General features: G+C 46.2%; 1 protein-coding gene across 1 annotated transcript; it reads left to right on the top strand.

Annotated features, from left to right (window-relative positions):
* The first annotated feature begins 17,044 nt into the window (after positions 1-17,044).
* LOC137375064 (mucin-2-like) lies at positions 17,045-61,050 on the top strand. Its single transcript, XM_068041692.1, has 27 exons — positions 17,045-17,105; positions 21,998-22,053; positions 23,589-23,822; positions 25,927-26,043; positions 26,317-26,940; positions 28,228-28,344; positions 28,735-28,812; positions 29,905-29,982; positions 30,646-30,762; positions 31,153-31,230; positions 32,128-32,205; positions 33,647-33,763; positions 34,037-34,660; positions 35,948-36,064; positions 36,455-36,532; positions 37,625-37,702; positions 38,366-38,482; positions 38,873-38,950; positions 39,848-39,925; positions 40,082-40,237; positions 40,511-40,666; positions 41,564-41,758; positions 41,875-42,108; positions 43,201-43,356; positions 44,395-44,407; positions 51,029-51,159; positions 60,940-61,050. The coding sequence occupies exons 1-27, from the start codon at positions 17,045-17,047 to the stop codon at positions 61,048-61,050; spliced, it is 4,077 nt and encodes a 1,358-aa protein (XP_067897793.1).
* The last annotated feature ends 11,039 nt before the right edge of the window (positions 61,051-72,089 follow it).

Genomic DNA, 72,089 nt, shown 5'->3' with positions numbered 1-72,089 from the left:
ATCCACACAACAATGGAGTGGATCTGTAGTTTGGGAGTGTTGTTTGAATATCTTCATTCTTCTTTAAAAATTGCTTTAATAGATGTGACTCCTCTTTTAGCATCATCATTAGATTGAGGATATCTAGGGGAACTTGTAAGATGTACAAATCCACAGTTTTCTGCAAAGTGTGTGAAGTAGTTTGCAAATTGTGGTCCATTATCGAAAACTATCTGGTCAGGTGTGTTGCAAAGATTTCCTGTAAACTCAAATGACAGTCTCAGTTGTTGTTGTGTACAAACACTTGACCTCAATCCACCTTGAAAAATAGTTAATGACAATCAGGTAGGATTTTCCATTAAACATGAATAGATCCATCGCCAGAGGTTCCCTCTGATCCTGTGCATACCTAGTAATTAGAAATCATTTCTTCTATGTCGCTTGATATTCCCGGCCACCAGACGGATGACTGATCCTATGCTCTGCATTTCCTGATACCCATGTGGCTCTATGTATTTTTTCCATTATATCAGTCCTGAGTGAGAACGGAATCACCAGCATCTCGTCATATACCAGAAAATCATCCACAATAATAAATTGCCTTCTGTTTTCAACAAAGATTTTCATCCTCTTACCACTGGGATGTTGTTGCGGACAACTTTGTGCAAAATTGGCATATTCTGATGCAGTCCTCATCTTGCGTCTGAGCATGACGGATTTCTTGGAGCTTTTTTGAACTTGCCGGCCATTGTGATGCAGTGAACTGAGAATAGGACTCAATTTAATTAATAAAATTGACATCCTGTTGTGTAGGATGGTCAACAGTAGCTCTGGACAATGCATCTGCTGTCGTTTTCAGTTTGCCCTGTACAGATACCGTTTCATACGTGTATCTCATTAGCCTCAAACGGAATCTCTGGATTCTCGGAGGCATCCTAGCGAGTTCCTTTCCATCAAGTAAGGAAACTAGGCGTTTGTGGTCCGTCTCTATGACAACCTTTAAGCCGATGACATAGTTTGAGAACTTTTTGCAAGCCCACGTGACTGCGAGAGCTTCTTTCTCTATGATGGCGTACCTCGTCTCCATCTCAGACAATCCTCTAGAAAGTAGTAAACTGATCTTCAACATCCACCTGGCTGTTCCTGAAAAAGGACTGCACCTAACCCTGTAGATGAGGCATCTGCTGCAATTGTGTTTGTCAGTGAGGGGTTATAATGTGTTGATATACGGCGAGATCAGCAACTGCTTGATCCTTTGAAATACTTGCATCCCAACACCATACTTGAGCTTTCCTTAATAGTCGTCGTAAGGGTTCAGTAACTTGCGCTAGATTGGGTAAAAATTTGGCCAACTGATTAACCATTCCAAGGAATTGTTGAAGATCTTGGACAGAAGTAGGAAGTGGGAATTCACTAATGGTTCCCGTCTTTTGTAGATTTGCCATTTTGCCGTTGCTACTGACAAAGTGAGGTGACAGTAACTGCCCTGACATCAAGGCAGCATTTGACTGACATCAAAGAGCCCTAGCAAAATTGGAGGTTTATGTTCTAGGACCAACCATCTTCAGCTGCTTCATCAATGAACTTGAAGGACAAGGGCAGCAGATGCCTGGGAACACCACCACCTGCAAGTTTCCCTTCAAGCCACACACCATGTTGATTTGGAACTACATGGCCATTCCTTCACTGTCGCTGGGTCATAATCCTGGAATTCCCTTCCTAACAACCCTATTGGTGTTCTTGCACCCCATGGACTGCTGCGGTTCAAGAAGGCAGCTCACCACCACCTTCTCAAGGGCAATTAGGGATGGGCAATAAGTGCTGGCATAGCCAGTGATGCTCACGTCCTCTGAACGAATTTTTTTAAAATGGGTCCTAAGAAAGTAATAGACATTTTCAAGAATTCACACTCTACATTAAGTGTCAGGCCTTTTTCTTGTTGACAATCAAAATTGCTCTCACCCTCAGGTCATATTTTTCAATGGATTCACCATGGACAAAGATGTCATCCATATGGCATATTACTCCTTTAAGATCCCGTAGAATGTTCGACATAGTCCTTTGGAATATTTCTGGTGCTGATGTTATACCGAACGGTAACAATTAAAACAAAATCTCCTGAACAGAGTAATGAAGGTTTTCAATAATCTTGGCTTCGTATCCAACAGAACTTGCCAATGGGTTGATATCTGGCAAAATCAGCATCTCCACCATTTGCATAAAGCTTTGTGAACATGGTACTTTTGGAAAACTTTGCCAAGCTTTCATCTGCTGAGGATATTAGATGAACTTCTCTTGCCACAACCTTATTAAGTCTGCACAAATGCGAAGATGACCGTTAGGTTTAGGAACTGGAACCATTCCCAAACACCACTCTGTTGGTTCAGTGACAGGAGAAATGACTCCCATCCTGGGAGTCCCAACCTTCTATGTTGGACTTTCTTCATTAGTGGGTGTGGTATCTTCCTAGGCATGAAAAGACATACTGGTTTAGTGTCTTTTCTCAACGTAATGGTTGTATTTGGTTTTCAGTGTTCCTAGCCCAGTAAATAATTTTGGAAAGTCTTTTTGGAAGTTACTCCTGGATACTTGTTGCTTAAACCTTTTCCACTTTTCTTAGAAGATGAAGGTCAATACAAGCTCTTCTACTTAAGAGAGAGAATTCTCGATTCTGCAGAACATACAGGGCTGAATTTTACAGACCCCCCGCGGCCCCCACCCCCGACGTCGGGGTTTGTAGCAGGGGTGGGCAGAGAATGCCTCTGGGAGAGGGCTGTCATGCACCTGGACGCTGTGAGGGCCCGGCCCGATATTGCTGGTGGCGGCGAGGCCTCGTAGCTGTCCCTCCACCGCTCGGCGATGGGACCGCCATTGACATAAATAAATTTAAATCACTGAATTAATTACCTTAACATTCCCGCCGTTTGTCCCGGTGTGATATTCATGCCTTCTGTGCCTTCAGATCCCTGTCCGGGGAACTGAGGCAGAACACTGGTGGGGAGGGGGGAGGAGGTAAGTTTCTCAGTGCGGGATGCGGGGAGCAGGGTCAAAGTCATATCATTGGTGTAGGGGATGGTGGGAAGGGTGAAAGTGTAAAGTTTATGTACTTTGGGGTGGGGGAAGGTCAGGTGGACAAAGTAAGTGCTTCCGGGGCGGTGGGGAGGTGAGAGGGCAAGTAATTAATTCTATGGTTATTGGGGTATAAGAGGGGCAATTTAAATGGATTAAAAATTTTTTATTACCTGTTCCTTTAAATATTTAAATTGAATGGTAGAGCTTGAAGCCCTTTAAAAATGGCGCAGTGCCTGCGCATAGGCAGCTGACGCCATTGCCAGGGATGGACAGCCCACCCCCTCAACATCATCGGGGGAGGGGGGGGAGGGGGACAGTCTGCCCAACTATTTAAATGAGTCGCTGCATTGAATATCGCAGTGGCTCTGTGACATATGGCGCGCACGGGTAGACCGCCATTGTTTTTGCCCGCCACCAATTTTGGCAGCAAGAGTATACATTTTAGCCCACAGTATTTCCAATATCTGCTTTCCCTTGTACTGGAGTGTTGCCTGTAGCATTCCCTTGACTTACAGTTCAATCCCTCCTCGGCCATGTAACTGAGTATCCGCTGGCTGCAGGTAATGTGTCGATAAGCACGGTTCGTTGTCTGACATATACATCTGCAGACCAGAATGCCTGATTAGGATCATTGACTTCACCAAGGAAGTTTCTAATTTCTCTCCTGATGGAGATTGCTTAATTTGGTTAACAACTCTACGCTTGAAGAATTTTCTTTGGAACTTTTTACGTTGAAGTTTTACCTCAGCACATCTTCCCAAAGTGGCCACCTTTCTTATAGTGAAAGAATTCTGCTTTGTTTGCAGGACATTATTCATGCCTGTGGCGCCATAGCGCTAGCAGGGTTTCATGGTGTTTTGCACTCTCCCACTCCCCACGCCCCCCACCAGTGCACCTTCTTTCCTGGTGCTTCTTTTACAGCCCTGTGATTAAGGAACTGTACAGTGCCTGGAGATTTCCTGAACCGAGGTCTTTCTTCACCTCTCAGGATTACTCTGTTCTTCTTCCGGCCGTCTGTTTGTCTCACCAGCTGGATTGCTTTGTCTAGGGTAGGTCTTCCTTAGACTGCAATAAATCTGATAGGGATTCATCGGTAGTACCTACATCAAGGCAATCTCTTATTAATTCAGCTTTTAGTTCTCCATACTCGTGTCCTTCAGCTAGTCTGTAACAGTCATTAACAAAAGCATCAACTGTTTCATCTGGTTTCTGGACCTTTCTGTTAAATTTTCCCCTTTCCAGAATCTTATTGCTCCTCAGGTTGAAATAGCTATTAAAGGCTTTTAAAGCATCATCAAATTTATCTGATTCTCATTAATGCCTTGTCTTGCAATAGCATCGTCTGCTGTTGCTCCGATAGAATATGGAAAGGTGTTAACTTACTTTGCTTCAGACTGGCTGTCTGATTTGGAAGGAATTCTGTATCTTCAAAATCTTTTTCGCCAGCGTGACCAATTTTGGGTTAGATTTGGTCCTTTCATGTGTCCAAACCTCTCTCGTATTGTGAATTTAAGATCCATGGCTTTCTATTTGGTTTACTTGAAAAAGAAATCCCTGCAGTATCAGAAATTTGCCATGCTTTTTCAGCCTCACACTGACTCCCGCTATGGTCACTGTTTCTCCCTGTGAAATCTCGCCACTAGACTCTATATTTCTTTCTTTCTTTAAAAGCAGTTTTGCAGTGCTTTCTCTATACGCTTTTTACTCCCTTCAATTAGAATATTAAGTATTTGATGCCTCTTTTTTTTTGCTCGCAGTTGCCAGGTGTAATGGTGCTGACATTGATCCGCCATTGCTGAGGACTTATGGCTTTCCCAGTGCCGCCTGCCTAGTGCTGTTTGGAACAAATTTTTTTTTTACCCTCTTTATGGGTTGGTTACCAAATCCTCGACCATTGCTTTGTTCTCCAACTCGAAGCCTGCGCTCGCTGGACTGAAATTTCCACCTCTGTGGTGCAGCCTGAATGTCTCTACAAGTCGATTTCCCCAACTCTCTGTGCCTCCTTTGTCCATGGAGCAACTCTGGAGCTTTTTCACAGCCTCTTCTCGAGTTCTGCAGTTCTGGAGCCGTTTTTCCCGGTCAGCTTTCTTCAGAGTATTTCAAATTCTTCTGGGTGTTGTAAGGTAAAAACCACCGTTGTTCACCATATTGTATGTTTGGTTAGTCTGCTGCCGCCTTTGTGTATTTGGTTAATCTAGCTAGGAGAGATCACTGAGTCTTCAGTAATTTTAACATTTAACATTTGTTATATTTATCTATATATAGTTTTACACACGTCTGTGTGACTCTTTTGAATGCATGTTGCTTCCCTTCAGTCTCTCTCACATGTGATCTCTGACATCATCATGGTGGGAGGCATTCCTCACACTGTCTCAAACATTAACCCTTTCAAATCCTTATACTACATAGGCAATCAAGACTTGTCCAGAAAACCATGTTAGCCTGATTAACATTCTCCTGATGTCCAGGACAACATTTCACTCTTAGCCAAGACCATCAAAAACAATTAATTTGTCACTGACCTCACTGCTACACCGTACAGATTGCAGCGGTTCAAGAAGGCGGGTCACCACCACCTTCTCAAAGGGCAACGTGGGATGGCAATAACCTTGCCAGTGACGCTCTGACCTCCAGAATGAATTGCTGTGGCTGTTGTGTTTTCCTGGCTGAGCTTTCTGAGAGACATTGTAAATCGAAGTAAAATACAATAAGAAAGGTATTGAATACTTATATATCTCCTCTATTCCACATGCGTACTGATCGCTTTTTTCTATGTGGAGGGTAGGGGCTAATTTGGCTGGGTTCGTGCCGCCAGGGATGTGCGCCTGCTTTGCCAATCACTTGGGAATTTGAGAAATTAGCCTATGAGTACAGAATAAAAATGTTGTCAATCAGAAAACACTGTGAGAGTAGGATGTGTTGAGACAGTAAGAATAAATCAATCACTGGTAAGTCTATACTGTCTCCATTTTGTAACTCATAATTAACCTTCCGTGAAATGCCCTGTAGAAGATTAATTATTCTTTGGAAGGACAGGGCACTCTGAATGCAATTGTCTATATAAACAGCTAATTATTCAGCTGGAGAATCCCTGTATCTGCAGCTTTCAATCACGACCTGTCCCCCAGCACCTGCTGCCAGCTGCTCATACCCATTGCTATGGTTACCAAACATTCATTCTTATCCCTGCCTCATTCAAATTCCATCAAGTGCCACGTTTATATTTCATATGCGCACTTCTGCCCACATCTATTTCCAAACCCCATTCATTCTGCCATCACATTGTGATTGGAATGCAAATTGATTTGGTCCAAACAAACCACTCATGCTAGAGGTGGGCACAACACGATTAGCTTCTGATTTTGAAGCAGAGACCTTTTAATGCACAAAACGTGTTTCATCCCTCAGCTTTGAATGTCCAATGGAATCTGTGCTGAAGTTCTATGGATCTAAACTTTTTTTTGCTGATGCAAAATATCAACTTTAAAACCCCTGTGCTTTCTCATACTTCCACGTTTCCCTAAGCCCAATGTCATTTCCTTACTGCTATGACCTCACTTCCTGCACACCTCCTGAGATTTCATCAGCCATCTTGGCCATCGTATGCATTTCATTGAATGGCACAGCACAGAAGAAAGCCATTCGACCACTATGCCTGTGTCAGGTCTTTGAAACACCTAAGCCAAAACGCCTGCCTTCATCTAGCACAAAGGTATCCAGACCTTGGTAACAATAGAATGAGGAACACACAATTGCAAATGTTCATGTGCCAATGCAGCAGATGAGAAAAGGAGACTGACAGGTTACGATACATTTGGAATCAGTACTTCTTGTGAACCAGCTGTATGAATGTCCATCTAGAGCTAGCACAAAGCTACTGCACTTAGTAAGGAAACAGGCACTGAGAAGTGATATGGTTGCTGCTTTTTATGTTTCTAAAGGGGATAGATAATATGGACTATAACAAATTGTTTCACCTTGTCTAGAACAGTAGAAACAGAGGACATGGACTGTGCAGGAAGGGGGTGAATTCAAAATTAACCTGTGGAATCATTGGTGGGAATTTTACCCTCCCTCCCCACTGAAACGGGTGGGCTTAGGTTGGGCAAGATGTGAAAATTTAGAAGAATCGCCAATCTGACCCCAACCCACCCACTTCCAGGTTTAACAGAAGTAGAACAAGGGGCAGGCAGCCAACCCACTCCCAAAAGGTGGGTTGGTTATTTAAATATTATAATGAGGTTGCGTGTCTTAAATTTAACCTATGTTGCAGGTTTAATTCAGTTTAACTGAGTTTCCCAGTCCTCAGGAAAGGTACTTAACAGCACTGCTTGTGGGCCAGGAGGAGCAGGAGTGTTTCTCTTATCCACCACATCCCCAAGCTTACCTTTTCTCTGCCCACCATTGGACCACTGCACCCCCCACCTCCCCTCCAACCTCAGCACCCCCAGGATGTAAAGTCCCCACTGTGATCACCGACAGCCCCACTGTGATATCTACCAGATCAGAGATTGGATCCTGCTTCCAGGATTGGGCATTAGACTCACCGGGATTGGAAATTGCACCCCTACCCACATCTCCCTGCCATTCTCCGGGATCAGAGATCACACCCACTCTTGGATTGGATAAAGTGATCGGCGATCACTTTCCCCCACCTCCCAAAGATCCGCATCTCTACTGCCAACTTCCCCAATGCTACCTCTAACCCAGCTGCAGGTTCCCTACCTGCACCACTACCTCCGCCGACAGGGGGTCAAGCTGGAAAGAGAAGATGCACGCTGTGATGGCAAAATGGCACAGTATGCAGGGAAATCCCAGAGCTCTGGCTTTCCAACCCGAAACTCCTCTGTCCCAGCTCACAAACCCCACCCCAATAAACAACAGGGCCATTATTTTAGCGAGTAGATTGATCTATTTATGGAATAGACTCCCCAGAGAGGCAGTGGATGATTTTAGTATTGATCTTTTCAAATACAAATTAGACAGATTTATTTCAGAAAATAGTATTTTAGGATCCAGTACATGGCTTATTTTAGTGTAGCGAGGGTTGCCTTATGAGGAAAGATTGAGGAAAATGGGCCTATGTTCTTTGAGAAGAATAAGAGGTGATCTCATTGAAATTTATAAAATTCTTAGAGGGCTTGACAGGGTATAGATTCTGAGAGGCTGTTTCCTCTGGCTAGAGAGTCTCGAACTAAGGGTCATAACCTTAGGATAAGGGTCGGCCATTTAGGACTGAGATAAGGAGAGATTTATTCATGGTGAATTTTTGGAACTCTCTACCCCAGAGGGCTGTGGATCTTCAGTCGATGAGTATATTCAAGAATGAGATTTATAGATTTTTGGGTATTAAGGGATATGGGTATAGTGCGGGAAGGTGGAGTTGAGGTAGAACATCAGTCATGATTGTATTGAATGGCGGAGCAGACTCGATGGGCCATATGGCCTTCTCCTGCTCCTATTTCTAATCTTCTTATATGCTTGGGACTAACAAAGTGACTTTGGACTTATGATTCTCAAAGTTCTCCACCACTGGGGTTTTCCTCACCTCCTCCCTCAGTCTGTTGTAGACTACTTTATAGGGATTGATTGCTATGATTAGTCAACAACTCTATTGTTATTGTATCATGCGTCTACCAGGATGGCAGACAGAAAACTAAATGGACGTTTTACTTCTTTTTATGTCCAGAAATTCCTAAGTTCCTCTGAAGGGGACAAAGACTTCAATGGAGCATATAATTGGGCGAGGTGTCAAATGGATGGCAGACCTGAACTCATTGCATTTCCTCTCTGTCGGTCAGAATCAAATCAGAGTTTCTGAGCCTGTCAGCAGTATCAGGTGAAATCAATGAATTAACCAACAGTTATCTGTCTTGCCTTGTTAATTAAATGTCAAACATAATTATCTTGACCACACTGTTACTAATATAAACTGTGCAAAAATTATGCGCTGAAGATACATTTAGTAATAATTAATTAATTAGAGTCTATTAAAAGTAACATGCAGATGTGGCCACACTAATTGCAATTCAACATTTTTAGTGAAATGGTTAGTACAGAATCATTTCTACCGCCATCTAAAACTCTCTGATTCCTGATGCAATATCCATTAATCCAACATTTAAAAATAAATTATTCACGGGATAGCCGCATTGCTGGCAAGACTGGTATTTATTGTCCTTCCATAGATGGTGATGGCTTCCTTCTTAAATCATAGCAGACGGAGAGCCGATGCGGGACACTGGGGTCGAGGGGGGGCTGCGCAGGTAAGCATTTAAGTGTGGGAGGGGGGGAAGCGGGGTCAAACTAATATGATTGGTGGAGGGGATGGTGGGAAGGGTTAACTATAAAAGTTTGTGAATTTGAGGGGGGTGGAAGATCAAGTACACAAGGCAAGTATTTTTTGGGAGGGCACGGAATGAAGTGTATGGTTATTGGAGGGTGAGAGAGGGGCTGCAAACATTTATTTAATGTTTTAAATTTAATTTACGTCTTTATCTTAAAATATGCAAACGGAATGGAAGGGCTTGAAGCCCTTTAAAAGTGGTGTCGGCGCCTGCACAGTGGCACCTGAGGCCATTGCCGGGAATGGACTACCCGCCCTCTCCACGTCACCCGGCCATGTAATTGAGCCACCGCGTTTAATATCGCGGCGGCTCCGTGGAGTAAATCCTGTGCGTACGGGCTGCCATTTTCGGCAACATAAAATTCAGCCCAATGAAATGAAATTCCCCAGCTTCTGTGGTGGGATTTGAACTCGTATCATCAAATCATTAATCCTGGCCTCTGGATCACTATTCCAGTAAGATGACCACTATGTTACCAGAACCACATCTGGTCTGTATCATTCAGTTCCACCCAAGCTGCGCATTTACTGGAAACGCTACTGGGGAGTTGGCCAAATTCTTATATCTGTTGGGAACAATCAAAGTGTCTTCTGTTTTTTTCAAATCTGGAAATTAAAAAACTGGTATCAGTAAAAGTGATCATAAACCCTTCCGAAGAAGGGTCACTGACCCGAAACGTTAACTCTGCTTCTCTTTCCACAGATGCTGCCAGACCTGCTGAGTGGTTCCAGCATTTCTTGTTTTTGTTTCACATTTCCAGCATCCGCAGTATTTTGCTTTTATTATAAAGCTGTAGGATTGTCTGAAAAACCAAACTGGATCAGTAATGTAGGGATGTTTAGGGAACAAAACCCTTACCCAGTCTGGCCTATATTTGATTCCAGCCTCACATCAGACTCTTAAGGTGGAATCTTCGGCACTTATAACATTTTCGGGCATTGGCACCATTTTGCGGTCCCGTCCTCACTTGGGTCAAAGTGAGCCAACAGGGGAGATCTGAATTAGCAGGCTGCCTCCACGCTTGCCATCTAATTAAGAGGGATGGGTGGAACAGGGGTGCCAAAGGCCCAATGGGAGGGCCTGCAGGACTGGCTGGCTGGCTGGCTGGCTGGCAGCCCCATGGAGAGAAGTGGGGGCTGCTGAGGAAGAGGGTGAGCGTGAGGGCGCCTCAAAATGGAGGTGTTCTGGAAAGGCTCCAGAAGATTCCATAAAAAAGTAGCCCCAGAGCTGTTGGGGTCATCGGTGTGGAGGGGGAGTCCCTGCACCAGAAGCTGTGGCCGTTTCAGCCTCGTGGCTCCATCATAGGGACTTGGAGAGCAGGCTCCAATGGCCCTCTGACCTCCTGCAGGGAGGCTATCTCCACATCCTTACCAGGCTCCGGACTCGGTCGGAGGCCCTTGCAACGATGGGAAAGTTCTGTCCGTGTGGGAAAAGGGGGCCCGATTGGTCCATGCTGGTGTTTATGCTTCATACGAGCTTCCTCCCACTCCTCTTCATCTAAATCTCTCAGCATATCCTTCTATTCCTTTCCCCCTCATGTATTTATCCAGCTTCCCCTTAAATGTATCAACTTTTGGAATGATGTCAACCCCGGGTTCCTGCCTTCTCACTACAGGGGAAGCTCCCCGATCTCACATTACCAGGGAGGAAGCCACACACAAAGGAAGTACAGATTGGATTGTGAGATGTTGGAAGTGGCCCTTATTTCTTGGTTTCCCCTTCTCCACAAACATAATCAATTACTGCTGTCTTGTCAGAGCTCAAGTTAAACCAGGAGAAGAAGCTGACTCTTTATAATCCATTGTCGGATCACAGTTTTGGTCAACATGCTTCAGACGGAACATGGAAGCATTGAAGAGAATTCAGACAGCAATGAGAATTGCTTCGTGTGTAAATTGGCTGCAGTATGGGAAAAGCCTAGAGTAGCTGAACCATGAAGGTTTACAAAGAAAAAGGCCAGTAAAAAGTAAATCTTCAGCAAATAGATTACCAAAAAATATTGGTTTTACTCAAAAGGTGGCAAATATTTGGAATAATCTGCAAGGTTTGGAAATTATGACCGCAGCTAATGTGTAAATGGAGACTGGAAAATGGAGTCGAGGTACTTCTGCCACGATTCCACCACGGCCAGAAATTCTGGTAGGGGAGGTGTGGTGAACTTTCAGCCTGTATTCTCTGTCAAAGGGTAAGTTTGTGGGAGTTTTCAGACTGTCCACGAATTCCACCCAGCACACTTTCAGTACACTTTAATGGAAGGGGGAGGTGATGGTGTAGTGGTAATGTCACTGGACTGGTAATCAAAAGCCCAGGATAATGCTCTGGGGATATGGGTTCAAATCCCATCACGGCAGATGATGAATTTTGAGTTCAATTCAAAAAATCTGGAATTAAAAGCTGTTCTCATGGTGACCATGAAACTGTTGTCTATTTTTGTAAAAAAACCATCTGGTTCACTCATGTCCTTTGGAGAAGGAAACCTGCCATCCTTACCTGGTCTGGCCTACATGTGACTCCAGACTCACAGCAGTGTGTTTGACTCTTAAATGCCTTCAGTGGGCAATTAGGGATGGGCAATAAATGCTGGCCTAGCCAGTGATGCCCACATCCCATGAACGAATAAAAAAACACTCACTTTGCAGGAGCAGCGACCTACTAAAGACCGTGTCCCTTTAACTAATGACAATGTCTCTGCCTCGATGAATTGGCAGAGATACGGCCTAACTCTGGCATACTCTTACCAGTAGACCACAATATTATTCTTTAATGGAGATCAGGCAGAGTGTCAAAGAAGCATTGCACTCAATCCCATCAGTTTTGTGAAGGGTGGGGTTAGGTTAAAATTGGACCCCTGCGTATTGAAAGGACAAGTGTGAAGGGCTAAATTGCTTTTTCCTGCCCTTGAGTTTTGCTGTGCACTCATATTCTAAACAGGAAGGATATAGGAGGGGAAAGGGGAGATTTTCAAAATTAAATTAAGTTTGTTGCTTTTGAGCAGTTGGAATACTTATCTTAGAACACCTATCACAATACCATATGACAGATGCCCTCAGAAGGTAAATTAGAATTTAGACAGGGGGGTGAATGACCTGTGATGGATTACAGAGAGGAAATTGGAGGGGGAGTAGCACAGTTGAATTCATGACACAGTTGGCCACATGGAGGCCACCAAAATGATGTTAACTTTGCTGCAGTTGATTTTTTTTTAAAGAGGTTTAGTTACATTTTAATTAATGGAAGAGAAACTTCAGTCGTGCTGGGAGCAAAGGCACATGAAAGGCCAGTTCAGTTCATTGCTTCTCTCTTGTGGTAGAAGTTTAACTGTGGTCCCGTATGCTCTCTCAGGTGGACATAAAAGATCACAAGACACAATTCGAAGAACAGCAGGGCAGGTCTCCCCAGTGTCCTGGCTAATATTTATCCCTCAATCAACATCAGTTAAAAAAAGCACATTAACTGATCATTCACCTCATTTGGTGTTTGTGGTAAGTTGCTGGATGCAAATTGACTGCCATGTTTGCAAATGTAACTACACCGACTATACATCAAAAATAATTTATTGGCTGGGACCCTGGGTATTTGGGTACATCTTAAGGATTAGGAAGACAAAAAGCATGCACCAACTTCATAGAGGAATAGATCCCTCTCTCCAGTTGGTCAGTGCACTGTGCAGTGTAGATCTGGGAACATAGGAACATAGAAACATAGGAGCAGGAGTAGGCCATTCAGCCCATCGAGCTTGCCCCACTATTCAATATGATCATGGCTGATCATCCACTTCAATGCCTTTTTCCCACACTATCCCCATATCCCTTTTGTATCATTGATATTTAGAAACCTGTCAATCTCTGCTTTAAACATACTCTATGACTGAGCTTCCACAGCCCTCTGGGGTAGAGAATTCCAAAGATTCACAACCCTCTGAGTAAAGAATTTTTCCTTATCTCTGTCCCAAGTGGTTTCCCCCTTATTTTGAGAATGTGTCCCTTGGTTCTAGACTCCTCAACCAGGGGAAACATCTTAGCTGCATCTACCCTGTCTAGCCCTTTAAATATTTTATAGGTTTCAATGAGATCAACTCTTGTTCTTCGAAACTCTAGAGAATACAGGCCCAGTTTCCCCAATCTCTCCTCATAGGACAGTCCCGCCAACCGAGGAACAAGTCTGGGACCAAAACTTCACACAGTACTCCAGGAGCGGTCTAACCAAGGTTCTAGACAATTGAAGCAAGACTTCACTACTCCTGTACTCAAATCCTCTTGCAATACCATCTGCCTTCTTAATTGCTTGCTGCACCTGCATGTTAGCTTTCAGTGACTTATTGACAAGGCCACCCTGGTCCCTTTGTACATCTACACTTTCTAATCTCTTACCATTTAAAAAATACACTGCACATCTGTTCCTCCTACTAAAGTGGATAACCTCACATTTTTTCACATTATATTCCATTGGCCACATTCTTGCACGTTCACCAATTCTGTCCAAATCCTTTGAAGACCCCATGTTGAGTCCCAGATCTATGCTGTTAGCTGATTTGAACTGCTAACATTGGCATCAGTGCAATCTAAGTTAGTGAGGGGGAAAATATCCGTTTGGATTCCTGACCTTGAGTTCGATCCAGGGAATTCCTGTTTGAGAGGGTGGATGGTGCATGGTGCATAGCTCCTTCAGAGAGCCAATACAGACACCATGGACCCAATCCTTCTGTGTTGCATCATTCTATGATTCCAAGATTCTGTAGTTAGTTGTCAGATGATGACAGGGTGGGGGTTGATTGCCCAACAGATGTCAAATACCCTGCCAATGCTAATTGGGTTTCCACTGTTATGAAGGTGTTTCTATTTTTTAAATTCTTTTTGAGGATTCGTGTGTTAGAATTGTGGAGATGGATTCATTGGAGAACTGAAATTAGTCCATAAATGTTGGACTTGGTTTTTTTTAAAAAAGAGGTCGCTAGAAGGACACTTGAGGTCTTGTTTGAAAACAATCTTTACTGGAAGTCACATGCCTTCAGCTCAATAAACAGCAGAAACCTTGGTGACTTGGGGGAGATGTTTACAGAGAAGTGAGATATCATGATTTATGAGGGTCATGAGGTCCTGACTTGCAGTTTAGTTTCACTTTTGAGATATTGTTTTGGTTCGGTGGGGAAAAGATCCCAGTGGCCCATCCATGTGTACTCGGATGCCAGACTGTATGCCATTTTGGGACACAACATATCTCATCTGTTTTCTTCAGGAATTAACAAGTATTTGGCCAAAGTATTCTTGTCTTTTTGTTTTTTGTGTAGAAGAGCTCTGCAGAGGAAATCTCTTTATTTTTTGGTTTGTGTGTTTGTGAGGGGCTAAGGTAAAAAGGGAACTTTCAAATTTCAATCTGTGTTTTAATGCTTTGCTTCATTACTGGATAAGTCTTGTTTTATATTAAACTGATAATTTTGTTGTTTATTAAAGAAACCTGGTTGGTGTATTTTATTCAAGGATAAAGAGTAGAGTATATGATTGACTGTATCGTTAACTGGGTAAACATTTAAATACATGGTTGCGACCTGTGGAGGGCTGGAACTAGAAAAGACAGTGCACTCCTCCCACCTCGGTCGTAACACCACATGACGGTTTGGGGACGGTACCACAGTGCCCCCAGGATCTGTGGAATCATTCACAGCATGTGTCCATATGTTCAGAAGAGAAGGGGAGAAGACTGGGAAAAGAAAACTAATCGCTGTGATATTCTGATAACTATCGAGGCTTAGTACAGAATATATGAGTCTGATAGTTAAAGTAACGGGAGTTTATTCTACAGGTCTCGCATCTAAGGTTTCAGCTACAACTCTCCATGAAGTTCTGCACAGATTATATTACATCATTTCCTGTGATGATACACACAGTCTAATTACATAATCTGCCCAGAAACAACCCAATGTCCACTTTATTATAAAAGCAAAATACTGCGGATGCTGGAAATCTGAAACAAAAACAAGAAATGCTGGATTCACTCAGCAGGTCTGGCAGCATCTGTGGAAAGAGAAGTAGAGTTAACGTTTCGGGTCAGTGACCCTTCTTCGGAACCGAAGAAGGGTCACTGACCCGAAACGTTAACTCTACTTCTCTTTCCACAGATGCTGCCAGACCTGCTGAGTGAATCCAGCATTTCTTGTTTTGGTCCACTTTATTATCTTATACTAAAAAGAGAAGTCCAAAATACAGAAGGTTAGAAAGATTTGCATTTATATATCGCCTTTTGTAACCTCAGGACATCCCAAAGTGCTCTACAGTTAATGAAGCAATTTTGAAGTGCAATCACTGTTGAAACGTGGGGGAATATAACAGATTTTGCATACAGCGAGATCTCACAAAATGCAGTGAGATAAATGGCCAATTAAATTATTGTCATGGTCATAGAGCCATAGAGTTATACAGCACAGAAACAGGCTCTTCGGTTCATCGTGTCTGTGCTGACCATCAAGCACCTATCTATTCTAATCCCATTTTCCAGCACTTGGCCCGAAGCCTTGAATGCTACGGCATTTCAGGTGGTCATCTAAATACTTCTTAAATGTTGTGAGGGTTCCTGCCCCTACCACCCCTTCAGGCAGTGTGTTCCAGATTCCAACCACCCTCTGGGTGAAAAACCTTTCCTCAAATCCCCTCGAAACCTTTTTCTCCTTACCTTAAATCTATGCTCCTTGGTTATTGACCCCTCCACTAAAGGAAAATGTTTCTTCCTATCTACCCCATCTATGCCCCTCATAATTTTGTATACCTCAACCAGGTCCCCCCTCAGACTTCTCTGCTCTAAGAAAAATAACCCTAGCCTATCCAGTCTCTCTTCATAGCTGAAATGCTCCAGCCCAGGCAACATCCCTGGTGAATTTCCTCTGCACCCGCTCCAGTGCAATCACATCCTTCTTAAAGTGTGGTGACCAGAACTGTACACAGTACTCCAGCTGTGGCCTAACCAGTGTTTTATGCAGCTCCACCATAACCCCCCTGCTCTTATATTCTACGCCTCGGCTAATAAATGCAAGTATCCCATATGCCTTCCTAACCACCTTATCTACCTGTGCTGCTGCCTTCAGTGATCTATGGACAAGTACACCAAGGTCCCTCTGACCCTCTGTACTTCCTAGTGTCTTATCATCCATTGTATATTGTGTTGGTTGAGGGATAATGGTTGGCCATGCCACTGAGAGAGCTCCCCTACTCTTCTCTGTAACCCAAAATATCTGCGCTCCTCTAATTCTGGCCTCTCGTGCAGGCCTGATTTTAATCGCTTCACCATAGGCGGATGTGCCTTCAACTGCCAAGACCCCAAGCTCTGGCATTCTCTCCCTACACGTCTCCGTCATATTAACTCTCTTTCCTCCTTGAAGACATTCCTTAAAACCTAACTTTTTGACAAGCTTTTGGTCATTTGACCTAATATTTCCTTATGTGGCTCTGTGTCATATTTTGTTTCATAATGTTCCTGTGAAACACCTTGGGATATTTTATTAATTAGAGGTGCTATATCAATACAAGTTGTTGTTCGAATAGTGCTATTGGATCTTTCACATTCACCTGAGAGACTCAGTTTAACACTTCATGTGAAAGATAGCACCTCTGACAGTGCAGAAATTCCTCAGTACTGCACCAGGAGAGTCAGCCAAGATGGTGTGCTCAACAGCTCTTATCAAAGTCACAAATGGCATCCCATACAACTGTGACAAAGGTAAACTTTCTGTCCTCGTCCTGCTCCACCTGTCTGCAGCCTTTGACATGGTTGACCACACCATCCTCCTCCAACGCCTCTCCACTGTTGTCCAGCTGGATGGGACTGCTCTCACCTGGTTCCATTCTTATCTATCTAATCATAGCCAGAGAATCAACTGCAATGGCTTCTCTTCCTGCTCCTGCACAGTTACCTCTGGTGTTTCCCAAGGACCTATCTTTGGCTCCCTCCTATTTGTCATTTATGTGCTGCCCCTTGGTGACATCATCCAAAAGCACAGTGTTAGTTTTCACATGTACGCTGACAGCACCCAGCTCTACCTCACCACCACTCTCTTGACTCCTCTACTGTTGCTAAATTATCAGATGGCTTATCTGACATCCAGTACTGGATGAGCAGAAATGTCCTCCAATTAAAGATTGTGAAGCTGGAAGCCGTTGTTTTCGGTCCCCGTTCCAAACTCCATTCCCTAGCTACGAGCTCCATCCCTCTCCCTGGCAACAGTTTGAGACTAAACCAGTTGGTTTGCAACCTTTGTGTCATATTTCACCCTGAGATGAGTTTCCAACCTCGTATTTACGGCATTTCTAAGATCCCCTATTTCTACCTCCGTAACATCGTCCGACTTCGTCCCTGTCTCAGCTCATCTGCTGATAAAACATTCATTCATGCCTTCATTACCTCTAGACTTGACTATTCCAATGCACTCCTGGTTGGTCTCCCACATTCTACCCTCCATAAACTTGAGGTCATCCAAAACTTTGTTGCCTTCAGCTTAACTTGCACCAAGACCTGTTCCTCTATCAGCCCTGTGCTTGCTGACCTGCATTGGCTCCCAGTCAAGCAATGTCGTGATTTAAAAATTCTCATCCTTGTTTTCAAATCCCTCCATGGCCTCATCCTCTCTATCTCCCCAGCCCTACAACCCTCCGAGATATCTGCACTCCTCCAATTCTCGCCTCTTGAGCATCCCTGATTTTAATTGCTCCACCATTGGTTGCCTAGGCCCTAAGCTCTGGAATTCCCTCCCTACACCTTACCGCCTCTCTACCTTGCTTTCCGCCTTTAAGACTCTCCTAAAAACCTAACTCTTTGACCAAGCTTTTGGTCATCTGACCTAATATCTCCTTATGTGGCTATATCTATAATACGTATATAAAATAATATAATATACATAAAATGTGACACCATATAAATATAAGTTGTCAAATCTCTGGAGTGGAGTTTGAAACAGTAACCTTTTAATTCAGTAGCAAGAATGCTAGCCACTGAGCCATAGCTAATAACACATTCCTGTACCTCAGACTCTTGTCTGACAGACTGGAAAAAGACTGAAGACTAACAGACTGCTTCACCCATATTACTCTTCTGTGTGAAAACACTGTGCCAAATAGTGCCATCAAATCAAATCACAAATTGCCAATCATGAAACTGACATCAGGAAAGTCACCTTCATTACTCTGGAACATATATAGTATCAAATGAAGGGATCCCAGAACATTACTTCAAGGCAAATCAGGCCAGAATGACCGAACCAGTGAAAAGTTAATAGAAAATAGAATGACAACAAAAGCCACATTTTTTTCATGACAAGGCTGGCATTTGTTGCCCATCCCTAATTGCCCTCGAAGTGATTGGCTTGCTAAGCCATTTCAGAGGACAGTTAAGCATCAATCCCATTGCTGTGGGTCTAGAATCATACATAGGCCAGACCAGTAAGAACAGCAGATTTCCTTCTTTATAGGACATTAGTGAACCAGATGGGTTTTTACAACAACCAAACCAGATTTTCATTAACTAATTGAATTTAAATTCCACCAGATGCTATGGTGGGGTTTGAACCCATGTCCCCACAGCATTAGCCTGGGCCTCTAGATTATCAATCCAGTGACATTAGCACTACACCACTATCTCCCCTAAAGACCAACGAAGGTAATAAAGACACTAGCGTTAGCGAGGATGGTTTTACAATGTGTAACATTTAAAATCAGCTACATCTTTAAACCATAAAAATCATAAGGAAATGCATTTATGATGATTTCCAATAGCTTGCTAAACAAAAGTGATTGTGTAGTAAGTAAATATTTATGCACAGTTAACGTGAAATAATTTTCATTTCAGGGAAGAAAATTTCTATTTGTCCTAATTTGTGTTTCTTCCTGTCAAGAGAAGGAAGTTAGTTCTAAATCTCAATTAAGTGAGTTTTGTTCCCCCAAAGTGGATAGTTTGTCATCTTTATATCCTGTGCTAATCCCATATATCTTCAAAATCACTTCCTACTTTGCAACTGAAGTTATATAAAAGCTTCTTAATGCAAAATGCCAAAAAATAGAAAACTATTTGCAAGACTGAGACATTTTCCAGTTTATTTTAATTAAGCCGAGTTACTGCTATATGAAATAAAAACAAGAAACGCTGGAGATAGTCAGCAGGTCTAGCAGCATCTGTGGAAAAAGAAGCGGAGCTAACGTTTCCGAAGAAGGGTCACTGACCCGAAACGTTAACTCTGCTTCTCTTTCCACAGATGCTGCCAGACCTGCTGACTATCTCCAGCATTTCTTGTTTCCATTTCAGATTTCCAGCATCTGCAGTATTTTGCTTTTATTTTACTGCTATATAGTTTGTACCAGTATCAAGCTAATTGTTGGGGTGACAATAGTGTAGTGGTAATGTCACGAAGCCTGTAATCTAGTAGCCCCAACTAATACCCTGGGCATATGGGTTAAAAATCCACCAGAGCAGTTGGTGGAATTTAAATTCAATTAATAAACAAAAATGGAATTAATTGATAAAAATATACAATTGAATGCGAGGCTTAGTAATAATGCCATAAAACTATTGTTGTAGAAAACCATCAGGTTCACTAATGTCCTTTAGGGAGGAAACTCTGCCATCCTCACCTGGCCTATATGTGACTCCAGACCCACAGTAATGTTTTTGACTCTATGAATGGCCATTCAGTTGTCAAGGACAATTAGGGAGGGGCAATGAATACTGGCCAGCAAAAGCCCACATACTATGAAAGAATAAAAAATGTACGACCATGGTGTGAGTTGCCCAAATCAAATCTAGTTAGATGCTACAAGAAAGCTCCAGGAGGTGTTCTGCAATATGCTGGGCCATTCAATGGGTGCAACTGATAGGCAGATGTGTGGTTCTACCCAGCAGTAGTGCTATGCATAATCAATTGAACTTTCACAGAATGACCAGCATCATAGACACACTAAATCAAATACTTCCTGTGGCGCAGTCTAAATGTAGTGACCCTTTTCCCCACTCCAATTAGTAAGTGAACAGACTCTTTCTTACTCGAGTGGATGACTCTTGACTGTCAGTCTCACAATGCTTTCAAGTTCTTTCTTTCCGACTCCAGTATTTTTACAACTATTAAAGAAAAGTGTTGAAAGAAAATGAGAAAGGCACACCATTTTTTAAAAACCCCAATGGATGTTTTGCTTGCATCAGTGCCCTGGAGATTATTTTTTAAGTGCTGGAGACTCCAACACAATACTGAAAGTTTGGCAACCCTAACTAACATCTGCAGTGTGATGGTGAAATGTGACACCTTGATGTACAGAGTCACATGGAGATAAATAATTTTGTTTTATACCAATGATGTTACAGGTGAACATTTTTAAAGAATTTCTGAACAAATCTGCACCCTCCCCCTCAAACAATGCAGACTAATATTACTGATCTATTACAATTTGTTACAATTTGTATAATGTCAATCTGCCAGCATTCAGTCAGGAAAAGGATCTAAAAGAAGTCCTTTTTCTTTGCTGATAAAACGATTTGCTTTGCAGATGCCAACTCAAACAAAGTGTTGGGCTGACAGAGGCTGAATAATGTGCAGGAGTCATTGTTAATTGGAATAAAACAGATTTCCAGCTGCCTCGCTTCATCTTGACGACAGTGGGGGGAATTACATGGGTGACACGTGTCATTTCCTAGATGGAAGGTCGGTTTGTGCTGCTGAACAATCAAGACAATAGTAAAGGGCTATGAAACAAAACCCCAGCCCAATGTTATATCGAATTTTATATAGCAAGTGTGGTAGAGGGAAGCAAAGAGATTTAACTCGTGGAATCAAGAATAAGTACACAAGTCTTTGAAGATGGCAGGACAAGTTGAGAAGGATGTTAGAATATTGTACAGGATCCTTAGCTTTAAAAACAGAGGCATGGGGGTGGTGGGTGGGGGGGGGAAGGGGATTTTAACCCCCCAAAATGGGTGGGATTGGCTCAAGAGGGATGTTGAAAATCTCAAACCTGATCCCAACCGTACTTGAACCCATCCACTTCCAGTTTTAACACAGGCAGGTTGGGGCAGGGCGAACAACCAATCTGCTCCCAGGAAGTGGTGGCTCATTTAAATATTTTGACGAGGCTGCGTGCCTTAAATTTTACCTCCATGTTAAATTTTAAGCTGGCTGTTTTTAATGGACAATTATTTAACATTTTTAGCAGATTCCTTACCTACCCATTATAGCAGAGACATAAACTTGTTTAAAATGGATGGGTTAATTATAGTGTTTACATAACAGAGAGAGGGAATGTTATAGGTATGTGTAAAGTGCGACTCGCGCCATCCCACCCTTAAACCTCCATGATCGCTGACTTGTAGCGTTTACTTTATGTGCCCTCCTCCCGGGAACTGCTCACATCAGGACACAGCGCGAGGGACGCCCGAGATTTTTGTCCATTCATTTAATTTTAATCATGGGGCCCAACACCTGATCCCAGCAAATGAACCTCGGAAAAGTCACCCTCATATAGCCAGCCTCAGTTGCCTGTGCATCTCATCTAAACAAAACAAGACATTTCAACAAAAATCATAAATCCTCTAACACAACGTGGGTTCATGCTTTAAAAGCTGAATAAAATCGGCAGACGAAAGGGTTCACCCAAAGGATGGCAAAAATGTGGAAGTCTCCCACAAAGATTCAGTAAGTGCGAGTTCAATTCATAATTTTAAATCTGAGATTGATAAATTTTTGCTCACCAAGTGTACAAAAGGATCTGGAGGCAAGGCAAGTAGATGGAGTTAGGATACAGATCAGCCATGATCTCACTGAATGGCAGAACAGGCTTGAGGGGCTGAATGGCCTCCTCCTGTGTTTCCATTAACTCACATTCTTTTCACAGCAATGAGCCAGCCTCAGAAATCAGATATTGTACCATAATTACAAAACGGATACACCTGCAATTCAATTTGCAAACATGAAGCCCAAGGACTAATTACCTGTCTGAGCAGAAAGACTGCAATTATTACCTTTTGTCTAGAGAAAATAACAGTCATTATCAAAATCAAGCATGCAAGAAATGTTCTATTTTACACCTCATAACTCATCTACTATTGCTCACTGTATTTACAAAGTATGTTAGCTGTGAATTTGGGGCTCATACACCTCAAGTGATTTGAACTACAGTCCATCTGCTGTGGTATAAAATTTAGCATACACTGCAAGTGCACAGGTACCCAACTAGGCAAAGGTGCTGAAATGAGGATGCAGACAATGTAAAGGTTTCCAAATGACCCACAACTTAACTGGAACAGCTATTTAAATAATGTGATTATGAGAGCATTTCAGAGGCTGCGTATTCTGCAGTCAATGGCTGACTTCCTGACTTCCTAAAGCCTCTACGCCCCTGAACATGTACGAGTCAGGAACATGACAGGATATTCTGCACTTGTCTGTATTGGTGCAGCTCCAACAACACTCAAAAATCTCAACAACATCCTCGACTATGCAGTTCATTTGATTGGCACCCTTTTCACCACCTTAACCATTCACTTCCATTACCACCAACACACAGTGGGACCAGTTTGTTCAGTCTACAAGATGCACTGCATCAACTCGCGAAGGCTCCTTCGACAACACCTTCCAAAACCACGGCTTCCACCACCTAGAAAGACAAGGGCAGCAGATGCATGGGAACACCAGCACCTGAAAGTTCCCCTCTAAGTCACAAACCATCCAGACTTGAAACCATATCGCCATTCCTTTGCTGTCGCTGGGTCAAAATCCTGGAACTCCCTTCCTAATAGCACTGTGGGTGCACCTTCATCACACAGCCTCTAGCCACTACCTTCTCAAGTAGAACTGAAGATGGGCAATAATTGCCCACGGTGCTCAAATCCCAAGAATGTATAATAAAGTTTTAAAAAAGTTTCTTTTTTGGTTCAGCTATTTTACTTCTGACGTATTAGGGCCAATGCTTCAATCAGGTGCTCTGGTGAACAGTGGCGTTCTTAGGAGGTGCTGATTGGGAAATCACAGAACCGCAGCTTCAGGATTCCTATCATTTTAGACAAATGCTTCATGTGGGAGGTGACATGATGAGTTCTGGAAAGACCTGACAGGCATTACATTTCAGCCCAATTTCTCATTGGGTGGTTTTGTGGAGTGAATTTCTTAGGTTTCGCTATCAACTCCATCAATATCAAATATCTGCCTCCGCATCTCCCGACTCCCTCCAGATAATCACTACTGTCACTGCCTCTCCCGACTCCCTCCTGGTAATCACTACTGTCACTGCCGCTCCCGACTCCCTCCGGGTAATCACTGCTGTCACTGCCTCTCCCGACTCCCAACAGCTAATCACTGCTGTCACTGCCTCTCCCGACTCCCTCCAGATAATCACTACTGTCACTGCCTCTCACGACTCCCTCCGGGTAATCACTACTGTCACTGCCTCTCCCGACTCCCTCCGGGTAATCACTGCTGTCACTGCCTCTCCCGACTCCCTCCAGGTAATGACTGCTGTCACTGCCTCTCCCGACTCCCTCCAGATAATCACTACTGTCACTGCCTCTCCCGACTCCCTCCAGGTAATCACTACTGTCACTGCCTCTCCCGACTCCCTCCAGATAATCACTACTGTCACTGCCTCTCCCGACTCCCTCCAGGTAATCACTACTGTCACTGCCTCTCCCGACTCCCTCCAGATAATCACTACTGTCACTGCCTCTCCCGACTCCCTCCGGGTAATCACTACTGTCACTGCCTCTCCCGACTCCCTCCGGGTAATCACTGCTGTCACTGCCTCTCCCGACTCCCTACAGCTAATCACTGCTGTCACTGCCTCTCCCGACTCCCTCCAGATAATCACAACTGTCACTGCCTCTCCCGACTCCCTCCAGATAATCACTACTGTCACTGCCTCTCCCGATTCCCTCCAGGTAATCACTGCTGTCACTGCCTCTCCCGACTCCCTCCAGGTAATCACTACTGTCACTGCCTCTCCCGACTCCCTCCAGGTAATGACTGCTGTCACTGCCTCTCCCGACTCCCTCCAGATAATCACTACTGTCACTGCCTCTCCAGACTCCCTCCAGATAATCACTACTATCACTGCCTCTCCAGACTCCCTCCAGATAATCACTACTGTCACTGCCTCTCCCGACTCCCTCCAGGTAATCACTACTGTCACTGCCTCTCCAGACTCCCTCCAGGTAATGACTGCTGTCACTGCCTCTCCCGACTCCCTCCAGATAATCACTACTGTCACTGCCTCTCCCGACTCCCTCCAGATAATCACTACTGTCACTGCCTCTCCCGACTCACTCCAGATAATCACTGCTGTCACTGCCTCTCCCGACTCCCTCCAGATAATCACTACTGTCACTGCCTCTCCCGACTCCCTCCAGATAATCACTACTGTCACTGCCTCTCCCGACTCCCTCCAGGTAATCACTACTGTCACTGCCTCTCCAGACTCCCTCCAGATAATCACTACTGTCACTGCCTCTCCCGACTCCCTCCTGATAATCACTACTGTCACTGCCTCTCCCGACTCCCTCCAGATAATCACTACTGTCACTGCCTCTCCTGACTCCCTCCTGATAATCACACTGTCACTGCCTCTCCAGACTCCGTCCAGATAATCACTACTGTCACTGCCTCTCCCGACTCCCTCCAGATAATCACTACTGTCACTGCCTCTCCCGACTCCCTCCAGGTAATCACTACTGTCACTGCCTCTCCAGACTCCCTCCAGACAATCACTACTGTCACTGCCTCTCCCGACTCCCTCCAGATAATCACTACTGTCACTGCCTCTCCTGACTCCCTCCAGATAATCACTACTGTCACTGCCTCTCCCGACTCCCTCCTGATAATCACTACTGTCACTGCCTCTCCCGACTCCCTCCAGATAATCACTACTGTCATGCCTCTCCTGACTCCCTCCTGATAATCACTACTGTCACTGCCTCTCCAGACTCCCTCCAGATAATCACTACTGTCACTGCCTCTCCCGACTCCCTCCAGATAATCACTACTGTCACTGCCTCTCCCGACTCCCTCCAGATAATCACTTCTGTCACTGCCTCTCCCGACTCCCTCCAGATAATCACTACTGTCACTGCCTCTCCAGACTCCCTCCAGATAATCACTACTGTCACTGCCTCTCCCGACTCCCTCCTGATAATCACTACTGTCACTGCCTCTCCCGACTCCCTCCTGATAATCACTACTGTCACTGCCTCTCCCGACTCCCTCCAGATAATCACTGCTGTCACTGCCTCTCCCGACTCCCTCCAGATAATCACTACGGTCACTGCCTCTCCCAACTCCCTCCAGATAATCACTGCTGTCACTGCCTCTCCCGACTCCCTCCAGATAATCACTACTGTCACTGCCTCTCCCGACTCCCTCCAGATAATCACTAATGTCACTGCCTCTCCCGACTCCCTCAAGATAATCACTACTGTCACTGCCTCTCCCGACTCCCTCCAGATAATCACTACTGTCACTGCCTCTCCCGACTCCCTCCAGATAATCACTGCTGTCACTGCCTCTCCCGACTCCCTCCAGATAATCACTGCTGTCACTGCCTCTCCCGACTCCCTCCAGATAATCACTACTGTCATTGCCTCTTCAGACTCCCTCCAGGTAATCACCACTGTCACTGCCTCTCCCGACTCCCTCCAGGTAATCACTACTGTCACTGCCTCTCCCGACTCCCTCCAGGTAATCACTACTGTCACTGCCTCTCCCGACTCCCTCCAGGTAATCACTGCTGTCACTGCCTCTCGAGACTCCCTCCAGATAATCACAACTGTCACTGCCTCTTCAGACTCCCTCCAGATAATCACTACTGTCACTGCCTCTTCAGACTCCCTCCAGGTAATCACCACTGTCACTGCCTCTCCCGACTCCCTCCAGGTAATCACTACTGTCACTGCCTCTCCCGACTCCCTCCAGGTAATCACTGCTGTCACTGCCTCTGCCGACTCCCTCCAGACAATCACTACTGTCACTGCCTCTCCCGACTCCCTCCAGATAATCACTACTGTCACTGCCTCTTCAGACTCCCTCCAGATAATCACTACTGTCACTGCCTCTCCCGACTCCCTCCAGGTAATCACTGCTGTCACTGCCTCTGCCGACTCCCTCCAGACAATCACTACTGTCACTGCCTCTCCCGACTCCCTCCAGATAATCACTACTGTCACTGCCTCTCCAGACTCCCTCCAGATAATCACTACTGTCACTGTCTCTCCCGACTCCCTCCAGACAATCACTACTGTCACTGCCTCTGCCGTCTCCTTCCAGACAATCACTACTGTCACTGCCTCTCCCGACTCCCTCCAGATAATCACTACTGTCACTGCCTCTCCAGACTCCCTCCAGATAATCACTACTGTCACTGCCTCTCCCGACTCCCTCCAGGTAATCACTGCTGTCACTGCCTCTGCCGACTCCCTCCAGACAATCACTACTGTCACTGCCTCTCCCGACTCCCTCCAGATAATCACTACTGTCACTGCCTCTTCAGACTCCCTCCAGATAATCACTACTGTCACTGCCTCTCCCGACTCCCTCCAGGTAATCACTGCTGTCACTGCCTCTGCCGACTCCCTCCAGACAATCACTACTGTCACTGCCTCTCCCGACTCCCTCCAGATAATCACTACTGTCACTGCCTCTCCAGACTCCCTCCAGATAATCACTACTGTCACTGTCTCTCCCGACTCCCTCCAGACAATCACTACTGTCACTGCCTCTGCCGTCTCCTTCCAGACAATCACTACTGTCACTGCCTCTCCCGACTCCCTCCAGATAATCACTACTGTCACTGCCTCTCCAGACTCCCTCCAGATAATCACTGCTGTCACTGCCCCTCCCGACTCCCTCCAGATAATCACTAATGTCACTGCCTCTCCCGACTCCCTCCAGATAATCACTACTGTCACTGCCTCTCCCGACTCCCTCCAGATAATCACTACTGTCACCGCCTCTCCCGACTCCCTCCAGATAATCACGACTGCCACTGCCTCTCCCGACTCCCTCCAGATAATCACTGCTGTCACTGCCTCTCCCGACTCCCTCCAGATAATCACTGCTGTCACTGCCTCTCCCGACTCCCTCCAGATAATCACTGCTGTCACTGCCTCTCCCGACTCCCTCCAGACAATCACTGCTGTCACTGCCTCTCCCGACTCCCTCCAGATAATCACTGCTGTCACTGCCTCTCCCGACTCCCTCCAGATAATCACTGCTGTCACTGCCTCTCCCGACTCCCTCCAGATAATCACTACTGTCACTGCCTCTCCCGACTCCCTCCAGATAATCACTGCTGTCACTGCCTCTCCCGACTCCCTCCAGACAATCACTACTGTCACTGCCTCTGCCGTCTCCTTCCAGACAATCACTACTGTCACTGCCTCTCCAGACTCCCTCCAGATAATCACTACTGTCACTGCCTCTCCCGACTCCCTCCAGATAATCACTGCTGTCACTGCCCCTCCCGACTCCCTCCAGATAATCACTAATGTCACTGCCTCTCCCGACTCCCTCCAGATAATCACTACTGTCACTGCCTCTCCCGACTCCCTCCAGATAATCACTACTGTCACCGCCTCTCCCGACTCCCTCCAGATAATCACTACTGTCACTGCCTCTCCCGACTCCCTCCAGATAATCACTACTGTCACTGCCTCTCCCGACTCCCTCCAGATAATCACTGCTGTCACTGCCTCTCCCGACTCCCTCCAGATAATCACTGCTGTCACTGCCTCTCCCGACTCCCTCCAGATAATCACTACTGTCACTGCCTCTCCCGACACTCTCCAGATAATCACTACTGTCACTGCCTCTCCCGACTCCCTCCAGATAATCACTACCGTCACTGTCTCTCCCGACTCCCTCCAGATAATCACTACTGTCATTGCCTCTTCAGACTCCCTCCAGATAATCACCACTGTCACTGCCTCTCCCGACTCCCTCCAGGTAATCACTACTGTCACTGCCTCTCCCGACTCCCTCCAGGTAATCACTACTGTCACTGCCTCTCCCGACTCCCTCCAGGTAATCACTGCTGTCACTGCCTCTCCAGACTCCCTCCAGATAATCACAACTGTCACTGCCTCTTCAGACTCCCTCCAGATAATCACTACTGTCACTGCCTCTCCCGACTCCCTCCAGGTAATCACTGCTGACACTGCCTCTGCCGACTCCCTCCAGACAATCACTACTGTCACTGCCTCTCCAGACTCCCTCCAGATAATCACTACCGTCACTGTCTCTCCCGACTCCCTCCAGATTATCACTACTGTCACTGCCTCTCCCGACACTCTCCAGATAATCACTACTGTCACTGCCTCTCCCGACTCCCTCCAGATAATCACTACCGTCACTGTCTCTCCCGACTCCCTCCAGATAATCACTACTGTCATTGCCTCTCCCGACTCCCTCCAGGTAATCACTACTGTCACTGCCTCTCCCGACTCCCTCCAGGTAATCACTACTGTCACTGCCTCTCCCGACTCCCTCCAGGTAATCACTGCTGTCACTGCCTCTCCAGACTCCCTCCAGATAATCACAACTGTCACTGCCTCTTCAGACTCCCTCCAGATAATCACTACTGTCACTGCCTCTCCCGACTCCCTCCAGGTAATCACTGCTGACATTGCCTCTGCCGACTCCCTCCAGACAATCACTACTGTCACTGCCTCTCCAGACTCCCTCCAGATAATCACTACCGTCACTGTCTCTCCCGACTCCCTCCAGATTATCACTACTGTCACTGCCTCTCCAGACTCCCTCCAGATAATCACTACTGTCACTGCCTCTCCCGACTCCCTCCAGGTAATCACTACTGTCACTGCCTCTCCCGACTCCCTCCAGGTAATCACTACTGTCACTGCCTCTCCCGACTCCCTCCAGGTAATCACTGCTGTCACTGCCTCTCCAGACTCCCTCCAGATAATCACAACTGTCACTGCCTCTTCAGACTCCCTCCAGATAATCACTACTGTCACTGCCTCTCCCGACTCCCTCCAGGTAATCACTGCTGACATTGCCTCTGCCGACTCCCTCCAGACAATCACTACTGTCACTGCCTCTCCAGACTCCCTCCAGATAATCACTACCGTCACTGTCTCTCCCGACTCCCTCCAGATAATCACTACTGTCACTGCCTCTCCAGACTCCCTCCAGATAATCACTACTGTCACTGTCTCTCCCGACTCCCTCCAGATAATCACTACTGTCACTGCCTCTCCCGACTCCCTCCAGATAATCACTGCTGTCACTGCCTCTCCCGACTCCCTCCAGACAATCACTACTGTCACTGCCTCTCCAGACTCCCTCCAGATAATCACTACTGTCACTGCCTCTCCTGACTCCCTCCAGATAATCACTACTGTCACTGCCTCACCCGACTCCCTCCAGGTAATGACTGCTGTCACTGCCTCTCCTGACTCCCTCCAGACAATCACTACTGTCACTGCCTCACCCGACTCCCTCCAGGTAATGACTGCTGTCACTGCCTCTCCCGACTCCCTCCAGATAATCACTACTGTCACTGCCTCTCCCGACTCCCTCTGGATAATCACAACTGTCACTGCCACTCCCGACTCCCTCCAGGTAATCACTACTGTCACTGCCTCTCCCGACTCCCTCCAGATAATCACTGCTGTCACTGCCTCTCCCGACTCCCTCCAGATAATCACTGCTGTCACTGCCTCTCCCGACTCCCTCCAGATAATCACTACTGTCACTGCCTCTCCCGACTCCCTCCAGATAATCACTACTGTCACTGCCTCTCCCGACTCCCTCCAGATAATCACTACCGTCACTGTCTCTCCCGACTCCCTCCAGATAATCACTACTGTCATTGCCTCTTCAGACTCCCTCCAGATAATCACTGCTGTCACTGCCCCTCCCGACTCCCTCCAGATAATCACTAATGTCACTGCCTCTCCCGACTCCCTCCAGATAATCACTACTGTCACTGCCTCTCCCGACTCCCTCCAGATAATCACTACTGTCACCGCCTCTCCCGACTCCCTCCAGATAATCACTACTGTCACTGCCTCTCCCGACTCCCTCCAGATAATCACTACTGTCACTGCCTCTCCCGACTCCCTCCAGATAATCACTGCTGTCACTGCCTCTCCCGACTCCCTCCAGATAATCACTGCTGTCACTGCCTCTCCCGACTCCCTCCAGATAATCACTACTGTCACTGCCTCTCCCGACACTCTCCAGATAATCACTACTGTCACTGCCTCTCCCGACTCCCTCCAGATAATCACTACCGTCACTGTCTCTCCCGACTCCCTCCAGATAATCACTACTGTCATTGCCTCTTCAGACTCCCTCCAGATAATCACCACTGTCACTGCCTCTCCCGACTCCCTCCAGGTAATCACTACTGTCACTGCCTCTCCCGACTCCCTCCAGGTAATCACTACTGTCACTGCCTCTCCCGACTCCCTCCAGGTAATCACTGCTGTCACTGCCTCTCCAGACTCCCTCCAGATAATCACAACTGTCACTGCCTCTTCAGACTCCCTCCAGATAATCACTACTGTCACTGCCTCTCCCGACTCCCTCCAGGTAATCACTGCTGACACTGCCTCTGCCGACTCCCTCCAGACAATCACTACTGTCACTGCCTCTCCAGACTCCCTCCAGATAATCACTACCGTCACTGTCTCTCCCGACTCCCTCCAGATTATCACTACTGTCACTGCCTCTCCCGACACTCTCCAGATAATCACTACTGTCACTGCCTCTCCCGACTCCCTCCAGATAATCACTACCGTCACTGTCTCTCCCGACTCCCTCCAGATAATCACTACTGTCATTGCCTCTCCCGACTCCCTCCAGGTAATCACTACTGTCACTGCCTCTCCCGACTCCCTCCAGGTAATCACTACTGTCACTGCCTCTCCCGACTCCCTCCAGGTAATCACTGCTGTCACTGCCTCTCCAGACTCCCTCCAGATAATCACAACTGTCACTGCCTCTTCAGACTCCCTCCAGATAATCACTACTGTCACTGCCTCTCCCGACTCCCTCCAGGTAATCACTGCTGACATTGCCTCTGCCGACTCCCTCCAGACAATCACTACTGTCACTGCCTCTCCAGACTCCCTCCAGATAATCACTACCGTCACTGTCTCTCCCGACTCCCTCCAGATTATCACTACTGTCACTGCCTCTCCAGACTCCCTCCAGATAATCACTACTGTCACTGCCTCTCACGACTCCCTCCAGATAATCACTACTGTCACTGCCTCTCCCGACTCCCTCCAGATAATCACGACTGTCACTGCCTCTCCCGACTCCCTCCAGATAATCACTACTGTCACTGCCTCTCCAGACTCCGTCCAGATAATCACTACTGTCACTGCCTCTCCCGACTCCCTCCAGATAATCACTACTGTCACTGCCTCTCCCGACTCCCTCCAGATAATCACTACTGTCACTGCCTCTCCAGACTCCCTCCAGATAATCACTACTGTCACTGTCTCTCCCGACTCCCTCCAGATAATCACTACTGTCACTGCCTCTCCCGACTCCCTCCAGATAATCACTGCTGTCACTGCCTCTCCCGACTCCCTCCAGACAATCACTACTGTCACTGCCTCTCCAGACTCCCTCCAGATAATCACTACTGTCACTGCCTCTCCTGACTCCCTCCAGATAATCACTACTGTCACTGCCTCACCCGACTCCCTCCAGGTAATGACTGCTGTCACTGCCTCTCCCGACTCCCTCCAGATAATCACTACTGTCACTGCCTCTCCCGACTCCCTCTGGATAATCACAACTGTCACTGCCACTCCCGACTCCCTCCAGGTAATCACTACTGTCACTGCCTCTGCCGACTCCCTCCAGATAATCACTGCTGTCACTGCCTCTCCCGACTCCCTCCAGATAATCACTGCTGTCACTGCCTCTCCCGACTCCCTCCAGATAATCACTACTGTCACTGCCTCTCCCGACTCCCTCCAGATAATCACTACTGTCACTGCCTCTCCCGACTCCCTCCAGATAATCACTGCTGTCACTGCCTCTCCCGACTCCCTCCAGATAATCACTACTGTCACTGCCTCTCCCGACTCCCTCCAGATAATCACTACTGTCACTGCCTCTCCCGACTCCCTCCAGGTAATCACTACTGTCACTGCCTCTCCAGACTCCCTCCAGATAATCACTACTGTCACTGCCTCTCCCGACTCCCTCCTGATAATCACTACTGTCACTGCCTCTCCCGACTCCCTCCAGATAATCACTACTGTCACTGCCTCTCCTGACTCCCTCCTGATAATCACACTGTCACTGCCTCTCCAGACTCCGTCCAGATAATCACTACTGTCACTGCCTCTCCCGACTCCCTCCAGATAATCACTACTGTCACTGCCTCTCCCGACTCCCTCCAGGTAATCACTACTGTCACTGCCTCTCCAGACTCCCTCCAGACAATCACTACTGTCACTGCCTCTCCCGACTCCCTCCAGATAATCACTACTGTCACTGCCTCTCCTGACTCCCTCCAGATAATCACTACTGTCACTGCCTCTCCCGACTCCCTCCTGATAATCACTACTGTCACTGCCTCTCCCGACTCCCTCCAGATAATCACTACTGTCATGCCTCTCCTGACTCCCTCCTGATAATCACTACTGTCACTGCCTCTCCAGACTCCCTCCAGATAATCACTACTGTCACTGCCTCTCCCGACTCCCTCCAGATAATCACTACTGTCACTGCCTCTCCCGACTCCCTCCAGATAATCACTTCTGTCACTGCCTCTCCCGACTCCCTCCAGATAATCACTACTGTCACTGCCTCTCCAGACTCCCTCCAGATAATCACTACTGTCACTGCCTCTCCCGACTCCCTCCTGATAATCACTACTGTCACTGCCTCTCCCGACTCCCTCCTGATAATCACTACTGTCACTGCCTCTCCCGACTCCCTCCAGATAATCACTGCTGTCACTGCCTCTCCCGACTCCCTCCAGATAATCACTACGGTCACTGCCTCTCCCAACTCCCTCCAGATAATCACTGCTGTCACTGCCTCTCCCGACTCCCTCCAGATAATCACTACTGTCACTGCCTCTCCCGACTCCCTCCAGATAATCACTAATGTCACTGCCTCTCCCGACTCCCTCAAGATAATCACTACTGTCACTGCCTCTCCCGACTCCCTCCAGATAATCACTACTGTCACTGCCTCTCCCGACTCCCTCCAGATAATCACTGCTGTCACTGCCTCTCCCGACTCCCTCCAGATAATCACTGCTGTCACTGCCTCTCCCGACTCCCTCCAGATAATCACTACTGTCATTGCCTCTTCAGACTCCCTCCAGGTAATCACCACTGTCACTGCCTCTCCCGACTCCCTCCAGGTAATCACTACTGTCACTGCCTCTCCCGACTCCCTCCAGGTAATCACTACTGTCACTGCCTCTCCCGACTCCCTCCAGGTAATCACTGCTGTCACTGCCTCTCGAGACTCCCTCCAGATAATCACAACTGTCACTGCCTCTTCAGACTCCCTCCAGATAATCACTACTGTCATTGCCTCTTCAGACTCCCTCCAGGTAATCACCACTGTCACTGCCTCTCCCGACTCCCTCCAGGTAATCACTACTGTCACTGCCTCTCCCGACTCCCTCCAGGTAATCACTGCTGTCACTGCCTCTGCCGACTCCCTCCAGACAATCACTACTGTCACTGCCTCTCCCGACTCCCTCCAGATAATCACTACTGTCACTGCCTCTTCAGACTCCCTCCAGATAATCACTACTGTCACTGCCTCTCCCGACTCCCTCCAGGTAATCACTGCTGTCACTGCCTCTGCCGACTCCCTCCAGACAATCACTACTGTCACTGCCTCTCCCGACTCCCTCCAGATAATCACTACTGTCACTGCCTCTCCAGACTCCCTCCAGATAATCACTACTGTCACTGTCTCTCCCGACTCCCTCCAGACAATCACTACTGTCACTGCCTCTGCCGTCTCCTTCCAGACAATCACTACTGTCACTGCCTCTCCCGACTCCCTCCAGATAATCACTACTGTCACTGCCTCTCCAGACTCCCTCCAGATAATCACTACTGTCACTGCCTCTCCCGACTCCCTCCAGGTAATCACTGCTGTCACTGCCTCTGCCGACTCCCTCCAGACAATCACTACTGTCACTGCCTCTCCCGACTCCCTCCAGATAATCACTACTGTCACTGCCTCTTCAGACTCCCTCCAGATAATCACTACTGTCACTGCCTCTCCCGACTCCCTCCAGGTAATCACTGCTGTCACTGCCTCTGCCGACTCCCTCCAGACAATCACTACTGTCACTGCCTCTCCCGACTCCCTCCAGATAATCACTACTGTCACTGCCTCTCCAGACTCCCTCCAGATAATCACTACTGTCACTGTCTCTCCCGACTCCCTCCAGACAATCACTACTGTCACTGCCTCTGCCGTCTCCTTCCAGACAATCACTACTGTCACTGCCTCTCCCGACTCCCTCCAGATAATCACTACTGTCACTGCCTCTCCAGACTCCCTCCAGATAATCACTGCTGTCACTGCCCCTCCCGACTCCCTCCAGATAATCACTAATGTCACTGCCTCTCCCGACTCCCTCCAGATAATCACTACTGTCACTGCCTCTCCCGACTCCCTCCAGATAATCACTACTGTCACCGCCTCTCCCGACTCCCTCCAGATAATCACGACTGCCACTGCCTCTCCCGACTCCCTCCAGATAATCACTGCTGTCACTGCCTCTCCCGACTCCCTCCAGATAATCACTGCTGTCACTGCCTCTCCCGACTCCCTCCAGATAATCACTGCTGTCACTGCCTCTCCCGACTCCCTCCAGACAATCACTGCTGTCACTGCCTCTCCCGACTCCCTCCAGATAATCACTGCTGTCACTGCCTCTCCCGACTCCCTCCAGATAATCACTGCTGTCACTGCCTCTCCCGACTCCCTCCAGATAATCACTACTGTCACTGCCTCTCCCGACTCCCTCCAGATAATCACTGCTGTCACTGCCTCTCCCGACTCCCTCCAGACAATCACTACTGTCACTGCCTCTGCCGTCTCCTTCCAGACAATCACTACTGTCACTGCCTCTCCAGACTCCCTCCAGATAATCACTACTGTCACTGCCTCTCCCGACTCCCTCCAGATAATCACTGCTGTCACTGCCCCTCCCGACTCCCTCCAGATAATCACTAATGTCACTGCCTCTCCCGACTCCCTCCAGATAATCACTACTGTCACTGCCTCTCCCGACTCCCTCCAGATAATCACTACTGTCACCGCCTCTCCCGACTCCCTCCAGATAATCACTACTGTCACTGCCTCTCCCGACTCCCTCCAGATAATCACTACTGTCACTGCCTCTCCCGACTCCCTCCAGATAATCACTGCTGTCACTGCCTCTCCCGACTCCCTCCAGATAATCACTGCTGTCACTGCCTCTCCCGACTCCCTCCAGATAATCACTACTGTCACTGCCTCTCCCGACACTCTCCAGATAATCACTACTGTCACTGCCTCTCCCGACTCCCTCCAGATAATCACTACCGTCACTGTCTCTCCCGACTCCCTCCAGATAATCACTACTGTCATTGCCTCTTCAGACTCCCTCCAGATAATCACCACTGTCACTGCCTCTCCCGACTCCCTCCAGGTAATCACTACTGTCACTGCCTCTCCCGACTCCCTCCAGGTAATCACTACTGTCACTGCCTCTCCCGACTCCCTCCAGGTAATCACTGCTGTCACTGCCTCTCCAGACTCCCTCCAGATAATCACAACTGTCACTGCCTCTTCAGACTCCCTCCAGATAATCACTACTGTCACTGCCTCTCCCGACTCCCTCCAGGTAATCACTGCTGACACTGCCTCTGCCGACTCCCTCCAGACAATCACTACTGTCACTGCCTCTCCAGACTCCCTCCAGATAATCACTACCGTCACTGTCTCTCCCGACTCCCTCCAGATTATCACTACTGTCACTGCCTCTCCCGACACTCTCCAGATAATCACTACTGTCACTGCCTCTCCCGACTCCCTCCAGATAATCACTACCGTCACTGTCTCTCCCGACTCCCTCCAGATAATCACTACTGTCATTGCCTCTCCCGACTCCCTCCAGGTAATCACTACTGTCACTGCCTCTCCCGACTCCCTCCAGGTAATCACTACTGTCACTGCCTCTCCCGACTCCCTCCAGGTAATCACTGCTGTCACTGCCTCTCCAGACTCCCTCCAGATAATCACAACTGTCACTGCCTCTTCAGACTCCCTCCAGATAATCACTACTGTCACTGCCTCTCCCGACTCCCTCCAGGTAATCACTGCTGACATTGCCTCTGCCGACTCCCTCCAGACAATCACTACTGTCACTGCCTCTCCAGACTCCCTCCAGATAATCACTACCGTCACTGTCTCTCCCGACTCCCTCCAGATTATCACTACTGTCACTGCCTCTCCAGACTCCCTCCAGATAATCACTACTGTCACTGCCTCTCCCGACTCCCTCCAGGTAATCACTACTGTCACTGCCTCTCCCGACTCCCTCCAGGTAATCACTACTGTCACTGCCTCTCCCGACTCCCTCCAGGTAATCACTGCTGTCACTGCCTCTCCAGACTCCCTCCAGATAATCACAACTGTCACTGCCTCTTCAGACTCCCTCCAGATAATCACTACTGTCACTGCCTCTCCCGACTCCCTCCAGGTAATCACTGCTGACATTGCCTCTGCCGACTCCCTCCAGACAATCACTACTGTCACTGCCTCTCCAGACTCCCTCCAGATAATCACTACCGTCACTGTCTCTCCCGACTCCCTCCAGATAATCACTACTGTCACTGCCTCTCCAGACTCCCTCCAGATAATCACTACTGTCACTGTCTCTCCCGACTCCCTCCAGATAATCACTACTGTCACTGCCTCTCCCGACTCCCTCCAGATAATCACTGCTGTCACTGCCTCTCCCGACTCCCTCCAGACAATCACTACTGTCACTGCCTCTCCAGACTCCCTCCAGATAATCACTACTGTCACTGCCTCTCCTGACTCCCTCCAGATAATCACTACTGTCACTGCCTCACCCGACTCCCTCCAGGTAATGACTGCTGTCACTGCCTCTCCTGACTCCCTCCAGACAATCACTACTGTCACTGCCTCACCCGACTCCCTCCAGGTAATGACTGCTGTCACTGCCTCTCCCGACTCCCTCCAGATAATCACTACTGTCACTGCCTCTCCCGACTCCCTCTGGATAATCACAACTGTCACTGCCACTCCCGACTCCCTCCAGGTAATCACTACTGTCACTGCCTCTCCCGACTCCCTCCAGATAATCACTGCTGTCACTGCCTCTCCCGACTCCCTCCAGATAATCACTGCTGTCACTGCCTCTCCCGACTCCCTCCAGATAATCACTACTGTCACTGCCTCTCCCGACTCCCTCCAGATAATCACTACTGTCACTGCCTCTCCCGACTCCCTCCAGATAATCACTACCGTCACTGTCTCTCCCGACTCCCTCCAGATAATCACTACTGTCATTGCCTCTTCAGACTCCCTCCAGATAATCACTGCTGTCACTGCCCCTCCCGACTCCCTCCAGATAATCACTAATGTCACTGCCTCTCCCGACTCCCTCCAGATAATCACTACTGTCACTGCCTCTCCCGACTCCCTCCAGATAATCACTACTGTCACCGCCTCTCCCGACTCCCTCCAGATAATCACTACTGTCACTGCCTCTCCCGACTCCCTCCAGATAATCACTACTGTCACTGCCTCTCCCGACTCCCTCCAGATAATCACTGCTGTCACTGCCTCTCCCGACTCCCTCCAGATAATCACTGCTGTCACTGCCTCTCCCGACTCCCTCCAGATAATCACTACTGTCACTGCCTCTCCCGACACTCTCCAGATAATCACTACTGTCACTGCCTCTCCCGACTCCCTCCAGATAATCACTACCGTCACTGTCTCTCCCGACTCCCTCCAGATAATCACTACTGTCATTGCCTCTTCAGACTCCCTCCAGATAATCACCACTGTCACTGCCTCTCCCGACTCCCTCCAGGTAATCACTACTGTCACTGCCTCTCCCGACTCCCTCCAGGTAATCACTACTGTCACTGCCTCTCCCGACTCCCTCCAGGTAATCACTGCTGTCACTGCCTCTCCAGACTCCCTCCAGATAATCACAACTGTCACTGCCTCTTCAGACTCCCTCCAGATAATCACTACTGTCACTGCCTCTCCCGACTCCCTCCAGGTAATCACTGCTGACACTGCCTCTGCCGACTCCCTCCAGACAATCACTACTGTCACTGCCTCTCCAGACTCCCTCCAGATAATCACTACCGTCACTGTCTCTCCCGACTCCCTCCAGATTATCACTACTGTCACTGCCTCTCCCGACACTCTCCAGATAATCACTACTGTCACTGCCTCTCCCGACTCCCTCCAGATAATCACTACCGTCACTGTCTCTCCCGACTCCCTCCAGATAATCACTACTGTCATTGCCTCTCCCGACTCCCTCCAGGTAATCACTACTGTCACTGCCTCTCCCGACTCCCTCCAGGTAATCACTACTGTCACTGCCTCTCCCGACTCCCTCCAGGTAATCACTGCTGTCACTGCCTCTCCAGACTCCCTCCAGATAATCACAACTGTCACTGCCTCTTCAGACTCCCTCCAGATAATCACTACTGTCACTGCCTCTCCCGACTCCCTCCAGGTAATCACTGCTGACATTGCCTCTGCCGACTCCCTCCAGACAATCACTACTGTCACTGCCTCTCCAGACTCCCTCCAGATAATCACTACCGTCACTGTCTCTCCCGACTCCCTCCAGATTATCACTACTGTCACTGCCTCTCCAGACTCCCTCCAGATAATCACTACTGTCACTGCCTCTCACGACTCCCTCCAGATAATCACTACTGTCACTGCCTCTCCCGACTCCCTCCAGATAATCACGACTGTCACTGCCTCTCCCGACTCCCTCCAGATAATCACTACTGTCACTGCCTCTCCAGACTCCGTCCAGATAATCACTACTGTCACTGCCTCTCCCGACTCCCTCCAGATAATCACTACTGTCACTGCCTCTCCCGACTCCCTCCAGATAATCACTACTGTCACTGCCTCTCCAGACTCCCTCCAGATAATCACTACTGTCACTGTCTCTCCCGACTCCCTCCAGATAATCACTACTGTCACTGCCTCTCCCGACTCCCTCCAGATAATCACTGCTGTCACTGCCTCTCCCGACTCCCTCCAGACAATCACTACTGTCACTGCCTCTCCAGACTCCCTCCAGATAATCACTACTGTCACTGCCTCTCCTGACTCCCTCCAGATAATCACTACTGTCACTGCCTCACCCGACTCCCTCCAGGTAATGACTGCTGTCACTGCCTCTCCCGACTCCCTCCAGATAATCACTACTGTCACTGCCTCTCCCGACTCCCTCTGGATAATCACAACTGTCACTGCCACTCCCGACTCCCTCCAGGTAATCACTACTGTCACTGCCTCTGCCGACTCCCTCCAGATAATCACTGCTGTCACTGCCTCTCCCGACTCCCTCCAGATAATCACTGCTGTCACTGCCTCTCCCGACTCCCTCCAGATAATCACTACTGTCACTGCCTCTCCCGACTCCCTCCAGATAATCACTACTGTCACTGCCTCTCCCGACTCCCTCCAGATAATCACTACCGTCACTGTCTCTCCCGACTCCCTCCAGATAATCACTACTGTCATTGCCTCTTCAGACTCCCTCCAGATAATCACCACTGTCACTGCCTCTCCCGACTCCCTCCAGGTAATCACTACTGTCACTGCCTCTCCCGACTCCCTCTAGGTAATCACTGCTGTCACTGCCTCTCCCGACTCCCTCCAGATAATCACTACTGTCACTGCCTCTCCCGACTCCCTCCAGGTAATCACTGCTGTCACTGCCTCTCCAGACTCCCTCCAGATAATCACAACTGTCACTGCCTCTTCAGACTCCCTCCAGATAATCACTACTGTCACTGCCTCTCCCGACTCCCTCCAGGTAATCACTACTGTCACTGCCTCTCCCGACTCCCTCCAGATAATCACTACTGTCACTGCCTCTCCCGACTCCCTCCAGATAATCACTACCGTCACTGTCTCTCCCGACTCCCTCCAGATAATCACTACTGTCATTGCCTCTTCAGACTCCCTCCAGATAATCACCACTGTCACTGCCTCTCCCGACTCCCTCCAGGTAATCACTACTGTCACTGCCTCTCCCGACTCCCTCCAGGTAATGACTGCTGTCACTGCCTCTCCCGACTCCCTCCAGATAATCACTACTGTCACTGCCTCTCCCGACTCCCTCCAGATAATCACTACTGTCACTGCCTCTCCCGACTCCCTCCAGATAATCACTACTGTCACTGCCTCTCCCGACTCCCTCCAGGTAATCACTGCTGTCACTGCCTCTCCAGACTCCCTCCAGGTAATCACAACTGTCACTGCCTCTTCAGACTCCCTCCAGATAATCACTACTGTCACTGCCTCTCCCGACTCCCTCCAGGTAATCACTGCTGACACTGCCTCTGCCGACTCCCTCCAGACAATCACTACTGTCACTGCCTCTCCAGACTCCCTCCAAATAATCACTACCGTCACTGTCTCTCCCGACTCCCTCCAGATTATCACTACTGTCACTGCCTCTCCAGACTCCCTCCAGATAATCACTACTGTCACTGCCTCTCACGACTCCCTCCAGATAATCACTACTGTCACTGCCTCTCCCGACTCCCTCCAGATAATCACTACTGTCACTGCCTCTCCCGACTCCCTCCAGATAATCACTACTGTCACTGCCTCTCCAGACTCCGTCCAGATAATCACTACTGTCACTGCCTCTCACGACTCCCTCCAGATAATCACTACTGTCACTGCCTCTCCAGACTCCCTCCAGATAATCACTACTGTCACTGTCTCTCCCGACTCCCTCCAGATAATCACTACTGTCACTGCCTCTCCCGACTCCCTCCAGATAATCACTACTGTCACTGCCTCTCCCGACTCCCTCCAGATAATCACTACTGTCACTGCCTCTCCCGACTCCCTCCAGATAATCACTGCTGTCACTGCCTCTCCTGACTCCCTCCAGACAATCACTACTGTCACTGCCTCTCCAGACTCCCTCCAGATAATCACTACTGTCACTGCCTCTGCCGACTCCCTCCAGACAATCACTGCTGTCACTGCCTCTCCCGACTCCCTCTGGATAATCACAACTGTCACTGCCACTCCCGACTCCCTCCAGGTAATCACTACTGTCACTGCCTCTCCCGACTCCCTCCAGGTAATGACTGCTGTCACTGCCTCTCCCGACTCCCTCCAGATAATCACTACTGTCACTGCCTCTCCAACTCCCTCCGGATAATCACTACAGTCACTGCCTCTCCCGACTCCCTCCAGATAATCACTACTGTCACTGCCTCTCCAGACTCCCTCCAGATAATCACTACTGTCACTGCCTCTCCCGACTCCCTTCAGGTAATCTCTACTTTCACTGCCTCTCCCGACTCCCTCCAGATAATCACGACTGTCACTGCCTTTCCAGACTCCCTCCAGATAATCACTACTGTCACTGCCTCTCCAGACTCCCTCCAGATAATCACTACTGTCACTGCCTCTCCAGACCATCTCCAGGTAATCACTACTGTCACTGCCTCTCCCGACTCCCTCCAGACAATCACTACTGTCACTGCCTCTCCAGACTCCCTCCAGATAATCACTACTGTCACTGCCTCTCCCGACTCCCTCCATGTAATCACTACTGTCACTGCCTCTCCCGACTCCCTCCAGATAATCACTACTGTCACTGCCTCTCCAGACTCCCTCCAGGTAATCACTACTGTCACTGCCTCTCCCGACTTCCTCCAGGTAATCACTACTGTCACTGCCTCTCCCGACTCCCTCCAGGTAATCTCTACTGACACTGCCTCTGCCGACTCCCTCCAGATAATCACTACTGTTACTGCCTCTCCCGACTCCCTCCTGATAATCACTACTGTCACTGCCTCTTAAGACTCCCTCCAGATAATCACTACTGTCACTGCCTCTCCCGACTCCCTCCAGGTAATCACTACTGTCACTGCCTCTCCCGACTCCCTCCAGGTAATCACTACTGTCACTGCCTCTTAAGACTCCCTCCAGATAATCACTACTGTCACTGCCTCTCCCGACTCCCTCCAGGTAATCACTACTGTCACTGCCTCTCCCGACTCCCTCCAGGTAATCACTACTGTCACTGCCTCTCCCGACTCCCTCCAGGTAATCACTACTGTCACTGCCTCTTAAGACTCCCTCCAGATAATCACTACTGTCACTGCCTCTCCCGACTCCCTCCAGGTAATCACTACTGTCACTGCCTCTCCCGACTCCCTCCAGGTAATCACTACTGTCACTGCCTCTGCCGACTTCCTCCAGGTAATCACTACTGTCACTGCCTCTCCCGACTTCCTCCAGGTAATCACTACTGTCACTGCCTCTCCCTCCTCCCTCCAGGTAATCACTACTGTCACTGCCTCTTAAGACTCCCTCCAGATAATCACTACTGTCACTGCCTCTCCCGACTCCCTCCAGATAATCACTACTGTCACTGCCTCTCCCGACTCCCTCCAGGTAATCACTACTGTCACTGCCTCTCCCGACTCCCTCCAGGTAATCACTACTGTCACTGCCTCTTAAGACTCCCTCCAGATAATCACTACTGTCACTGCCTCTCCCGACTCCCTCCAGGTAATCACTACTGTCACTGCCTCTCCCGACTCCCTCCAGGTAATCACTACTGTCACTGCCTCTGCCGACTTCCTCCAGGTAATCTCTACTGTCACTGCCTCTCCCGACTCCCTCCAGGTAATCACTACTGTCACTGCCTCTGCCGACTTCCTCCAGGTAATCACTACTGTCACTGCCTCTCCCGACTCCCTCCAGATAATCACTACTGTCACTGCCTCTCCAGACTCCCTCCAGGTAATCACTACTGTCACTGCCTCTCCCGACTCCCTCCAGGTAATCACTACTGTCACTGCCTCTCCCGACTCCCTCCAGATAATCACTTCTGTCACTGCCTCTGCCGACTCCCTCCAGATAATCACTACTGTCACTGCCTCTCCAGACTCCCTCCAGGTAATCACTACTGTCACTGCCTCTCCCGACTCCCTCCAGATAATCACTACTGTCACTGCCTCTCCCGACTCCCTCCAGGTAATCACTACTGTCACTGCCTCTCCAGACTCCCTCCAGGTAATCACTACTGTCACTGCCTCTCCCGACTCCCTCCAGGTAATCACTACTGTCACTGCCTCTCCCGACTCCCTCCAGGTAATCACTACTGTCACTGCCTCTCCCGACTCCCTCCAGGTAATCACTACTGTCACTGCCTCTCCCGACTCCCTCCAGGTAATCACTACTGTCACTGCCTCTCCCGACTCCCTCCAGGTAATCACTACTGTCACTGCCTCTCCCGACTCCCTCCAGGTAATCACTGCTGTCACTGCCTCTCCCGACTCCCTCCAGGTAATCACTACTGTCACTGCCTCTCCCGACTCCCTCCAGGTAATCACTACTGTCACTGCCTCTCCCGACTCCCTCCAGGTAATCACTACTGTCACTGCCTCTCCCGACTCCCTCCAGGTAATCACTACTGTTACTGCCTCTCCCGACTCCCTCCAGATAATCACTACTGTTACTGCCTCTCCCGACTCCCTCCAGATAATCACTACTGTCACTGCCTCTCCCGACTCCCTCCAGGTAATCACTACTGTTACTGCCTCTCCCGACTCCCTCCAGGTAATCACTACTGTCACTGCCTCTCCCGACTCCCTCCAGTTTAATAACATAAAAAATATTAGGTATTAATCAGATGTAACAATTGAGTCGCTGGTGAGTCTTCTCTTTTATTAATTGCTAAGGTTTATTATTATTATTTAGATTATTACTATTGGTAAGGGTTATTGGTCATGGAAAGGTTTGTTAATCGTAATAAGGTTTATTAATAGTGGTAGGGTTATTGATAGTAGTTTAACAACGGCATTGAAGGTGGCAGGACAGGTTCAGAGATTGCTTAATAAAGCATACAGTATCCTAGGCTGTTCTAATAGGGGCATAGAATACAAGAGCAAGGAGGTTATGTTAAACTTGTATAAAACACTGTTTCGGCCTCAACTGGAGTATTCTGTCCAGTTCTGGATGCTGCACTTTGCGAAAGATGTGAAGGCATTAGAGACTGTGTAGAAAAGATGCACAAGGATAGTTCCGGGGACGAGGAACATTATTTATGCAGATAGATTGGAGAAAAGGGGATGTTCTCCTTGGAGAAGAGAAGATTGAGAGGAGATTTGATGGAGGTATTCAAAATCATGAGGGGATGAGGGGTGTGGACAGAATAGATAGGGTGAAACTGTTTCCACTCATGAAAGGATCAAGATTGAGAAGGCACAGAGTTAAGGTAATTGGCAAAAGAAGCAATGGCGACATGGGGAAAAACTTTCACACACAGCGAGCGGTTAAGGTCTGGAATGCGCTGCCTGAGAGTGTGGCGGAGGCAGGTTCAATTGAGGCATTCAAAAGGGAATAAGACTGTTATCTGAAAAGGAAGGATGTGCAGTAATAATTCTGTGATTCTGTGAAAAGAATACACACTCTTCATTTCCCAACTATTGCCATTGCCTGCGTAACTCACTTCTTTACATACATAAAATAAAAACAGAAAATTCTGGAAATACTTAGTGGGTCAGGCAGCATCTGAAAAGAGAGAAACAGAGTTCATGATTCAGATCGACGACCATTCTTCAGATATATAGATTGCAAGACTAATGAAGCTGTTTGCACATTTGTTTGGAGGACTATTTTGTATTTTCTCAGTTACACAGAGAGACTAGAGAAACTGGTGTTATTCTCCTGAGGGCAGAAAGTTAAGGGGAGATTTAATGGAAGTGAGGGGTTTTGATAGAGTAATAAGGAGAAACTGTTTCCAGTGGCAGAAAGTTTGGTGACCAGAGGACAGATTTAAGGTAATTGGAAAAAGAACCAGAGGGGAGATGAGATTTTTTTTGTTAACACAGCAAGTTGTTATGATTTGGAATGCGTTGCCTGAAAGGGTGGTAGAAGCAGATTCAATAGCACTTTTGAAAAGGGAATCGGATAAATAGCTTTATGGGATATGCAGGACTATGGGGGAAAAGAGCAGGGGAGTGGGACTAATTGAATAGGTCTTTAAACGAGCCAGCACAAATCCAATGGCCCAAGTGACCTCCTTCTGTGCTGTATAATTGATTCTACGATTTTATAATTTCAACTTACTGGGATTAATTGGGAAGGAAATGTTTACAATTTTGTGCACGCTACCTTCTGAATGTATTGATATATTGCTGCGGGTATAAAAAAAGAACAACAAAGCTGATTAAAGGCCTCAAATCCATACGTGAGGAGCAGAGGTTGACAGAATTAAACTTGAAAGAGGATATGATCTGGGCTTTTCCACTGCTGAAGGGCATGGAGAATTTAAATGTAATTAGGTCATCTATCTCCAACCCTGGTGCAAAACATGAGTACTAAACTGGGAAGCCTGTGGCAAGAGTGGAGGTTGAAAGGGTTTTACTTTTTCCCCACGGAGCATTGGATACATGGAAAAGATTTCTATCAAAGCAGTTAATAACTAAGTGTCAGTTTGGCTCGATTAGAAGCACTCTTACCTCTGTGTCAGAGCATGGCAACTTCAAGGTTTCATTTGAGAACTTTGTCACATCATCCCAGTATTACTCCAGCATGTGAGAGTGGTGTCCTAACAGAAATTAGGCCATGCCTATCTGTGCCAGGGGTCAGCTGGATGTTAAAGATCCCATGACCCTATTCGAAAAGAAGCAATGGGATTCTCTGCTGTGCTGACTAACAGTCCTCCCTCAACCAACAGCAGAAACAGATTATCTGCTCACTCATTTAACATAGAACATCGAACATTACAGCGCAGTACAGGCCCTTCAGCCCTCGATGTTGCGCCGACCTGTGAAACCATCTGACCTACACTATTCCATTTTCATCCATATGTCTATCCAATGACCACTTAAATGCCCTTAAAGTTGGCGAGTCTACTACTGTTGCAGGCAAGGCGTTCCACGCCCCTACTATTCTCTGTGTAAAGAAACTACCTCTGACATCTGTCCTATATCTATCACCCCTCAACTTAAAGCTATGTCCCCTCGTGTTTGCCATCACCATCCGAGGAAAAAGGCTCTCACTATCCACCCTGTCCAACCCTCTGATTATCTTATATGTTTCTATTAAGTCACCTCTTCTCCTCCTTCTCTCTAACGAAAACAACCTCAAGTCCCTCAGCCTTTCCTCGTAAGACCTTCCCTCCATACCAGGCAACATCCCAGTAAATCTCCTCTGCACCTTTTCCAAAGTTTCCACATCCTTCCTATAATGCGGTGACCAGAACTGCACGCAATACTCCAGGTGCGGCCGCACCAGAGTTCTGTACAGCTGCAGCATGACCTCGTGGCTCCTAAACTCGATCCCCCTTCTAATAAAAGCTAACACACCATATGCCTTCTTAGCAGCTCTATTAACCTGGGTGGCAACTTTCAGGGATTTATGTACATGGACACCAAGATCTCTCTGCTCATCTACACTACCAAGAATCTTCCCATTAGCCCAGTATTCTGCAATCCTGTTACTCCTTCCGAAGTGAATCACCTCACACTTTTCCGCATTAAACTCCATTTGCCATCTCTCAGCCCAGCTCTGCAGCCTATCTATGTCCCTCTGTACCCTACAACATCCTTCGGCACTATCCACAACTCCACCGACCTTCGTGTCATCCGCAAATTTACTAACCCACCCTTCTACACCCTCATCCAGGTCATTTATAAAAATTACAAACAGCAGTGGCCCCAAAACAGATCCTTGCGGTACACCACTAGAAACTATACTCCAGGATGAACATTTACCATCAACCACCACCCTCTGTCTTCTTTCAGCTAGCCAATTTCTGATCCAAAGCACTAATTCATCTTCAATCCCATACTTCTGTATTTTCTGCAATAGCCTACCGTGGGGAACTTTATCAAACGCCTTACTGAAATCCATATAGACCACATCCACGGCTTTACCCTCATCCACCTGTTTGGTCACCTTGTCAAAAAACTCAATAAGGTTTGTGAGGCACGACCTTCCCTTCACAAAACCGTGCTGACTATCTCTAATGAACTTATTCTTTTCAAGATGATTATAAATCCTATCTCTTATAACCTTTTCCAACATTTTACCCACAACCGAAGTAAGGCTCACAGGTCTATAATTACCAGGGCTGTCTATACTCCCCTTCTTGAACAAGGGGACAACATTTGCTATCCTCCAGTCTTCCGGCACTATTCCTGTCGACAATGACGACATAAAAATCAAGGACAAAGGCTCTGCAATCTCCTCCCCGGCTTCCCAGAGAATCCTAGGATAAATCCCATCTGGCCCAGGGGACTTGTCTATTTTCACACTTTCCAAAATTGCTAACACCTCCTCCTTGTGAACCTCAATCCCATCTAGCCTAGTAGTCTGTATCTCAGTATTCTCCTCGACAACATTTTCTTTCTCCACTGTAAATACTGACGAAAAATATTCATTTAACACTTCCCCTATCTCCTCCGATTCCACACACAACTTCCCACTACTATCCTTGATTGGCCCTAACCTATCTCTAGTCATTCTTTTATTCCTGATATACCTATAGAAAGCCTTAGGGTTTTCTTTGATCCTATCCGCCAATGACTTCTCGTGTCCTCTCCTTGCTCTTCTTATCTCTCCCTTTAGATCCTTCCTGGCTAGCTTGTAACTCTCAAGCGCCCTAACTGAGCCTTCACGTCTCATCCTAACATAAGCCTTCTTCTTCCTCTTGACAAGCTCTTCAACTTCTTTAATAAACCACGGCTCCCTCGCTCGACAACTTCCTCCCTGCCTGACAGGTACATACTTATCAAGGACACGCAGTAGCTGCTCCTTGAATAAGCTCCACATTTCGATTGTGCCCAACCCCTGCAGTTTACTTCCCCATCCTACGCATCCTAAATCTTGCCTAATCGCATCATAATTTCCTTTCCCACAGCTATAATTCTTGCCCTGCTGTATATGCCTGTCCCTGCCCATCGCTAAGGTAAACCTAACCGAATTGTGATCACTATCACCAAAGTGCTCACCAACTTCTAAATCTAACACCTGGCCGGGTTCATTACCCAGTACCAAATCCAATGTGGCATCGCCCCTGGTTGGCCTGTCGACATACTGTGTCAGAAAACCCTCCTGCACACACTGGACAAAAACACACCCATCTAAAGTACTCGAACTATAGTATTTCCAGTCAATATTTGGAAAGTTAAAGTCCCCCATAACCACTACCCTGTTACTCTCGCTCCTGTCAAGAATCATCTTTGCTATCCTTTCCTCTACATCTCTGGAACTATTTGGAGGTCTATAGAAAACTCCCAACAGGGTGACCTCTCCTCTCCTGTTTCTAACCTCGGTCCAGACTACCTCAGTAGGCGAGTCCTCAAACGTCCTTTCTGCCGCTGTAATACTTTCCTTGATTAACAATGCCACACCCCCCCCACTTTTACCCTCTTCTCTGTTCTTAGTGAAACATCTAAATCCCGGAACCCGCAACATCCATTACTGTCCCTGCTCTACCCATGTCTCTGAAATGGCCACAACATCGAGATCCCAGGTCCCAACCCATGCTGCAAGCTCACCCACCTTATTCCGGATGCTCCTGGCGTTGAAGTAGACACATTTTAAACCAAGCTCTTGCTTGCCAGTGCCCTCTTGTGTCCTTATCACCTTATCCCTGATCTCACTACTCTCAACATCCGGCACACTGGAACTACAATTTAGGTTCCCATCCCCCTGCTGAATTAGTTTACTTTGATTATTGCTTGTGGGATCTTGCTATCTGCTTGCATTTACCTCCATAGTCCCAGCATTTTACTGTGCGCAAAATGCATCGAGGTACTTCTCACAGATAAGGTGATGCACTTTATAAATGCAAATATTGTCTTCTTCTTTCTCAATTCATCCACCTCTTGAGCAACTCAAAGTTGCCAGCACTTCCTCTATTTCTTTAAGGCCGCTTGACTTGGCCAAGTCTTTGGATGAAAATACTTCTTTTGTGAGGCAATTGTGTTCAATTAGCTCTGATAACACCACAGCAGTGGTGTTTGTTTGATTTGAATCAGTCACGTTGCCTAAAGAAATACCTGCAGTGACACTTTTCAAATGGATTGAGCTTTGTCCTGTTGGGTGCAGTCTGCTGTTTCTCTGAATCTATCCCTCCAGATGCGCTTGTGGTTTTATTCTGCGGATGATTCCTCACAGGGTGTAACTCTACTTGTATAAAAGAGCCTCTTGTGTTGTGCGGCTGAAGTTCAATTAACCCCTCGCCACCCTGACCTCCCCTTTCCCCCTCCCCCAGTCTCCTTTTCTGAAGATGCTGTGTTCCGCAGCCCCTTGCTGCCTATTCAAACTGCTCATTCTTCGCATGCAAGCCTGAATGCTGAGTGTTGGTGGGCTATTCCGCTCTGGAGGGCAGTGCAAATTAATCTCATCCTGTCCTTCCCAGTATTCATGTAACTCCACTTTTAATGGCTCCTTATAGTGACACTACTATTCTCAGCCAGAATGGAGATGATTGAATAATTGCCCCTGTCAATCACAGCTAGAGATCGCAAGCTGAAAGTAATTGGGATTTGTGTTATGTAATTATCCTCCATTTGCTGCATTTTGATGGAGAAATTGCCCTGCATTTATTGGGAGATGTTACTATAGATTCTGTGGACTGCCTGCATTATTGTATTGTTTAAGTAGACTCTGTTTTTTGTTTGCTGAGGAAATAAACTTTGTTTTTATTTTATTCTTTCATGGGATGTGAGTGTCACTGGCAAGGCAAGCATTTGTTGCCCATCCCTAATTGTCCTTGAGTAGATTTTGCTGAGCCACCTTCTTGAACTGCTGCAATACATTTGTGATGTTTTGAAGCGAGTTCCAGGTTTTTGACCCAGTGACAGTGAAGAACTGGCGATACAGATCTAAGTCAGGATGACGTTTGACTTGGAGGGGAACTTTTCTGCAAGGCAGACTGTAAGTTTGCTGTGAGACCTGCTGTAAATTCCACCCCACCTCCAACTCATTGGCTTATACAGTGGTCTCAATAGACAGTCTTGCTTTTCAACCATGATCAGTAGATAATGATCAGGACCCTCAACACTGAGGTCAAGTGGAGTGCCCTATATACTTCCCTGGATGAGGTCAATGAACTTAATCATTGACTGATGCTCAAACCTTCTGTTCTATGATGTTTATTACCTCACCACACAGTGCATTGACTGACTTTATTACTGGGGGAATTAAGGAAGAAGTTAAGAGTTAGGATTGCAAACCAATCTGAGTGAGCCGTTCTGCAAGATTATAAAACAAACAAGACAAGGAAGGAGTAGATTTTCACCTTGCCACTTTGGAAACAAGGCCGACGTTGCAGTTTGAATTGAAATTGAAATTGGGCTGGTTTTTATAACGACAACAGCTTGCATTTACACATGCCTACAACATGGTAAAACATCCCAAAGCACGTCACAGGAGCGTTATCAAGTAAAATTGGACACCCAACCATGTAAGGAGACAGTAGGACAGATGATCAAATGCTTGCTCAAGGAGGTGGGTTTTCAGGAGTGTCTTAAAGAAGGAGCGAGAGGTAGAAAGGCAGAGAGGTTTAGAGAGGGAACTCCTGGGCTTAGGGCCTATGCAGCAGAAAGCGGGGCCACCAATGGTGGAGCGATTAAGATCAGGGATGCCAAAGATGCCAGAATTGGAGGAGTGCATTTTCTTGGAGGGTTGGAGGGCTGGAAGAGATTTCGGAAATAGGGAGGGGCGAGGCCATGGAGGTCACGTGATTCACGATGACGGTTTGATGCCCAGGCCTGTTGAATATTTACCCTCAAAAGCCTGTGGGGTAATTTTGACTTTGGGTACTGCATAAATCGGATGATATTGGATCAGCTGTCCATTATCTATCTAAATGAAAAGGAGTCAGGAGAGATGTAAAATGGCCAAGGAGCTCTCTTGTGGTGGTGAGAGTTGAAATGGAGCCAGCAGCTGGTGGGTGAGACAATGCCAAGCTCTTCACTTCCTGAGGTGGGAAGATCGGATTGAAAGTCCCCTCCCCTTCAGAGATGCTTTGATACACCTTGCACCATTTGCAGATATCAGTCAACAAGTTTCATACAGAACATTTTCATACGTGCTAAGAGGGAAAAAGAAAGACTTGCATTTATGTTGCACCTTTCACAACCACCAGATGTCCCAAAGCGCTTTACAGCCAATGAAGTACCTTTGCAATGTAGTCACTGTTGTTATGTAGGAAATGTAGAATTTGCACACAACAGGCTGGATCTTGTTGTCCTGCCACCGGGAGCGGCAGCGGGTGTGGAAAGCGGCGGTCGCCCCACACGGGACCCGCACTGCCGCGATTACGTGGCGGGCAGCCACTTAACATATTGACAGTGGTCATCCTCCCCAAATCACGTGGTGGTAGCGGCATTGGTGATGCTGTTCACGGTATCACCAGATGCAGGAGCAGGTGCTGGCACCATTTTTAAAAGCCTGCCGGCCCTTTAAACAGTTCAACATAATGCAAAGTTGACCCCTTCTCCCCTTCCCCATACAAATCAGCAGAGTTGACCCCTTCCCCACCTTGCTGGTGCCAGCTTCTCCTGGGCGGGAAAGTGAAGGCGCCTGAGTGCCCCACGACGTGCTCAAGATTGGGAACTGATGGTAAGATTGTGGGAAATTAAATTTAAATTTATGCTGAGAGATATTTTATATATTTAAAGTAGGGTCCCATCACAGAGTGACAGAGGTGCCGCCATGGAGTTTCACTGCTGCTAGGAAGATCGGGCCTGGCAATCCCAGCATCAGGCTCCATGGCGGCCGCTACTGCTCTGATTCTCCGGCCCCCCCATCCCACCCTAACCCACCCCCGCCACAAAACCTAACGTCGGGCTGGGAATTAAATCCAGCCCAAGAAGCTCCTACAAACGGTAATATGATAATGACCAGATATTCTGCTTATGTGGTGTTGGTCGAAGGTTAAATATTGGCCAGGACACCGGGGATAACTCCCCAGCTCTTCTTTGAAATAATGCCATGGAGTCTTTTCTGCCCACCTGAGAGGGCAGACGGAGACTTGGTTTAACGTTTCATCCAAAATATGGCACCTCCAACGGTGGGCCACTCCCTTAGTACGGCACTGGAGTGTCAGCCTCGATTTTTTGTGAACTCACTACTTTCTGACTCTGAGGTGAGATTGCTACCCACTGAGCCACAGCTGACACATAATAATAAAATATAATGAATGTTAAAAATAAATAAGAGAGTAAAAATATGCTACAATATCCACCAGACACGGAAAGAATTCGAGAATAATGTCAAAGTCTCTTTGTTTACATCCTAGCCCTGAATTTTCTTGGTCTTTCTAAGTGTCAATTTCTTGTTAGATGCCCATTCACTCCAAAGCGTGAATAACTGCGTCCAAATTAAGGTATCATCACACTACACCCTAACTTCTCCTTTCCCCGAATCTCGACATCGTGGCACTCCTTTCCTCAGTCTTTTCTCCCTTCCACAAGGTGTGGGCTTTTAAAGCCTGAGCTTTGCATCACCTTGTTGTCTCTATTACTCTCCCAGTCTCAGTGATGTCCTGCAGTATGGAACCTTGGCTCTTCACTTGATTTTCTCACTGATGGGTGGGAAAGAATAGTCCTGCAGCTTTCACTGCATTCCATGATGCTGTCACCCACTTATTGAACAAAGGGCCTACTATTGTATAAGCATGCACCAAAGCATTGCCTCTGGTCAAGAAAAGGCCCAACCCTTTTCTCAAGACAAGATTCTCTGCCAGGATATTGCAAACAGCTTCCCTCAGTGCTAAATAATTCAGATTTAAACAGCCTGCTAAGCAAAACCTTAAATTAAGTAATGACATAAAAGCATTGTTAGTTATCCTCTAGGTAGTTAAAAAAAAACAGTTCTATTGTCGTGAGCCACCAGATCTCAGAGGAAATAAACACTTTTGGAAAGGGAAACATTTACTACCTTAGGGCTCCAGAGTATAATTCCTTTTATTTATTTTACATTTGGGATATCTCGCACTCTGAAACATAGTGAGTTTTATGCTGGTCTGAATTCACCTTCTTTACGTTTCAGACCAGATTCAGAGCATGGGCAGGAATACTGAAGCAACTGTGCAAAATAACAACAACATGCATTTATATGGTGCCTTCAACATAGTAAAATGTCACAAGGCACTTCACAGGAGCATAATCAGGCATAAAAAATTGACATTAAGCTAAAGAATGAAACTTTAATATCAGTGACCAAAAGCTTGGTTCAAGATATAGGTTTTAAGGAGGGTCTTAAAGGAGGACAGAGGTAGAGAAGTGGAGAGGTTTAGGGTGGGTATTTCAGAGCTAGCTTGGAACTATATTGCCATTCCTTCACTGTTGCTGGGTCAAAATCCTGGAATTCCTTCCGTAACAATACTGGTGTACCTACACCACATGGACTGCAGCCGTTCAAGAAGGCTGCTCACCACCACCTTCTCAAGGGCAATTAGGAATGGGCAATAAATGCTGACCTAGCCAGCGATGCTCACATCCCATGAACTAATTTTTTTGAAAGATGGCGTGACGGTGTCGGACTGGTAACACACAGTGCCCTGATAGGGTGGGATGAAAGCCATTTAGAGTGGAGAAGTGACAAAGGAAAGACAAGGAAAACTACAAGATGAATCACCACTCCGTTTAACATCTCATCCAAAAGATGGCACCTCCAACCGTGCAGAATTCCCTCAATACTGCCCTGGCGAGTCAGCCTAGATTATGTACTCAGGTTTTTGGACTGGGACTTTAAACTCACAATTTTCTGATTCAGAGGCAAGAGTTCCAGCACTGAGCCACAGTTGTATCAGTGTGGAGTGAATAGCTGTGTACCAAGCATCTGGAAATGAAAACAATGGCATGGATTGGCACGGCGCGGTGGTGCACTTGTTATAATTGGGCGTTGCAGTGCTTCTCCACAATGCAAGAGGAAGGTAACAGAACATTAGGCCAACTCAAGCTACTCTAGAGCAGAGAAATTCAAAGGCAGATTCAAAAACATGAAGGGTTTTCATAGAGTAAATAAGGAGAAATTGTTCCCACTGACGGAAGGGAGGTAGATTTAAGACAATTGGCAAAAGAGTCAGAGGGGAAATGAGGAAACTGTTTTTTAATGCAGTGCGTTGTTATGATCTAGAAAGCACTGCCTGAAAGAGTGTTGGAAGTAGATTCAATAGTAACATTTAAAAGGGAATTGGATAAATACTTGAAGGGGAGAACATTTGCAGAACTATGTCAAGTAGTACTAATTGGGTAGCTCCATCAAAGAGCTTGCACAGACATGATGGGCTGAATGGCCTCCTTCTGTGCTATAAGATTCTGTGACTCTAATCCACATATTAATGTCCAGCTCATGATATATATGATTAAAAACTAGGGCCCTGAAATTTCGTATGGTCCCTCCTCATCTCCCATTGTAACTTAAGCGGGAGGCTGCTAGAAATTCCTGAGAAATAGTGTGCACTATTTTATCTGACACTTCCACGAAAGGCACGGCACGAGGCTGGGAGAACTCTGGCAGGATTTCAGGGCCTAGGAAACTAACTGCCTTCATCCCATCTCCATGGTCCATGGCACAGGTAGAGAGGAGGAACACGGGAACATGGGGAGGGGGGAGGATGGTGGGGACATATGAACATACGAATTAGGAGCAGGAGTAGGCCACTCGGTCCCTCGAGCCTGCTCTGCCATTCAACAAAATCTTAGTTGAGCTGATTATAACCTTAACTCCACATTCGTGCCCACCCTGATAACCTTTCACCCTCTTGCTTATCAAGAATCTATCTACCTCTGCCTTAAAAATATTTAAAGACTCTGCTTCTACTGCCTTTTGAGGAAATGAGTTCCAAAGACTCACGACCCTCTCAGAGAAAACATTTCTCCTCATCTTGGTCTTAAATGGGTGACCCCTTATTTTTAAACAGTGACCCCTAGTTCTAGGTTCTCCCACAAGAGAAAATATCCTTTTCACATCCACCCTGTCAAGACCCCTCAGAATCTTATATGTTTCAATAAAGTAGTCTCTTACTCTTCTCAACTCCAGCAGATACAAGCCTAGCCTGTCGAACCTTTCCTCATAAGATAACACATCCATTCCAAGTATTAGGCTAGAAAACCTTCTCTGAACTGCTTCCAATGCATTTACATCCTTCCTTAAATAAGGAGACCAATATTGGATACCTACCTAGGCTCAACTATCACCAGTAACCTGTCTCTAGATGCAGAAATCAACAAGCGCATGGGTAAGGCTTCCACTGCTATGTCCAGACTGGCCAAGAGAGTGTGGGAAAATGGCACACTGACACGGAACACAAAAGTCCGAGTGTATCAAGCCTGTGTCCTCAGTACCTTGCTCTATGGCAGCGAGGCCTGGACAACGTATGCCAGCCAAGAGCGACGTCTCAATTCATTCCATCTTAGCTGCCTCCGGAGAATACTTGGCATCAGGTGGCAGGACCGTATCTCCAACACAGAAGTCCTCGAGGCGGCCAACATCCCCAGCTTGTACACACTACTGAGTCAGCGGCGCTTGAGATGGCTTGGCCATGTGAGCCGCATGGAAGATAGCAGGATCCCCAAAGACACATTGTACAGCGAGCTCACCACTGGTATCAGACCCACCGGCCGTCCACGTCTCTGCTTTAAAGACATCTGCAAACGCGACATGAAATCCTGTGACATTGATCACAAGTCATGGGAGTCAGTTGCCAGCGTTCGCCAGAGCTGGCGGGCAGCCATAAAGACAGGGCTAAAATGTGGCGATTCGAAGAGACTTAGTAGTTGGCAGGAAAAAAGACAGAGGCGCAAGGGGAGAGCCAACTGTGCAACAGCCCCGACAAACAAATTTCTCTGCAGCACCTGTGGAAGAGCCTGTCACTCCAGAATTGGCCTTTATAGCCACTCCAGGCGCTGCTTCACAAACCACTGACCACCTCCAGGCGCGTATCCATTGTCTCTCGAGATAAGGAGGCCCAAAAGAATTGTACACAGTACTCCAGATGTGGTCTCACCAATGCCCTGTACAACTGAAGCATAACCTCGCTACTTTTGTATTCAATTCCCCTCGCAATAAATGATAACATTCTATTAGCTTTCCTAATTACTTGCTGTACCTGCATAGTAACTTTTTGCAATTCATACACCAGGACACCCAGATCCCTCTTGACATGGAAGTGTGTTTTTCTTTCTCCTCTGCTTAAAAGCTAAGGGGGGTTGTGTACCTTTAAGGCAGAGAGAAGCTTTTAGATTCTCTGGGCACAGTGTGCCAGCAGCAAGCCTGTTTCCAAGGCAACAGCAGGACAGAGGGGGCCACCTGCTGTATTGTATCAGTTGACTATGAGTAAAGACTGGCTAGAACCAATTTGATCTGGGGACCAGTGAAGCGTGCTCACTGAAGGAAGGATTTCTCTCTCTTAGCAGAAAAATCTACATTGATCTACAGGCTGTGTATTGCCTAAGGAGGGAAACAAAAAGCAAGAAAGGAAATTTTTGTGTTGTTGGAGGTAGCAAATACCTTTTTACTTCCAATTTCTAAGAAGTCTTTGCCTCAGGAGTAACTTTCTGTTGCCTTTTTGTGTTTCTTGGAGTTCTGGAATTTTCAGTAAAGTTTCTACTGAAAGACTGCCAATTTAAAATACAAACAGACCTGTTGCTATACTGCTTGTTGAAAGAATTGTGTGATGCCTGCTGCAACCAAAGTGCTTTGAATGTCTATCCATTAAAGAGTGGTCGAATTCGCCTGGAGACTTCAAGTGACATCTAACTGTTCAGCTTTGGAACACCTCACCAAACCAGGAATGTAACCCACAAAGACTTACACCCTAGTTATTTATTTATTCCTAAGAAACAGCTCTAATTTTAAAACATAATTTTTAAAACCAGTTAACAGTTGGTTTTTGAACCACACAGTTGGTGTGTGTGCATGAAGGTTAGGAGGAATAAGAAGTTATAAGGTCTTTAGACATAAGTTTATCTCAATAGTGTTTAAGATTTAGTTTATTAATAAATAGTTAATTTGTTGTTGTTTAAATCTACCTGGCTTGGTCTGTTTTATTCTGGGGGGTTAATAAAGTGCTTAATTTGGCTAAATTTCCAGTAGGTGGAAAACTTTAATGATATGCTATGGCCTGTGGAGTAATGGGACTGAATTGACAGTGCATTGCTCCCGCGTCCATCGTAACACTCTGCATCTCAGAGCTCTGCAATCTCTCACCATTTAGATAATATGCTTCTTTTTTATTCTGTAATGGAATATAGGTATAATCGGCTTGATTAAGTAGAATTTGGAAATAGTTAGTGTATTATGCATTTAGAGTTAAAGATTGAATAAATGGTTAGTTTTCAGAGCTCACTGAAGTTCCTCTTTAAGATGGCAGAGGTAAATATTTCAAGGTCCCAGTTAGAATAAAATCTCTGCTGGCAGAGGCTTGCAAGATAAACATTGAAATATCCTGTGGTAAGAGGTAGCAACAAACTTATTTGGTTTGTTCAGACAGGTCGGCTCCAGAGGTTGCTTTGGAGTGCCATGGAAAGGGCAAGTAACATTAAATGGAATGTACTCACAGGAACAAGAGAGGTAAAATAAACACAATTATAAACCAGACAAAAGCTCACAACTTCAAAGTCCAGTAAAATATTAAGTGAAAATGGTAATTAAAGATATGGATTTTAAAAGGAACACAGGAAAGCCACATTTAATGCAAAAGTCATATGACACCTTAGAAATCGTTTAAAAATACAAGGTTTGGAAGCAAACCTTTAGGGGTGTTGTATTCTCAAACAACACTTCTCATCCCATGTCTTTATTTGGGGATTTAAGGTACAAGTTTACTTTAAATTTTGATGGATATTATGGATATTCGAAGATAATTTTGCTGTAACATTAGCAAGGTTAAACTTTTGGATTCTATGTTAGGAATAAGAATATGTGTTACATCTCTCCAGTAATATTTGATATTGTGATATACTTATCCACTTAAGAAGTGTATTGCATGTTAAATTCTTTAATAAATATATAAAAGTTAATAAATCGTCTCATGTAGTATCCTGTATACAACTACAAGAACCCCCTCTCTTTGTCTCTTTAAGTGGAGAGATACTTATTGAAGAGAATTTCCCAGGCCCTTATAACATCTGGGATATTTATGACTTAGCAATAAAATAGTAGAAATAGGCTATCTGAAAGATAGTAATATTCTCTGTTGGTTTTCTTTCTTTGAGGGAAAGCTAGTGCAATTCATTGGATCCAAATAAGTGTCTGAGAATTTGTCTGGTCTGAACGTGATTAAAGGAGATTTGTGGGGATGTGCTCCTGATTTAGTTTAGTCCCTACAGGAGGTTAAGGTCATAAATCACTTCAATTCTTCCTGCCAAAATGGACAATTTCACATTTTCACACATTTTCTCCATTTGCCAGATCTTTGCCCACTCATTTAACCTATCAATATCTCTTTGTAGCCTCCTTATGTCCTCTTCACAATTTACTTTCCTACCTATCTTTGCATTATCAGCAAATTTAGCAACCATACCTTCAATCCCTTCATCTAAGTTATTTATATAAATTGTTAAAATTTGAGGCCCCAGCATTGATCCCTGTGGCACGCCACTTGTTACATCTTGCCAACCAGAAAATTACCCGTTTATGCCTATTATCTGGTTTCTGTTAGCTAGCCAATCTTCTATCCATGCCAAAATGTTACCCCCTATACCAGGAGCATTTATTTTCTGCAATAACCTTTGATGTGACACCTTATCAAATGCCTTCTGGAAATCTAAGTACAGTTCATCCACAGGTTCCCCTTTATCCACAGCCCATGTTACTTCTTCAAAGAACTCTAATAAATTGGTTAAACATGATTACTCTTTCACAAAACCTTGTTGACTCTGCCTGATTATCTTGAATTTTTCTAAATGCCCTGCTATACCGTCTTTAATAAGAGCTTCTAACATTTTCTCTAAGACAGATGTTAAGCTAACTGGCCAGTAGTTTCCTGCTTTCTGTCTCACTCCCTTTCTGAATAAAGTTCAAACTGGCCATTTTCCTAATCTAATGGAACCTTCCCCGAATCTAGGGAATTTTGGAAAATTAAATCCAATGCATCAACTATCTCACTAGCCACTTCCTTTAAAACCCTAGGATGAAGTCCATCAGGACCCGGGGACTCGTCAGCCCGCAGCTCCAACAATTTGCTCAGGAGAGGAGGACTCTTGCGTTAACTTGATGGCTTTTGTAGGAACTTAAGAACAGGAGTACCTGTTCAGCACCTCCGGCCCGAGTGTATTCTGCGATTGAATTAGATCATGGCTGATTTGTATCTTAGCTCTACTTAACCACCTTGGTTCCATAACCATTAAATCCCCCTGCCTAACAAAAATCTATCTCTGTTTTGAAATTTTCTATTGACATTTCTGGGAGAGAGTGTTCCAGATTTCCACTACCCTTTGTGTGAAGAAGTGCTCCTTGCATGGCCTTGAACTTTAATTTTAAGGTTATTTCCGCCTTGTTCTGGAGTCCCCCCCAACCAGAGGAATTAGTTTCTCACTAACCACCATAGAAATGTCTTTAATCATCTTAAATATCTCAATTTGATGATTTTTCTAGGAATATCAGCCAGAAGAATTATTTGTGAATGATCTCTGATGTTGCTACACATCGAAAACAGGGCATCAAAGAGGGTAAAATACTGAAAAATCTAAAGTAACCAGCCATCGCTTCATGGTCTCCCAACACAGAGGTACAATTTAGATCCCCATTTGAGTGATTGCACATTTATGATTTTGGTTATCGTAATGTAGAAGAATGAGCTGTGCATTAAATGTGACGACTGATTGTCAAATGAAAGGAAAAAAAGCAAGGACAACATAACAGAAGTTAAAAGATAAAAAGGCAAAGTGAAGAGAATTTTACCCCATGCAGCCCCAGTACTGTTTGCAGCTGCAGGGACAGTGAAAGCCAGGAATCAATTCATTCACTCTTTGATCTCACAAAGAGCTTTCAGAACACAGCAGAGACAAATCATCAAATTACCTCAATTGTTCCACTTTGCGTTTGGTTATATTGGAATATTTTTCACTCACTACAGAAAGGAAAGTGTTAGATCATGTAGCATGTGATTCACTTTCCGTTTCCTCTTGTGAAAATAACATTTCCCCAAGAAAGAACAAGGCTGACTTTGGCTTATAACTTGCAGTTATGTTTACTTTATTATACCCGCAAAATATCCCAAAGTACTTCACACCCAATGAGTTAATTTTTAAGTCTAGTCTTCCTGTGTCTGAAAAGGAGGGTGATGATACCTGGGAAACAAGTGCCCAAAAAGGGAGCCAAGGAAACCATAAGGAAAGTCACAGCAGAGGGTGGCAAGAAGTGGAAAACATGGAGAAAGGAGAATGAACTCCATTTAGAAAGTACGAAGCAGGTCCTCCCACCACTGAGACCATCTCTGCTCCAAGGCTGTGAGCATCATGAGCTCCTTTCTGACCAATGTTTTTAAGTGCATGGCAGGTGAGGCTTCGCACCTGGCACATTACGGCAAGCGCTCGGGAGATGCAGACCTCCATGAGTTTCCTGCAGGCCTCGTGGGAAGCTGGCTAAGCATGACATGTCAGATGGGATGAAGGCTGTGATTCCAGGTCCAAGTGGATCATACCATCATAGAACGGTTACAGCACAGAAGGAGGCCATTCAGCCCATCTTGTCTGTGCCGGCTCTCTGCAAGACCAACTCATCAAGTCCCACTCCCCTGCCTTTTCCCCGTACCTTGCAAACGTTTTCTATTCAGATCATTATCCGATATGCACAATTTTAATATAGTTCATAAATCATTTAATGCTTGCAACTTATAAAAAGAGCTGCAAGTCTTTGAGAGACATCCAATTTTTCAAAAGGCACCGCCCATTGTGTCCGTGTCGGCCAAAAAAACTCTGGCCGCCCAAACTAATCCCACCTTCCAGCGTCTGGTCCATAGCCTTGCCGGTTACTGCTCTTTAGCTGCATGTCCAGGTATCTTTTAATAAGTTGAGGGTTTCTGCCTCCAGCACCATTCCTGGCAGTGAATTCCAGACACCCACCACCCTCTGGGTGAAAAAGTTTTTCCTCATGTCCCCTCTAATCCTTCTACCAATCACCTTAAATCTGTGTCCCCTGGTAATTAACCTCTCCGCTAGGGGAAACAGGTCCAGCATGTCCATTCTATCTAGGCCCCTCATAATTTCGTACACCTCAATTAAGTCACCCCTAAGACTCCTCTCTTCTAAGGAAAACAACCCTAGACTATCCAATCTTTCCTCATAGCTGCAACTTTCAAGCCCTGGCAACATTCTTGTAAATCTCCTCTGTACTCTCTCCAAAGCAATTATGTCCTTCCTGTAATGTGGTGACCAGAACTGTATGCAATACTCAAGCTGTCGCCTAACCAGCATTTTATACAGTTCCAGCATTACATCCCTGTTTTTGTATTCTATACCTCGGCCAATAAAGGAAAGCATTCCATATGCATTCTTCACCACTCAAGCTACCTGTCCTGCAACCTTCAGAGACCTGTGGACATGCACTCTGAGGTCTCTCATTTCTTCTACTCCTCTCAATATCCTCCCTTTATTCTGTATTCCCTTGCTTTATTTGCCCTCCCCAAATGCATTACTTCACACTTATCATGTTTCGTAGCACCCCACACACAATGGGTGGCATTTAATGGAGGCGACGGGGGTCTCGCTCACCGGCTGAAGAGCCAGTGAGAGCCTCACATCGCCTCTTTGCGGGTAGGCCCCACATGATACAATGAGAAAACTTATCATTGCTATGTAGGTGAACCAGACAGCCAATATGAGCGCAGCAAGATCCCACGATTAGAAAATGAGATGGATGGTACGTTGTTTGAGTTGAAATGATGGCCAAGGGAAGAATATTTGCCAGAAAGGTCACATCTCGTGTTTGTTGTAGTACTAAGGAATCTTGTAGCTCCGCCTGAATGGGGGATGAGGGCAATCAGTCTGATATCTCATCTGAAAGGTGGCACCTCCATCAATGTAACTTTACTTCAGTATTACAGTATAATATTAATCTTACTTTTGTGCGCAGATACTGGGGAGTGTAGGAACAGAAAAACCTGGGGTTTATGTGCACAAATTTTTAATGGTAGTGAAACAAGTTGGCAAGGCTGTTAAAAGTCCGTACAGGATCCCTGGCATTATGAATAGAGGCAATGAATACAAAAGTAAGGAGGTTATGCTAAACCTTTTTAAATAACTTTAGATATCAGCTGGACTATTGTGTTCAGTTCTGGGCACCACACTTTAGGAAGGATGTCATGACCTTGGGAAGGGAGAAGAGGAGATTTTACTACAATGGTACCAAGGATCAGGGGCTTCAGTTATATGGAGAGGCTTCAGAAGCTTAGGAGCAGAGAAGGTTAGGGGGAGATTTAATAGAGTTGTGCAAAATCAGAAATTGTTTTGATAGAATAAGTAAGGAGAAACTGTTTCCACTGGCAGAAGAGTGGGTAACCAGAGGATACAGATTTATGGTAATTGGCAAAAGAACCAGAGGTGAGATGGGGAGAAACTTTTTTTCGCCATAAGTTATGATCTGGAACGTACTGCCCGAAAGGATGGTGGAAGCAGACTCAATAGTAACTTTCAAAAGAGAGTTGGAAAAGTACTTGAAAAGAAAGAAATTCCAGGGCTATGGGGAAAGAGCAGAGGAGTGGGGCTGATTGGATAGCTTGTTCAATGAGCTGGCATAAGCATAATGGGCTGAATGGCCTCCTTCCATGCTGGACAGTTTTATGATTCAATGAGGTAAATCAAGAAATAATGATTAAGTGACACCCAGCCTGGGAGTTCTGAGGAAATACTGAAAAGGATTTCCGGAGACTTGAGCTCCTGTAAAGGAATTAATTACAGTGGGAGATATTACAATGAATTCAGTTATGCGGCATATTAAAGAGGTCCTATTGCCCTTTAGGAGAGATTTTCTCAGCAGCATCTGAAATGACTAACCTACAATCGTTGTTTCCACAAACATTGATAGGTTGAATTCCCTTTGTGTGCTATTGGTACAGCATTGATTCACACATGCCTAAATTGCCATTTGTGTTATTTTATGGCAAGCATTAGCCCATTTATTTGAATGCAGCTGTTGTGTGAAATGAGTTAATAGCTGCAATAGGACAAAGCAGACAGAAATTTCTTCAAATGGGTTAACAAGTGTGCTAAAACCCCCACGCAGAGATAATTAAACCTGGCTGACAGGAATGTGCTGCAGCAAATGCAGTATTTTCAGCTGTACCAATAATTCTGATGCAGTCTAAATAAATTGTGAAGAAATGCTGCTACTTTTCAGTAGCAATGCAGTAATATCACAGCATCACTGATCACAAGAGTGTACGTTTTCAGGATTTTCCACTGGAAGTGATGGCAGATGTAGAACACATCCATCCAAATATGGGCAGGCATATTCCAAAGATGTGTTAGTGACATCAAAACGTCACACAGTGTGATTCTTATTATTCACTATTACGGGCAACCTTGGATAGTCAGAACATCAATGCATTCCTTGTGCCAAAATGCAAACAAGTGAAGGATTTCAAATGTAAATCCATCCAGCAAAGGGAGCACAATCAATCGCAGAGCTGTCGATCCTGCTCGCTATCTGTCTTCTCTTCTGTTCCTCCTGAGGCAGACAGCCCGAAGGGCCAGGGGACTGCAGCATGGACTTCCCTCCCTCTGCCAAGGTGGGTGTCACTGGGAGCTGACCCAGGTCACAAGAAGTGTGCCAGGGTCAGCAGCAGAGACATAAGCAGAAGTCCCACTCTGGCAGATTCGTGGCAGTGTTGGCACAGGAGAGTTTAGTTTAGTTTAGAGATACAGCACTGAAACAGGCCCTTCGGCCCACCGAGTCTGTGCCAACCATCAACCACCCATTTATACTAATCCTACACTAATCCCATATTCCTACCACATCCCCACCTGTCCCTATATTTCCCTACCACCTACCTATAATGGCCAATTAACCTATCAACCTGCAAGTCTTTGGCATGTGGGAGGAAACCGGACCACCCGGAGGAAACCCACGCAGACACAGGGAGAACTTGCAAACTCCACACAGGCAGTACCCAGAATTGAACCCGGGTCGCTAGAGCTGTGAGGCTGCGGTGCTAACCACTGCGCCACTGTGCCGCCCAGTGGTACAGAGAGGTACACCATAGGAACATAAGTAGACCATCGAGCCCCTCAAACCTGTTCCGGCATTTTATTAGATCATGGTTAATTTGTATTTTAATTCTATCTACTCGCTTGCTTCTGTAGCCTTCAATACTCTTGCCTAGCAAAAATCTATCAAACTCAGTTTTGAAATTTTATGGTGGGATAATCTGTGTCCCATAGAGGACAACCATCGGCAAAACATACAACTCCATGGCTCCCCCTCCCCGGGATGTCACACCCATCTTCTCACCTCCCCTTCGCGAGGCCTTCCAGACTGGCCCCGACGACCCCGCCTCACTTACCTGGGCCTGGGTCCAAGGCTTCTGCAATACCGGCAATGGCCACTGCTCCCAATGATGCTGCCGCTATTGCAGAGCTGCCGGCCCTGTGATTGGCCACCAGCTATTGGAGGCGGGATCCCAGTCTTTAAAGGGACGGAGATCAAGGCTCCTGAAACATAGAAGTTAAAAGACCAGAGGATCACTCCTGGGGGGGGGGGGGAGCGGGTGCGGGAAGGCCGAAGCAGGGCTCCCCTGCCTTTTTGGCCTGGTGTCAGCAGCCCCGCCTCCTCCACAAAATCCAGCCCTTTGTCTGAAGAAGCGCTTCCTGAAATCAGCTTTTGGATCGCCTAGTTCTAATTTAAAGATTATCCAACCCACTCAGTGACGTGAGTCTATCCTGGATGAAAGTTTGCAATTCTCTGCTTTTCTTTTCTCCGCTCTTAGGATGTGCGCATTGCTGGCAAAGCTGGCATTTTTTGTCCGTTACTAGTTGTCTCTGAGAAAATGAACCTTTCAGTCTGTGTGGTGAAGGTACTCTCACAGTGCTGTTAGATCAGGAGTTTCAGGATTTTGACCTAGTGACAATGAAGGAATGGCGATATATTTCCAAGTTAGGATGGTGTGTGACTTGGACGGGAGCTTGCAGGTGGTGGTGTTCCCGTGTACCTGCTGCCCTTGTCCTTCTAGGTGGAGGTCATGGGTTTAGAATGTGCTGCCGAAGAAACCTTGATGATTGCTACAGTGCATCTTGTACACACTGCAGCCATGAGCAGCTGTTTTCATATCATTTTGCATGTATGACGGAGCTCACTGTGATTGTGGCAGATGTGGAAGCGAAGCAAACCTCACTGAATGGGTATGTAATGTCAAGAATGATTTTACCTGGTGGGAATCAAACAGGTAGAGCACTCCCATTCTGAGAGGCATTTTTCTATTCCTTGTTTGAAAGAATCTGCAGGAAATGCCATTGAAGAGAACTCTGACTGGTTTGTCTCTTTAATCCTTTCACAAACTGGTTGGAAGCTGCTGCGATTTTTAGACTGACTTCAATTTGTTATTGCTTGCTGCTGTAAATGACTAGATCCATGAATAAACCTCTTGGGTAGTTTAGTCAGCTATAAACTTGAAAAAGGTTTTAAAAGATGCAAATTTATTTGCCCCACTCCCCTCCATTTGTCAGAGTGAGTGCAGTTTTTATTATTACGCTTGTTTTTTTTTAGCTTTTGCAGGAGAGTGATGACTGTTGGAAAAATGGGACATTTTTGTCCATTGCTTCTGTGTTTTCTCTTCTTCGCTTACAGATTATTTTAAGAAAGCTATAACCTTCAAAACAAATGGTGTAATTATGCCAGCTATGGTTCAGTAGGAAGCACTCTTGTCGTTGAGTCAGAAGGCTGTGGGTTTGCTTCCCCCTTCAGGGAGTGGAGCACAAACTCAAGGCTGACACTTCAGTGTCAGTACTGAGAAAGTGCTGCATTGTTGGAGGTACCTTCTCTCAGGTGGATGTAGAAGATCCTACGGGATTATACTGAGGAAGAGCTGGAGAGTTCTCCTTCAGTGCTGTCCTGGAGAGTCAATTGAGAGTACTAAAGAATGGGGAGTGGTACTTAACCCTTGGCCTTCTGTTTTGGAGGAGAAAGTGCTACCAGGTGATGGGTATGTAATGTTAAGAATGATTGCAACTGGTGGGATTCAAACAAATACAACACTCCTGCTCAGAGAGGGATTTGTCAATTCATCATTTAAAATAATTTGCAGGAATACCACTGAAGGGAATTCTGACAGTTTGGTTGCTTTAATCCTTTCCTAAACTGGCTGATAAAGCCACTGCCATTTTTAGACTTCAATTTTCTGTTGCTTGCCACCATAACTGACTGAATCTGTGAATAGATCTGTTGACCCGTTTAGTCTGCTACAAAACTGTCTGACGTGAACCATTTTCTGAAGTAACCTGGCAATCCAACACGTAATCCATTGATAATAAATGGTTCTGGTGTTCAACCAGAGCAAATAACTCAGATTAATCTTCATTCAAAGCTGTTATTGTTAGATTATAAGGAGCGCAGGTTGCCGACGGGGGCTGCCTTTGTGTTGGGAAAGCCAAATTGAAATAATTTGAGTGTAACCACCACATTGCAGGGAGAAGCAGAACAATTGCCGCATGCATAAGTGAAAATAGATGGAGATATTTTATTGAAAGGGAACTTTATAGAATACCTGACTTTTTGTTATCTTTCAGTGAATTTAGTGCTTGTTAAGGGGCCAGGGAAATAGAGCACCTTCCCAAGACAGGCATCCAGTGTCTTCATTCAACGCTCCCAGGCCAGGTACAGCACAGTTGAAATGCAGAAGGACAGTCCCTCTGCTGAACCCCTGCAGTGTGTTTCAGCTTCAGACATGAGAAGGGGCACTGCCCAATAAAATAGAATGACTGGTACAAATTCATCCAACTGTTGTCTATTGAGGGGATCATAATGATGACCACCCCTTTCTAGACTGTTGAGGTAAGAATTAGATTCTGTGGCAACAATTGCTATTTGCAGCTGAAGATCAGATATTTGGGCAAAGTATCAGGATGGGTTACTACAGCCTGTGGAATTTGACCCCATTGTTAATTAGTACCTTTAAAAGAAGTGAGCTCTTTGTGTGTTTGTGTGTGTGTGTGTCTGGAAGTGTTTAGGTTGAGATGCATGCTTAAAGGGGAATAACTCAGGGGAGATGGTGGCCTAGTCATAATGTCACTGGACTAGTAATCCAGGCTAATGCTCTGGGGATATGTGTTCAAATCCCATTTTAAATTATAATTCAAATTATTCAAAATGAATTTAAAATTCAATTAATTCATTTTAAAAATCTGGAAACTATCATCAATTGTCATAAAAACCCATCTGGTTCACTAATATCTTTTAGGTATGGAAATCTGCTGTCCTTACTTGGTCTGGCCTACATGTGACTCCAGACCCACAACAATGTGGTTGACTCTTAACTGCCCTCTGAAATGGCCTAGCAAACCATTCAGTTGTCAAGGGCAATTAGGGATGGGCAATAAATGCTGGCCTTGCCAGGGATGCCCACATCCCATGAAAGAATAAAGAAAAAAAATCATGTCTCTCCTGATTGAGGAATGCTGCTTGATGTGACTGTGTGTAACAAGTAACATAATCTACTTTCCTGAATTGTCGTCCTATACCTTTAGTGAGTAAATACAGAAAAGAAGGAAACCAAACAAAGGGCCTTTGCTTTTACTTCACTCTGCAGGGAAATGAGTCATGACTGAATGTGCTAACGGACTGTTGGACAGACTATAAACATTTTCATTTCTAATGTACTGCTGTGGTGCTAGGGGTTTCCTGTTGCACAGTCTGAACTTTCTGCAACTAAATCTTATTTTCAAAGCAGCAAACATTCGAAAATTACAGCATATGTATTCAGAGCTAGCAGGAAAGAAATGGCTGAGGGCAGCAGCGGTCCTATACTATCTGTAACCACCAATTCCACCCCCCATCCCTGGGTCTCTGTGGGTAACAACAATAACTTGTATTTATATAGCACCTTTAACATAGTAAAGTGACCTCATGTTGCTTCACAGGTGCATTATCAAACTAAATTTGACACTGAGCAACTTAAGGCAGAGAGCTTTAGGGAGGGAAATCCAGATATAGGGACCAAGCAAGTGAATGCATGGCCACTAATGGTGGAGTGATAAAAATCGTGGATGCTCAAGAGGCCGGAACTGGAAGAGCGCTGATATTGTGGAAGGTTGTGGGGCTGGAGGAGATTACAGAGATAGGGAGGGGCGAGGCCATGGAGGGATTTGAAATCAAAGATGAGAATTTTAAAATCAAGATGTTGCTTCTCTAGGAGCGAATGTAGGTCAGCGAACACTGGAGTGATGGATGAACAGGATTTGGAGCAAGTTAGGACACAGGCAGCAGAGTTTTGGACTACCTCAAGTTTACAGACGGTAGATATTTCAGAGGGTGGTAGGGCTGGAGGAGGTTACCGAGATAGGGAGAGGCAAGGCAATGGAATGTTTTAAAAGCAAGGTACGCACTACCTGGTGTAGTAGTGAACACCACAAACCAAATACCTACTGGCTCAAGTGTTGATTTAGCTAATGGAGCTTGCTATCAGGAGGAGGAAAACCAGCCGAGGTGCCGGCTGGAAAAAAGAAAGAAGGAAGGGAGGGAATGGAGGGAAGGAAGGAAGGAAGGAAAGGAGTTGCGTTTATATAGTGCCTTGCATGACCTCAGGATGTCCTAAAATACTTTACAGCCAATTAACTACCTGGTTAGGTGCAGTTACAGTTGTAATGTAGGAAACACTGGAGTAAATTTGTGCACAGCAAGTACCCACGAATAGCAATGTGATAATTTCTTTTAGTGATATTGGTTGAAGGATAAATATTGGCCAGGACACTGGGGAGAAATCCCCCTGATCTTCTGTGGAATAGTGCCATGGGAAGTTTCGCATCTGCCTGAGGAGGCAGATGCGTGGTGAAGACAGGTTCTGAGACAATGGATTTACTTTAATGCCTCAAAATTCTAGAGTATAACATACCTCTCAGTGTATAACATGCTCCTGCTACATTTCACCATAAGAGAATAGTATTTCAGTTTTATTTCATGTCTGGATGCGGGCCACATTTATTTCCTGAGAAGATGATGGTCGGGTGCTGTGGTAACCATTAACTGTACAATTCAGCATCTCACTAGGACACGTCAGATTCATTCACATAGTCTGGACTGCAGTTACATGTAGACCAGAATGTGTATGGACAGCAGTTAAGTAGTCTCCATGGTTATTGAATTCAATTTGTCATGGTGGGATTACATACTCATAACCTCTGGGTTAACAACCCACTACCATAACCACTAGACGAGGCTGCCATTCCACAGCTGTAACATTCATGAATCGCCTCTGAGTCACAAGGCTGTGGATTCAAGTTCCACTCCACAGACCTGAGCATAAAATCTAGGCTGCCACTCCAATGCAGTACTGAGAGAGTGCTAAACTGTGGGAGGTGCTATCTTTCAGATGAGGCGTTAAACCCAGGCCCTGTCTGCCCTCTCAGGTGAAGGTAATGTTGCCTTTAAGAGTGATATTTCTTTAAGATCTTAGTATGCTAATGAGCTGAGTATCAGGATGCAGTCATGTGACGAGAAGATCAGCGTCAATCTACAATTGTAACACCCAGAGGAAGGTTCTGTAAATAGTTAGCTCTGTACTGTATATAATATTTAGCTGTAATAAATCTGTTTGAGATCTTCAACCAACTGGATTTGAACATCTCATTTATGTTGCAACAGACAACATAAAAAAACTCATTACATGGTGGCAGCTGTGGTGAGAAGACAAAGTCTGAGGTTGAAGACCACGGTTAAAACAGCTGTGAAAATGACCTTTCCTACAGCCTAGTTCTAGAAAAATACTGGCTCAAACAGTGAAAAAAGAACTTACCTCAAGCTGTAAAAGATAGAGCACAGAACAACAGGCTGCAAGTAAATAGGGTGAGTCATTATGCTGACAGACGAGGGATACTGCTTTATAAAAAGCTTTGAAGTCCTCAAAAGATAATTTTTTTCAAAAGCTCTGTGTCGAAAAAAAAGGGGAAGACCCGACTCCTTTCCCGAGCTGATCAAGGTTGGCGCCATTACAGGAGGTGTCCATTAGAAAAAACGCAGGAAAACCTGATCACTGCAGAGCTTTTATCCACACAGACAAAATAAAAAAAATAATAAACTACTCAACCATAAATAAGAGCTTCCATTCACAAAGCCACAGTAAAAAAAAACATTAAGACCACTTGAGCATGAAGAACATAAACAAACTCTAGCAGCTAGTGAGCAGCTGTGTAAACAGAACAGGTTTAAGTGCTGGAAGCAAGATAAACACACAGCACTAGTAAACACCTGCTCCTGTCAATCAAAGCAGCTAATCTAAATAACAGACTGTTTATTAAAGGGGAAACAGTGCAGGGTCATAGAACAAGTCTTAAAGCAAGTTTTAAAGCAAAAGAACAGCAGGAAAATGGATATCCAAGTTCAAACTGTTCCAACAAGCAATGCAATTATGCTTTACAGACCAAGTAATTGTAGAACCAGAAAAACAGGCTGTAAAAATACTAATGGCAGTTGAAAATGAGGGATTGCATAGGATCAATATCTCAGGCTTATCTGAAGAGGACCAGAAAGATCCCACAAAGATATGGAAAGTGCTGGAAGATCAGGTCCGATCAAGAGTGAATTTAGAATTCACCACCTGGAATTGATGTCCTACAGGCAACAGCCACAGGAATCAATAGATCAGTTTATCAGCAGATGCCATAGTAAGGGCAACAAATATGACTTCTTGGAAACTGACCTGTCAGACTGAATAATGGAACTGGTAATTGTATCAACACCTATTGAAGCATTTCAGAAAGACCCCTTGGGGAAAAAAGAAAGGTCACAGCATCAATGCGCTGCTAGAAGATGGCAGGAAATATGAAGCCATTGTAGGGAAGACAAGTAATTTTGCCCAAAGCTCTCCGACAGGACATCTTGTCACAACTTCACCAAGGCCATTTGGGCATAGAGTGAACAAGACAACTGGTACAAGACACTGTTTATTGGCCAAGGATAAACAGTGACATCGAAAGGTTAGTGAGGATGTGCAAGGTATGCCAGAGCCACCAGCCACAGCAATGTAAAGAACCTTTATACCCATCACGAGATTCTGTCAGTCCCTTGGTCCAAAATCGCCACTGATTTATTTTCCATTAATGAAGATGACTTTATCTTAGTCACTGATTATTTCTTCAAAACCCCAATCATCAGACAGGTAAAAGACACTTCAAGCGTGGTTGTCGCAGATACATAGATTGCCATATTCAGTGCACCAGAAGAAATCATTGGACAATGAGCCACAGTATACGGGCAAATCTTTCAGGGATCTGTGTGTCAAA

This window comes from Heterodontus francisci, chromosome 11, assembly GCF_036365525.1.
Source record: "Heterodontus francisci isolate sHetFra1 chromosome 11, sHetFra1.hap1, whole genome shotgun sequence".
Taxonomy (NCBI): domain Eukaryota; kingdom Metazoa; phylum Chordata; class Chondrichthyes; order Heterodontiformes; family Heterodontidae; genus Heterodontus; species Heterodontus francisci.
The sequence above is the reverse complement of the archived record's forward strand: the minus strand, read 5'-3'. Positions and strand labels throughout refer to the sequence as shown.

What these genes read in the sequence shown, in the direction of transcription:
- LOC137375064 (XM_068041692.1), top strand. Translation starts at nt 17,045, where the DNA reads ATGGTGTGCTCAACAGCTCTTATCAAAGTCACAAATGGCATCCCATAC. An exon ending in CCTCTCCCGACTCCCTCCAG is followed by an intron (nt 30,763 to 31,152) that starts GTAATCACTACT and finishes GACTCCCTCCAG; the next exon opens with ATAATCACTACCGTCACTGT. An exon ending in CCTCTCCCGACTCCCTCCAG is followed by an intron (nt 31,231 to 32,127) that starts GTAATCACTACT and finishes GACTCCCTCCAG; the next exon opens with ATAATCACTACTGTCACTGC.